This window comes from Physcomitrium patens, chromosome 12, assembly GCF_059467195.1.
Source record: "Physcomitrium patens ecotype Gransden chromosome 12, ASM5946719v1, whole genome shotgun sequence".
In the NCBI taxonomy this organism is placed as follows: domain Eukaryota; kingdom Viridiplantae; phylum Streptophyta; class Bryopsida; order Funariales; family Funariaceae; genus Physcomitrium; species Physcomitrium patens.
This window is the reverse complement of record NC_143421.1, coordinates 9,559,125-9,614,653: the sequence shown is the minus strand read 5'-3', so window position 1 is coordinate 9,614,653 and position 55,529 is coordinate 9,559,125. Positions and strand designations below refer to the sequence as shown.

Sequence of the window (55,529 nt, the reverse complement as noted above, 5' to 3'; positions counted from 1 at the left end):
CCCGTAATTGGGTTTAATTGGTCCTCGCGTCAGATTGGCTAAGACCCGTAGTAAGACCTGGATTTCTCGTAATTAGACTGCATTGGGTTGACCGGCCAATTCAGGTCTCATATTGGATAAGAGGACCCGGATTGGATTATCAAAATTGGATCCAATTGGCTCCTCGAACCCGTCGTGTGAATTGGTCCTTCTCTTCCTGCTGACTCCCGTTATTAGAATCGAACGGAGCATTTCAGTATGCCCCGGCTGACTGTAACGGAGTGACTGAACCTGACCACTCAGTATTTGTAATGGAGTTGGTTGATGCTCTCAATATTCGAGGTAACAGAATATTAATAAAATTCCCCTTTCTTTTTATTTTCACTGTATACTCGTGTTACAACACGACACCGTTGCATTTATCAAAATGAAGCACTCACTATATTGGAAGAATGTCATTTGGATAGTTGTGGGAGACATTTTGCAGGCGACAGCACAGCACGCAAAGTTTTACAGGCGGGATATTGGTGGCCGACAAGGTTTGTGGATGCTCACCAGTTTGCACGTCGTTGTGACCCGTGCCAGCGAATTGGTCGTCCTACGGGTACATCCGCGATGCCGTTAGTTCCAATTCTGGCACAGGTACCTTTTGAAAAATGGGGTATTGATTTCGTGGGCCCAATTGCACCTACTTCTCGCCATGGACAAAAATGGTATATATTGGTTGCCACGGACTATGTTACCAAATGGGCCGAAGCGAAGGCAACAAAATCTGATAGTGCTAGTGGTGTAGTCACATTCTTATATGAAAATATTATTACACGGTTTGGCTGTCCAAAAGAATTGGTCAGTGATCGAGGAACCCATTTCATTAATAGTACAATTGAAGCATTGACTGCTAAATATGAGATTAAATACCACAAGACGACACCGTATCATCCCAGAGCAAATGGCCAAACAAAAAAGACCAACGGCATATTATGTACAATTATCACCAAGACAATATCTGGTGCAGGCACGGATTGGGACACTAAATTGTTTGCCGCTTTGTGGGCATACCGTACTGCATATAAAGTTACGACTAATGTCACACCCTTTCAATTAGTTTATGGTCAGGAAGCAATATTACCTATCGAATTCGAAGTTCAAAGTTTGCACATTGCACTGGAGGAACGATTAGGGGATACGGAGTCGTTACAAGTTCGTTTCGCACAATTGGAGCAGTTGGATGAAACTCAAACCAATGCCCTATTCAGACAGGAGGCCACTCAAAGGCGACGAAAAAGTTATTATGATAGTAAATTAAAACTAAAATTTTTTATACCCAATGATTTGGTACTCCTTTATGACAGTCATTTTAAAAAATTTCCAGGAAAATTTCATATTCGGTGGCATGGGCCGTATAGAGTCATTGAGGGTTTTCCCAATGGCTCAGTCCAATTGGAAGACTTTATGGGTGCTAAATTTACCACGCGTATAAATGGGAATCGGCTACGTCTGTATACTACATAAATCCGGGACGGGTTTTATATCGGTGGGGGGGGGAGAGAGATAAAGCCAATTTAGTATTGAAGTGACAGCGCAAGAGTTGTGATGGGAAGGGAAGAGCGTGTGATGATGAGATTATGGACGGGTTGAGTGAAGGTGAGCCGTCAGGAAGACACTAATAGGATAGGTTGTTATAGGCCTGCTAGGTTAAGTCATATCAGGAGGAGAACCAGGGTAGAAGTTAGGAGTGGGGCTCTTGGCTGGCATTGTTTACATTACAATTTCTTGATTCACGTTGCTAAGCACAAGTTTTAGAGGATTATCGTGAGTAGCGAAGATGGTGATTGAGCGTAAGAAGAGGACAGCTATGAGAGAGGAGTGACAACGTAATGTCAAGACGAAGGGAGCATTACCACCAATGGAGTGCGTGATAGTGACCAGCATAGAGCCGGTCGCTATGGACATTTTTTGGTCGCAAAAGAGACAGAGAGAGTTTCGTACGGCACAAATGTATGGGATTCTGAAGTTTTCGCAGAGGCTACCACTAATAGATATAGCATTGTTAACGGAATATGTGACGAATTATGATCCGGAAGACGGGTCCAGTGTGGTTCATGGGAGAATTATTGGTATAGATGAGGTGACGTTGAACAAGGTTCTATATCTTCTCATGCGTGAGCTATCAGTATCGGGAGACTTGGAGTCTGATTTTGTTCCAAGCAAGTACTTCAAGTCGAGAAACGAAGCGTTTGAGAAAAATCAAGGGTGGAAGACAGTGGATGCGCTTATGTCGGAGCTGGGAAAATAGATGCGATTTGTGCAGAAGCGAATAGGGCTGAACCGACATTCGACGTATATGGCAAGGAGGTTATTGTTTTCAGCAATTGCGACACTGGAGGAGATGGTCTTCAACTGGGCAGCATATGTTGCGACCAGAATCCATGCGAAATTGGAGGTGAAAAGAAGAACAGAGAAGGTTACCACGATGTTATGCTCCAACTACGTGTGTGAAGCAATTAGATATCAACTGAAGCAACCTTCAATGGTGGAGAGACTACACGCTGTAGCAACAGAGACAAGAGTAGAGTCAACGCCATTGCCATCAAAACAAGTCGAGAAAGCGGCGATAGCAGAGTGCAGCCAAGCTAGAAATTACGAACGGACCAATGTTAGCTCGTCATCTAGAGAATTGGGTCGTCCTAGTACTAATATGGCCGTCACTCCACTAGTACTGGTAGAGTATTATCAACGGGTAGGTTTATCGAGAGCTGGCCAGCAGGCAAGGGAACTCAAGGAGTTAATCTCGGCACAAATTACTCAATTACAGATGGCCGTTGAGAAAATGGACAATGAGTTGAGCCTTAGACAGGTACTGGAGGAGAAGGACAAGATCATTGAAGATCAGAAGAAGAAGATTGGGGATTTACAACGTGCTTCAGTAACGGACGCTTTCAAATATTCAAGATTAGAGCACCAATTCAAGGAGACCCAAGCGGAATGGGCCAAGGAGAACAAGTTGGCAAAGAGTCTGATGGAGCTTACCAAGCAGGAGTATATGGAGTTGCGGAACCAATACCAGGAGGAGAAGAATAGGGTGGCGGAATTGGAAGCCGGGAGATCCAAATTGGAGGACGATTTTCAGAGACAATCGGAGAGCTCGAAGACAGAGAACGAGCAATTGAAGAGAAGGATTGCCGAATTGGAGGCAGAAATGATTACAGTTACCACGCAGCAAGGAGAGGTCAATCCAGCAAGTACATCTTTACGGGAATTAGAGAAACAGGTGCATGCCCTGGAGGAGCAGCTGAAAGAGCGAGACACCCAAATTGCGCTTTTGGAGTCTCAGGTTCGGGAATTGGGAGCACTTAACGAGGACTTGACAGCTTTATTGAACGGAGAGCAGTTGGGAGAGGAAGTTGGAGAAGAAGCTCAAGAAGTCGAAACCAATCTCACTTATGGAAATGATGAAACGGACCAAGGCGGACCAGAGGTTCAGACATTGGAGGAAGCCAATGATGTGGTGATATTGTAAAACATAATACGAGGTGGTTTACGAGGACGCTGCACAGTAAGGAGTGGGGCTATGTAGAATGTATAAATGACTTTTCTTGTTCGTTATCGATTAAATAGTAGTAATGTTGGGATTTAGATGAATGGTTAGTTCAATTAGTTGTTAATAGTAGGAAGTTAGGAACATATGCGGTTAAGAAGCCAAAGTTTCACAACCTGTGGAATCTGCTGAATGACAATTCATATTTTGGTAGGATAAAGAGGTTGAAGAAGAAGGAATGGAGGCCAGACTGTGATAGTCGTGAGCCAGGGTAAAGCTTGGAGTTACCCTTTTGTTTTCTTTGCTTTTGTGTTTTTCTTTAGTATTGGATTTAAAAAAAGGATTGCTGAAACTGTGATTGAGATATTGAAAATTATGAATTTGAATTAATTAATTTAGAGAAAGAAAGTGTGATTGTGATAATAGAGATTATTGCATTGTGTTAGTAGCACTGGAAGATTGAGTAAAAGTAAAGGAATTGAGAATTGAAGTACTGTGGAAAGAGATTAAGCATCCTGTAGATGTCAGGAATGTCAGTGATATTTAGTAGCTGCAGGGCAGTGAACGATTGTAGAGATTGTAAAAGGATTGAATTGAGATGAGGAAGAGAACTTTGGAAGTTTTAGATAATTAATACATAATCAATTGTGACATAATATATCCAATTCATACAACGAGTCTTTCCCCGAGATCGAACCCACCTATACTGATCAAATATCTTGGTGTTTTGAGTCCGAGTCAAACGACGATTACAGTACTTAAGTGATAAAAAAAAAAAAAAAAATCAATGAATAATCCAGACATTGTAATGCAAAAGCTCTGATCTATCAGGCTTTAAAAATTAGCAAATGGATTGATTTTAGAATAGACAATGTCCCTTGAAGTACAAGGTACCAGCTTAAAGAATATTTTTGTATGTAGAATTTATATTTTATTCTATAAAAAATTCTTGACTCTTGTCATTTATGTTATTTTACTCTTGAGTGATATTTGTTGATAATGCAAATGCTATGCTTGAGTAGGACCTATGCAGGATTTTTCCTAGAGTATTCTTAACGTTGAACTACGAAAGTAGTGAATGGAGAGAATTATGTTTGTTCAATCATGCATCAATACACTGCCAAGAAGTGACACTCTACATGATCAGAGCTAGTGGTTGATTGAAATATGAGTTCAAATTCATTTATATGCTACTCTGTAGTGATGAAGGTTTGATTTGTAAAAAGAGCCCATGGACTCTATTCTTAGAATTCTTCTATTCAAAAGAAAACTTGATGTAAATAAGATTCAGATATGAAGATTTAAAATTATGCAAGAACATGGTAGTTGAGAAAGATTTATTAAGAATTGAAGTAAGCTTAATAGGAATACCTTAGTGCATCTAAAAGACCTTGGAATTGAGTATTAGATGAGTCTTATAAAATTCTAAAAGTATGATTAGTGGAGAATTCAAAAAAAATGTATGGTAGATTTTGCTGTATATTCTATCTAGACTCAAAATTAATATTTTATACTTTCATAAAGATTACCTTATAAAAATAATTTTATTATTTACAATGGTTTATTTTGTATGTTGAGTGAAGTTGAAATGGAAAAAATTCTCCAGTCCTTGCAAGATTAGGATGGGGCTTATTATGACTATGAAATATTCTAGTTGCACTTAAGGTTTCCAATCTATAATTTTATAATTTTAATTTTTTAAAATTTGATAATCTTGAAGATTTATTCTAAAGATTTTCAACTTGATGAAAATTCATCTTATTTTCATATTTCTCTTTTTAAATCTTATAAGACAGTAGATATGCCAAGAAAAGGATAATTAAAATCTCTATTTATAGAAATTAATAACAATCAATAATTTAAAATTAAAAAAGTCTTAAATTCAAGGTAGCACCAAAATAAATTAAAATATCTTGAACATTAGTATAGATATGATCTTACTAAATGCACATAAAAACTATGTGAAAATTTTGAGAAATATATTACAACTTGTCTTTGGTTTTCATTAATAATATCTATCAAAAATAAGAACTAACCATCAATAATAAAATAGTATAAATAAATGAAGAAGAAGTTCAAGAATTAACTTATAGAACTTCTTTACATATATGGAGAATCAATTGCCAATGCATACATTTTAAGAGTTGACATTTGAAGAATTTTCAAATCAAGCACTTAAATTATATCAATGAGGATGGCATTGCTATTGTAATTTAGATCCTTAAGAAAGACATGTTGTTTTTTGAATGAATTATAAAATATAGTATGTATAGTATCATGATCTTAAAAGAGACTATTAATACTTACTAATATTGTTAAAAGAAGGTACTACACCTAACGCAATGTAAAATGTGATTTTTGAAGGTAGTCATAAAGTCCTAAATAATTATCAAATAATTAGGTCGTATTTTTGTCTTAATATGGAATATTATCAATGATTGAAGGGACTTATCAATCACCTTCATATAAAACAAAGAACAAAGTTTGTTGATAACAATATTCAATAGATTTTAGAATTCATAAACTTATAAAGAAATTGTACAACTACTTTTGAATTTCTTGTTTAAAAGAGAGGGCAACATTATAGACATTAATAATAACTAATATATTTACTTAGATAAAAAAAATAGATGTGCATAAAAGTAAGTTAAATTATTAATATCTTATAAATATGGATTTGACTTTATATATATTTGTAGGTGATTGATAGCATCAAAGCTTAGCAAATAAATTGGCCATATAGCACAAAACTTATCGTACAAATTAGACATGTGTCATGTAGCCTAGATGACATTGCTACATGGTTTCTTACTAGATAGTATATACAAAAGCAAGAATGAGGTCATCTTCACTCTTGTCAATTCCTTTCTTACTTCTAATCTAGTTTCAAGTATCGATAATCTCATTGTCTTTAACAATAATCATTTTAATTTCTTATATATATATATATATATGGTCATCTTTCTCTAATATACATCTTACATATTTAGATTTTTTAAGTTCTTGTATTTTACAAGCTAAATATCTATATTTTAAAAACCTATTAATAACCTATAAATTTGTATGTATTAAAAAAGAATAAGTAAAAGATTATATTCTAAATTAGGTGTAGTTATTTGTAATATAATATTATATCTTTTAAACTTAAAAATATTCTAATTACTTTCTAATATTTGATGAGTGATGTATTTTTTGAATTTTTAGATAATTTTATAGTATATTATTTGAACAATATTCTTATATAAACTCCAAGAATATGAAAAAATATAAATAAAATATTTTTTTAATATTATACATAATTAGAAATATAAGACAACATAAAAAGATAAATATATATATATATATATATATATATATTAAAATTTTAAAATATAAATAGATTTTTAATTTATATTCTTTTAAATGATAATTTGCAAATTGATTTTAAGAAGATATAAACTATTATTGATTAGGCAACTTAAAGAACTACATGTGATGTCTAATTTTTTAAAAAATTTAGAAACTATTACCAAATATCTATTTAAAAATTCTTAAGTTATTACTTTATTTAAACAATTAACTTCTAAAGATAAAATAAAGTAGAATGAAAATATAGAAGCAATATTTTAAGGTTTAAAAATAATTTTTATCTTAGTTCCTATATTATATCACTTAAATTTTTTTAAACCATTATTTTTTAAATAAATTTATTAAAATTTGCATTAATTGTAATCTTATTATAGATGGATATAGATAATAAACTTTATAATATTATCTTTCATTTAAGAAAATTCTTAATAATTCAAATTAATTATAAGATTTACAACAAGAAACTTCTTATTATGAATTTACTCTTAAAATAACTTCACTATCTAAAAGGTACTTTTTATCCAATTAAGTTTTATACCAATCACAAGAATCTTAAATAATTCATGTTTGTACAAGTCTTAAATCATTGCCAAGTATATTGAAACATGTTTTTGTAACAATTCATATTTGATATTATATATTTTCTTGAAAAAAAAAAAGGTTTATCAAATTTCTTGTTTAAATGTTCATATCTTGCATCAAAAAAAGAAATATTATAAATAATTCATAATCAATTATTCTCTTAATATGGAAGTAATTACATCTTTAAGCCATTAAGTCAATATATTTAGTTGACTATATTTTTCTTAATGACCAATGTGATTACTAAATCCAATAATCAAATATATATATATATATATATATATATATATATATATATATATATATGTAAAATTTAATGTTTGATTGTGATTTTTTTTTAAATATGATAAGCTTTGTAGTAAATATATCAGATTTTTTAATTAATTTTTTTAATAAATTAATTAAATACGTATTTAAATTTATTTTTTCTATATATTATACATAGATTCAAATAAAATTATCTAACTTAATAGAAATTAATCCTAAAGTTACAAAACTAAAGTTTATATATATATATATATATTCTTACATCCAAAAAAGAAAAAGAAAAAATTCTTTTATTTTTCTTATAATCAATTTAATATATATTGTATAAAAAAATTAAGAAGAAAAACTAAAATATATTGGATTATTCAATTTGCGTATAAGTTATGTTTATAAGAATAGAAAGATCTAATACAACAAAATTAGATAAAAGTTAAATAATATTAAATAAATTAAATTTTTATTAATTGTATAAGACTATTTGTTTAAAAATTATCTTCTAAGTAATATCTTTAAAAGCTAAAGTATGTCTATCTATAATTTCTACATCTATGTTGTTTTTGATAGTCTATATGTTTTTTTTAAATAAAATAAATAAAAATTTAAAAACTTTCAAAGAATAAAATAAAATTTTTAATGTGGTAAAATGATTTATTTTATTCATTTTAATCTTAATCATATTAATATATTAAAAAATTAAAAATCAAAATTATAGAACCATTTTATACTTGCATACCAATAAAATTACTTAAATGTTTTTTTTTTTGGCTAAAGATCTTTATTTTTTTGGCTAAAGATCTTTATTCAAAATAAAATTTAAAAGACTAAAAAAAATTAAAAATTAAAAACTAAAATTTAAAAAGCTATTTTTAGAAGTTTTATAAATATTTTTAAGAGAAATAAAAGAGTTAGTATAAATTTTCTTCCAACATATTTTACCGTATAGAAAAATACATTGATAAATGCAATAAGAATACAATGTGCAAAGCAAGCTAGAACACTTAATTAATTAAGTAACAAAACAAAGTTTGATGTTTGTGTTTTTTTCTTACTTACTTACTTACAATCTCACTCACTAATAGTGTAAGAATTATGACATGGCATTGTAGTATTTGTAACGGAGAGAAGACCTCCTGCAACCCCATCTCCTTCATGATTTCCTTTTGCTTTGGTTTGTGAAGGAAAAAAAAACACAGACACAAACAAACAAAACAAAGGATCCCACTGTAGAAGCAGTTGCAGCGATGGAGATGGCGATTTATGCTTTCAAACCATCAAGGCCACCTTTGGCTTGTCGAAGACTGACCCGCACCAGAGAGTGCTCCAACACGCCGATCTGGACCTCCATCTCACGTAGCTCCGACTTGAGCCTCTGCATTGCAGACTTGATTTGAAGGAGCGGCGTGAGGTCGGAGATTTCATTGCCTTTGTCCACCATCTTCTGTTTTATTTGCTCCAGAGACTCGAGAAGCTTTGCATGCTCAATCGTTAACCTCGACAACGTCTCCCCACTTTGGTTCTGTTTCTGCTGGACCCCCGACAGCTGACCTTGCACTGCAACGTACTCCAATATCAACGATTCCAACTGCTGGTTAATGAAGTTTTCATGGGTCTCTAGTTTCTCCAGCGACGAGGTCACATTCTTTTCGAACCTGTTTAAGTCTGTTTTGCCGCGGGTGAAGCTTGAGGAAGTCTCCTCGTAGAGCTTCTTCGCTCGATCTAAATGTGCCCTCCAATCGTTCCCATCGGAAGACACTGCGACACGCAAATGCGGGGCGATCCGCTCGAGGTCCAACTTCCATTTGTTCGCATTGAGATTTGCAGCCAGTATTGTGTTTGAATCGTTCAGCATCTGCGGATGCACTATCCGTGGCGTGTCACCGTCACCATATGTCTCTTCGGTGTTTGCTTCATCTGCAATGTACAGCTCAGATGCGCTCTCGTCGTCTCCAGTCTCCACGAGCAACTCTTCCTGGCACGAGTGTGCGATGGGCGGGAACTCGAATTTGATAGCATCGAGAACCAGACTGCACAAGGTGTCCAATACGCTACAGACAGCGTCTCCGTATCCCTGCTTCAATCGAGCAGGAAGCCAACCGGGCGGCGCGAGTCCCAAATTCATGAGCTCCATCATTATTTTAGCGCACGTCATATTAGGGTCATTAATTTCGGAAGGAGGGGCAAATTGGCAACCAAGCAGTCCGAAAAGCCACGCGGCCAAGCTCGAGAAATAAAGAAACTGTTCGTTACGGTGAAGCGATGGCAGGGCGAAGTAGAACTTGTGGAGGCGCGGCCAGGGCGGGGACCTAGAACTGCAAAACTGCTGCTCGTAGTGGAGAAGCTTCAGTTTGTCAACAATCAACTCGGCCATGACGCTTCCTCGCATGTCGGAGTCCAACATCCTGGACAACGCGGGAGGGGGTTCTGGTGGGAGTGGAGTCGAGTGTGGAGGAAGGCCACCCTGTTGAGGTCTTCCTGCCTGTGTCTCTGGCTCTGCAATGCCAATGCTTCCAATGGGCTTCATGCCGCCGCCTCGCAATGCCAATGCTTCCATTGCCAAATGCAATGCAAAAACACCGTTACGAGTGTGTGTGTCTGTCTCTCTCCCACAAACCCTAATCCAGCCCTGCCGAGGTGCCTCGCAACAACAGAGGGAGAGAGACATGCCGATGCCCTTCGTTGCCCAACGTGCTTCCATCGGTGCAGATCTTCCCACGACGTTGCTGTTGAGGACTTACAAGTAAGATGCACCGTCGACGATCCTGCCGACATATCTTGTCACAGCTTTGCATAGATGACATTATTTTTATTTGTGGTATCAGTTTCTTTTATTTTAAATTTTAAATTTAAATTTAGAAAAAAAAACTGTGGTTTGTAGAAGTGTACGTTTTTAGGAACTTGATGTGTTGTCAAAGAAAAGATGACACTTAAGTTGCTGAATGGTGCTTTCAATCATTTGGAATGATCCAAATATCGCACAATAATATATATATATATATATATATATATATAATGTAGCACTGGTAAGGAAAGTATGCCATGTTGCTCATAAAATCAACTTTTAATTCTGAAATTTTTGGTTATTCTTATTGGATTTGAGAGGCATGGGAATGTAGATATCATGGTATATGTCCATGGGAGGAAAAAATAAAAAATAAAAAATGGATGTTGAAGACATGCAAAATAGTCTTCTGTAGTGAATAATTAAGATAAAAATAAATCACATTACTGGTTATCAGACTTTATACTTTCTCATGCACTGGAAGAGAGTGCAATATTTATTTTTTTTAAAACCGATATTTAGGTTTGTTAAATTGTTTGGGTATTTTATTGTTTAGTGTCATATTGGTACAAATTGCCCAATCTGTATTAGATGATTGAACATGAAAACAACTGGTTTCAGGGGATACACAGTATTTTTCACTTGAATCTGGAAATAAATAAATACATAAACAAAATCTCCTTTGATATTGATATGTATACATAATTGTAATCATTGTAACCATACACTAAGTTCTTTTGCACAAAACCAAGTGACCTTTTTTCTTTTCTTTTTCGTATTTGTGTCAAAATAAAATATTTTTATAATTGTAATGTCATAAATATATGAAAAGTGAAAAAATCCATGGGTGATTTTGATATGATCTTTTTTCCTTTTGTGGTCTATATGTGTAAAATCAACATTATGGATTTGAGATTATTTTTGACAAAAATACCTGTCATGCATGTAAGAGAATTGTTGTACATGTACACAACTATCAAGAAATCTTAAGTGTTTTCTCTTAAAGTACGATAACGTACACGTGTACATACCTGTCTATACTAAAACTTTTGTCACACTGTATTATTTACTGTAAAGATCCATACACATCTGTGAAACATATACCTAATTTCAAATTGAAGTTTGAATAGTTCTCTACCAATTTCTATCATTCCTTTTAACTTATTTCAGTTCTATTTCTATTTTTCCTTTTCTTTTCTTTTCTTTTCTCATACATCTTTTCCTCTCTGTCTTGTTCTGGTTAGTTAAAGTTCTTAGCAAAATGTTCACATAATTTCTTTGTAAATTGCCTCTCACATAATTTCATTGAAGCTTTCAAACTCATAATAATAGTAATAATAAGAATAATAACAAAAGAATACATGATTTGTCTAACCTTGACTTGTTCAATGTAATAATAATTACAACATTGGTATTGTTTAAAAAGTTCTCATGAGATGGGAATCCAAAAAAGCTTTGCATAGAGCAAAGTCACTTTGGTTAAGGACATTATTGCGCAAATATCTTTGACTATATTCTTAAAATATAGTGTTATAAGAAAAAGTTGTGAAGTTAGTAGTAAAAATAGAAAGGTGCAAAAGATGAGTAAAATCATGAATTCACTTTTTCCAACCCCTTGTCAAAAACTGAATATAAAAGATAAAAAAGAAAAAGATAAAAAGATAAGGGCAATGGTTTGTTTGTTAGTGACCCACTAGAGTACCTGTGGTGAAGGATCACCGTCCCCAGTGCAAAATGGATGAATGTGGAAAGGATCCAGCGTACATTCGTTATGATGAAGACGTTAAACAAATGGATGAGAATAGTGGGCAACGTGGTAAGCTGCTTTACTTGACGTCTTCGGTAAAGGAAAGGAGCAACTTTCGTACATCCAGTGCAGCTTCAAAAATGTTAAACATATTACTTCCAGAGTTAACAAAAGAATTAAATTGAATAGGTGGCAAGTTGTGATGGCCATAGCAAAAACTACCATGGCATCTTTTCAATTGAATTACATAGTTTTGTATCTTTTGTTAAACATTCTTATCATATTATTTTTTACCATATTTCATAAAAAAAATTAAAATTTTTAAAAAATAACTTGAAACCAAGTGTATGATTATTTTTTATTTTTTATTTTTTATATTTTTTTATACAAGATAATGATGATATGATGATACATAAAAAAATTAGCCAAATCCTCTCAGAAATGTCCAGTTATCATTACTTGTTCCTTGTATGATTAATATACAAAAATCAACTATTTTACTTTGTGTTTCATGAAGACGGTTGGTATCTTTAAATTGACAAAAAATAAAAACAAATAAAATAAAAAATGTAAACTCTTTCAAAATTGTTGTATAATTGTATATATATAGAGATATATAGATATATATAAATTGTATATTGTAATTGTATTATTTATAAATATATAATAAAATTTTATTATATTAAATATTTAAATATTATATTTATATATATAGCTATTTCTACACTAAATTATATCATTGGTTGCAAAGAAAAAATATTAATTTTTATATGTTTTTAATTATCAAAACAACAAACAATACTAGATATCTAAATTCAAGTTATAGTTAGTTTTTTTATATTAATTATTGTGAACAAAAAAATACTTAAATGATTATATATTTATAGATATAATTTATTTGTACTATTGTTATATGACTGATTTTTTAATAAGAAAACTTCCTAAAAAGATTATCTAACAAAAATCCTCCACTAAAAAAATCAATAAAATAATTAAATTATATCTAATCATTAATATTTCAACTTTATAGAACTATTAAAATTTATCATATTTAAATCTGTATTTAATTACTTACACATTTTTAATCACTTAATTTTTTTTTATTGAATTTATTAAAATATCAAATATACATACACACTCACATGTATAAATGTAGGGAGTTGTCATAGCCACACCCCCTAATCTATGTGATGATTAATTTTAGGGGATAGTGAACGAGAGATGAAAATAGGGAATGAGGTTTAGGAGTTGGAAACAAGGGACGGGGGACATGGAACAAAAAACAAATATGGGGATGGACGGAATTGATCATGAGATGGTAATGTGGGGTGTGGTTTAAAAAACTCTTGTGTATGTATATATATATATATATATATGTATATATGTATATAAACAATGAGTAATTTTTGAGCTAGTTAAAATGTAAAATCTATCATCAAAAAAGATTTATTTATATTAATTTCTTATACATATATTTGATTTTTTTTTCATTAAAATATACTTGCATTTCAAGAAAAGAAAAGAAAAAAATTATGTACATAAATTTATTAGGTATAAGAAAAGACTCTGAAATCGTTTGGTACAGAATGTGTTCAGTTTTACAATAAAAAAATGATCAGATATATTCATCTTTCTTTTTTACATATGTTGATGTCATTTAAAACTATTTCCCATATTTTTAATGTTTCAGTGAATTATTTATTTCTATAACATATTATATAATTTTACATAAAATGTGTACAAAAAATTAAGCAAAGTGTTGTTTAATTTTCAAGTAAAATTAGTGCATGCCCATTTTTTTAAAAATCTTGGTTTCTTTGTTATAATAAAATTCATTCTTTTTATGTATTTTATGACTTTAAAAGATAATATTCAATATTTTAAAGTTACAAAGTTTGTAGTTTATAAAAATCAGTATATACCAATTGTCGCATAAAAATGATGCACATTTGTGATGTGCCAACTTATTAGAGATAAATCATTAGTATGGGCAAAGAATAGTTAATGATAAATCTATCAACTACAATTTTTAACATGCATACAATTTGATGTACATTAAAAGTATAAAAATATACATATTGAAGCGCATAAAAGATTTTTAAGGCTCTAAGAAAACTGAATAAGTTGTTGCAATAAAACTATGCCAAAACTATTATTTGAATATATTTAATTAATAGACTTTTGGTATGTAATTTATGCAAGATGAAATAATTATATGTTCTAGACCCTATCCAAAAAAATAGAAACTTGTTAGAAATATAATAACAACAACAATGTTTTAAGAAGAAAAAGAAACCCTAGTAATTATACAGGGTATATAATTCATTAAAACTGGTGTTTGAATCTTAAATGACATGTATAACATGCACTAAAAGTTTTGTGTATCTGAGTAAGGAAAGCATTTAGTACTTGTTTAGGAAAGTACAGAAAGCCTTGTACTTTTCTAAACAAGTAACTTCCTTTAAATTAAATTATTAAAGAAAACAATATACATATATATATACATATATTTTTATATTTATATTTATCCACGGATTCTAAGTCTTTACATACAGAGCAATAAAAAGCATTCTACTCTTCCTTGCCCCGACCCAATACTTTTCTTTGTTTTTTTTTCTCCTTTAAATCAAGTAGAAACAACAAACTATGAATCTTCATGTTCTAAGAAAACAACTTGTCTGAAAAAATAACAAAAATTTGTAACAAAATAAGACAAATCTCTGTAAAAAAATAATTTGTCAAGTTGTCAAAAATAGTGGTAGCGAGGGCAGTGCAAACAAAATAGCTCCCTCCTCTTGAGAGTAAGACGTGGGGGATTGTTGGGGAATTGTCCCATACACAAAACACACAGGCAGACAGACGAAGGAAAATAATAATAATAATAAATTAATAAGTAAATAGTTTATAAAAAATAACATAAAAAACTCAGAAGGATCGTTCCATCCAAAGGATCCGAAGGAGAACTTATAACCCCCTGTTCCCAGTGTTCCCACTTAGAGTTCCCAAAACTGGGTGGATGGGTGGGTGCACTCGAACCTAGAGACCGAGAATCTTTTGAAGATTCTACGTGGATAGTTTTCATCCATCTATCGATCCATCTATTTCGTGGCAATATGGTTGTTGACTGAGCGTCGTGGAATTTGATTCCCTCTTCGTATATATATAATTTTTTTTCAAATTTAAATTTTGGAGCAATTCGTTGAGTTTAACACATGCTGGAGTATGCATTTAAATCTTGGCATGTGATGTTGTGTCAAAGTTATAGATTATGATTTTTTTTATAAAGTAAACTTTAAAAATTATAGTTATATTTTATTCTCCATATCATTAAATAATTATTATTGCATGTTTCTCCATGTTTTATGTTATTCTATTTCAATAACCCTCATAAGAGGAGAGAAATAGAAATTTAAAGATAAAGGTAAAGTATAAAGGAACACGTATGTCAATTTCTATTTAGAAAGTGTTGAGATCGTTAAATGTAGTCGACCCTCTCCATAATATTTATTGTAGACTATAGTAATTACCATAGCTATAGTATTTAGAGTCTAGTGGAGAAGTACTGTTTATCTTCTCCTCTTTTCTTTTCTTGTATACGAGACACAACTAGATCAATAGATTTTTTTTTGGATGTGAAGCTCTCTCTCTTTAGAAACCCTCTTGTGTGTATGATTTACTACTAATCTTGTGTGTGTGTATGACTTATTATTACTCTTATGTCTTTCTAAACATTTTCAACACGTTATCAGCATGACTCTCTTCTACACACTATCACAATTTTTTGCTCTAGTGTTTGACTCTTCAAACCTGTTGCTACCCTTGCTCAGTGTCTGCCTTATAATCTTGTTCTTCTTACTGGCCCCTTACACATTAGCTTGCTTAGAGCACTTGTTCCACTCTCTGCCCTACTTGCTTAGAATACTTGATCCAGTCCAATTCCACCCCAACTTGCTCCCTGCTACGCCCCACCCTTGCTCCCTGCTGCCGCTGAACAGCCGTCGAGCTGCCACCAAACCCGTCACTGCCGCTGTTGCCACCCTATCGCCGTTGACCACCGCCGCCCGCCGTTGCTGTCCGCCGCTGCCACCCGCCACCCTACTGCTCCTTGTTGCGCCATCTTATTGTTGTTCTGCTGCCTTAATCTACAATCTCTTTAAAACATATATATATATATATATATATATATATATATATATTTTAAGGTATGTTTTACTCAACTTTTCTACTTGATCTTGTATTTTCTTTATAGATTTATTTATAATGAGTGCTTCAACATCTTCAACTACTTCTACTAAGGTTTCAACTATTACTAGTGCATCCCAACATTTTCAAGCTCTTTTATTTCCACCATTGACTGTGGATGGAAATAATTATCTATTATGGAAAAAAATGGCAAAAAACAAATTTATTAGCAGAACAACTTTCAGATGCCATTATATTTGAAGAATCTCCTACAATAAGTATTTCTATACCTCGAGCTATTCGTTGGAAAGCACTTCTTCTCCTTCGTCGTCATCTTGTACTTGCATTACAACATCAATATTTGAAAATAGAAGATCTTGGAGAACTTTGGAAGAATCTTAAATCTACGTTTGATCATCAAAAGACCATTTTTCTTCCATGTGCACATCATAATTGGACACATTTACGTGTCTTGAATTTTCCAAATTTAAATGCTTTCAATAGTGAAATCTATAGTATTGTCTCACAATTACGATTATGTGGATAAAGCATTTCTAAAGAAGAAATGTTTGAAAAACTCTCTCTACATTTCCTCCTATATCTGCTGTGCTTGCACAACAATATGGGAACATGAAATTTCAGAGTCATTCTGTTTTTATGTCCTATCTACTTCTTGCAAAGAAGCAAAATGAGCTACTCTTGTGCAATGCAGAAGCTCGTGCTATTGGAACTACAATTCTAGAATCTCATGCACTTAATATTTTAAAGTCTAAGAAGAAATTATATAAACATGAGAAACGTGCTCATAAGTATCAGGGTAGTCATAGTCAAGACCAATTCTACCCATATAGAAAGAATAAACATTCTACTATTAATTATAGTAGAAAAAAAAAATCAGAGATGCATTCTTGTCATAAGTGTGGAATGATTGAACATTTAGCACATGCGTGCCATACTTCAGAATATTTTATTAAAATGTTCCAAGAAAATAAGAAATTGCGAGATGAGGCTCGTGAAGTTCATACCATGGATGCCTCCATAGATTCAATTGGTGTTGATAACTTAGAGGCTTATATGAATGATAGAACCTCTGATGATGAATCAAATGATGCACTCATTGATTATGCAACAATACATACTATCTTGCGAGATAGACAATTTTTTATTGAAAAATCTTCAACGTGGCAAACTAAAAATATGATGACCATGGTTGAAGCAAATGCGTTTTGTTTCCAAGAGGGCACGGCAATGGTAAAATTACCTGCAGGTTTCATCATAAAATGTAAACATGCAATGTTTGCACCCTCAGCTCCTCAAAGTCTAATCAGCTATCGAGATGTGCGTATTAACGGTTATCATCTCTCGACCGCTACTTTAAATAGAAAAGAGGTTTTGATTCTTGCAAAGAACCATAAAGTTATTGAAAAAGCTTTTGTTATAGAAAATGGTTTATACCGAATTATGATTCGACCTCCCATTATATTTAATTTTCTATCATCTATCTTAGAGAGTCGTGTTTCTCTTTAGCATGGACGATTGGGACATCTAGGATCCACATTATTTAGAAAGATCATTCCATATATAACTGGGCACAATTTAAAGCCTGCAGATGTAGACTCTATGGAATTATATCATACATGTGTGCAAGGTAAAATGATTTCTCGACCTTCAATTTGGAAACTTCTACAAGAATTACCACCAATTCTTGAAAGATTGCATGGTGATATTTGTGGTCCTATTAATCGAATATTAGGACCATTTCGTTATTTTTTGGTCCTTATTGATGCATCACATAAACAATCACATGTTTCATTATTATCAACTCGAAACATGGTGTTTGCCAATCTTATATCTATACTTATTCACTTTTGGGCACATTTTCCTGATTATCCTATAAAAATATTACGTATGGATAATGCAAAAGAATTTGCATCAAAGTCTTTTGAAGACTATTGTACTACAACAGGAATCGAGTTGATATATTGTGTTCTATATGAACATGTTCAAAATGGACTTGCAAAGTCATTTATAAAGTGTATACAACTTATTACCCGGCCACTCCTCCTTCACGCAAATCTACCTGCATCTATGTCGGGTCATGTAGTTTTACATGTTGCAGCATTAATATGCCTCCACCCTTCTTCTCTTGAAATTGTTTCACCACATGAGCTCATTTTGGGTCGTATTCCAAATGTATCTCACTTACGAGTATTTGGTTGCCGTGCTTGGATTCCAGTACTAGAACCTGAATGGCGTACCATTGGAGCTCATCAACAAGAAGGCATATATGTTGATTTTGATTCACCAAGCATTATTCATATTATTGATCTATCAACTGGCACATTATTATGTACACGTTTGCAAAATTATCGTTTTGAAGAAACTATATTCCCATCTCTTCAAGGAAGAGTATCCAATCAATAAAGAAATAAAGTACTCATATTTGAAGTACCAAAAATGTTTACAATGAATCCCGATCCTAAAACATCTTTGGTAGAAACTGAAGTTGCTAAGATTTTACAATTAAAACGGATCGTGGATGAAATACCTGATGGCTTCAATGATGCACCTAGAATTACAAGAGTTCTTATTAATGAGGCTCAGAATGCACCTGCTTAGATTGTGCCATTGACTACAATAACTCAAGTTATAACAATAACAACTAAAAGAACTCATGGATCAGATAAGCAACCACATAAGAAGAAAGCTATAAAATTAATTAATCCTAGTATTATTTTTCAAGAAATTGCCACTCATCTTACAAGACTACCAATTCATGATGATATATCCATGCATAATGTACCTTCAATTCCTGTGAAAAACAATCTTGGAATTGGAAGGAATAAGAATAAGTTGAGTAAAGAATTATCTATTCTGTATTGTACTACAAATGATATTTGGGACACACCATCTATTACGGTAGATGAATCATTTTCATATATGATTATAGAAGTCCTTTCTTGTGAGGAAGACGATTTTGAACCTCAAACCATCGAAGAGGCAATGCGTTGCTCAGATTGGTCAAAATGAAAAACTGCTATTGAGGAGGAGTATGCCTCTTTGCATAAGAGGAAAGTCTTTGGTCCAATTGTAGACACTCTTACATCTTGCCTTGTGGAATATAAAATGGTATTAATATGCAAGCGAGATGTTCAAGGCCAAATAACCCACTATAAAGCTTGTCTTGTTGCTCAAGGATTTACTCAATAATTTGGTATTGATTATGAATCCATATATTCTCCAGTCATGGATTCAATTACATTTCGATATATTATTGGAATAACAATTCATGCCACCCTTGAGATGCATTTGATGGATGCAATAACTGCATATCTATAGGCTTCTCTTGATGCAAATATTTATATGAAAGTTCCACCTGACTTAAAAAGAGGAACTCCAAATCAACCCGCTCCAGGAAAATATCGTGGTATTAAATTATATAAGGCCTTATATGGTTTAAAACAATCCAAAAAAATGTGGTATCAATGTCTTCGAGATTATTTAATTACAAATAATTTTATAAGTGATTGAGTAATTCCTTTTTTGTTTATCAAACGAGATAAAACTGGTTTTGTGATCATCATTGTATATATTGATGATCTTAACCTAGTAGGCACTACATCTGCATGTGTTACAACTACAAACCTACTTATATGTGAATTTGAGATGAAAATGCTAGGAAAAACAACTTTCTGCATTGGTCTTCAGATTATGCATCTAACAGATGATAGCATTTTTTTCTACCAACTAACGTATATTAGACGAATCTTGTGAAGATTTAATATGATTGATGCTTATCCATTGTCCACACCAATGGTTGGACGTGGCCATGATGGTCATGATCCATACCGTCCATACGAGGAGGAGGAAATATCGGGAGACTAATATCCATACCTCATAGCGATTGGAATACTTTTGTATTTAGCTACATCTACAAGACCAGATATTGCATTTGGAGTTAGTGTTCTTGCAAGACATAATGCACGTCCAACACTACGACATTGGAATAGGATCAAACATTTATTACGTTATTTAAAAGGTACTGAAGACTTGGGATTATACTACATAAAATCCACAGATCCAAAATTGGTTGGATATTGTGATGCAGGATATAAATCTGATATTGCAACAGCTAAATCTCAAACAAGATATGTATTTTTAAGACATGGAGCTACAATATCATGGAAATGAGTGAAACAAACAATAACTGTAACTTCATCCAACCATGCAGAAATTATTGCCTTACATGAAGCATCTCGAAAATGTATTTGGTTGCGATCAATTGATAAATTCATTCAAACAACTTGTAGATTTTCATATGATGATTCTCCAACAATCTTGCATGAAAATAATATTGCTTGTATTACACAGATGCAAGTTGGTTTCATTAAAGGCGACAGGACAAAGCATATTGATCCAAAGTATTTTAGTTATATTCATGACTTGATTACTGATCAAACACCTATAATTAAGAAAATTGAATCTACAAATAACCTTGTTGATCTCTTCACCAAAGCTCTCCCGTTAAGCAACCATCGTCGACTTACTTATGACATTGGTATGCTGTGACTTGATTTTCTTGAATAAGAAAGTTAATGAGCTCCTTAAATAATTAAAAAAAATGATGTACTTGTTTTCCTTCATCTATGGTTTTGTCCTTAAATAAAATAAGGTTTTCCTAGATAAGGTTTTAATGAGGCAACAATTGTTGATCTTGCAAAATCACAGAAAAGTATAGATCATAATTCTATACAAAATTTATATTATGTAAATATTATGATGAGCGAAGAGGAGTGTTGAGATCATTAAATGTAGACGGCGCTCTCCATAATATTTACTGTAGACTACAATAATTACCATAGCTACAATATTTAGAGACTAGTGGAGAAGTACTGTTTATCCTCTCCTCTTTTCTTTTCTTGTATATGAGACACAACTAGATTCATAGATTTTTTTTGGGTGTGAAGCTCTCTCTCCTTAGAAACCCTCTTGTGTGTATGACTTACTACTACTCTTGTGTTTGTGTATGACTTACTATTACTCTTGTGTCTTTCTAAACATTCTCAACAGAAAGTATCACGCAATGCTTCAACCCGAGAATGCTCCAGGAATCTTTCCCATCTCTTTCCCTTCCCTTTCCTTTTCTCTTTTTCTTTTTCCTTCCTGGTTCCCTGAATCTTAATTCTCGTGATGGGGGGAGCACTTGGCTTCACCACGTTCACCGCCGCCGCTACTTCACAGGGGGGAGGGGGAATCTTATTTCTTTCTTCTTCTGGGAGAGTTGTCCTAATTGTGATGTCGCTCTCTGCATGTGTGTGAGTGAGTGAGTAGGGAGAGAGTGCGAGTGTGCTAGTAAAAGAGTGAGTGAGTGCGATTTCGAGACACTCTCGTGTTGAATGAATGAATGAATGAATGAGAGAGTATGCTGCTGTGAGGGTTGCGGGTGTTTTCTCTTTCTCTTTCCCTCACTCTTTCTCTCGATGTGTTAGGGTTTCCTACTCTTGCTCAGCTAATCAGTGTTGCGTGCGAGGGGAGTCGATTTTAACTCAGTACTCTTGTGAACTGAGTACGTGATAGTAGTCCCGATCTTCTTCTTTCTCCTCCTTTGAAATTTTAACTCTTTTGTGGGTAATTAAAATTTCGGTAGCAGATCTTAGGAAAGTTATGTCGGTGGGATTTTGGTGTTTGAATGGAAAGGGTGACAAGAGAAACGGATAGTTGAGATGAACAGCGTTCGTGTTTTCTTAACGAAGTTTCCGGCTCTTTTTATGTCGCGGTGCGGGGGTTTCCTGAGATGCTGTAGGGTTGATGGCGTTTTTTTTAGTAGATTGGGCTAAATTAATGCAAAAAGGTTGAAATAGTCGGGTGAGGTCCATCTATGTGTGATGTTCGGTTTTGTGTAAGGGATCTGAGTGCATGGGGTGTATTGTGTCCCTCCTTGCAGGCTGTGTTTGAACTGCTGCGAGGACTTTATTGTCGGTCTTCATCGTGTGTGTAAGCTGGACAAAGTCTTCAGTCCCCAGATTCCTTGGCTTTTTTGCCGTCTTTTTGTGTTCGCGTGCGACTCGATCTGAAAGATTTTCTATTGGTTCCCATTTTTTAACTGGGAATGCAGATGCTCAGGGTAGAGATCACCAATTTGAGGTCTCCTTTCTTGTTGATTTCCTCTACACTAACAGTGCGCTTGGTTGAGAGAGTAGGCCATATTCGTGGAATTCTTGAATGAATTTTTGGTTCACTCTCGAGTATTATGACTTCTCTAGGACAAGACATCAGTCGAATTTCAGTCACTTTGCCTTAAGCTGCTCAAGCAGTTCAAAATTTGTTGACGTGTTGGATACTGGGACGAAGGATTTCTAGAGCTTTTGGATTGATCCCAAAACCTTCGGTTACCGTGGATTTAATGCCATAGCTTTTACGAAGTGTGACACTAAACTTGTCATTCAATTTACCCAGTTTTTCATTCTTTCATTTCGTGGTTTCAGGTACAATTCAGCACTGTTAGCTTGCACTGGGTAGAGCCTTTGATGGCCAGAGAGTCTCGGCGAAAAACTTGTGTGAGTGACAGCTTCTGATATGTGATTCTCTAGCAGGTTCGGAAATCCTATCTGCCCTACGTATTGATTGCCTCGTTTGTCTTTTTAGGTGCCTCTTTCTCACTGGAATATTTCCTTGAAGTTTAGAACTCTAGTTGAGTGTGTATTGAATGGTGATAGATTTTGTAGTGCGTTTTGTTAATTTGTGCCCACACGCTTTTTACAATTTCATTAGGTAGATTACATGTTCAAGATTCGGTTTCTTTCATGTTGAACAGTTGTCATTCTGAATATCTTCTGTATCCAGGTCAATCTCGAGTTAACAGATTCAGTTGAACCTGTACCCAAAATGGAGAAGAGCGTCCGCAAGAGTTCAAGCTAAGAGTCAGAGGGGGAGAGAGGCAATTCGACTTCTGGGCTCTCTCTTGCTTCCATGGCTGGGGAGGTTTTTACCCCCTCTGTGACTCAAGGGTTCTGGGGTCCCATTACTGCAAGCACGGAATGGTGTGAAATGAACTATCAGGTCACGTCACTAGTGGCTGAGTTCTACAATACCATATCTAATATCCCGGGTATCATTCTTGCATTCTTAGGTGTCTATTATTCCATCAGTCAAAAATTTGAGAGGCGGTTCAGTGTTCTTCACTTATCAACAATCGCGTTGGGCATCGGTAGTATTCTCTTCCATGCCACCCTTAAATATGCGTAAGCTCTCTTATCTTTTCCTATTTGGGGATTTCTTTAGAGAGAACTGGAATCATTCAGTAAAATTCCTTTTTTACATTTTAATTTGTTTTGCCGAACCGACTGAGTCCTTCATGTAAGGTTTAACGTTAAAATACCTTGTGAGATTTCCTTAGCCAAACTATTCACCACATCTTTGAATCTCTAGTTATCGCTTGTTAAATAAGTGAATTAATGTGGTTTTCCTTCCGCACGAACTCACTTCCATTGATTGGCCTAGGTATTGATCATGCAGCAAGTTACATATTGTATTTGGAAGTTCTATGAGATTCTTACACACTTGTCATTTGGCTGTGCATGTGACCAACTTTTAACGAGCAGTCAACAGCAAAGCGATGAGACGCCTATGGTATGGGCAATGCTTCTTTACATCTATGTACTTTACTCTCCCGATTGGCATTATCGCAGTACAATGCCCACTGTCCTGTTCCTGTACGGAACTATCTTTGCCATTCTGCACTCGCAGTTTAGATTTGTTGCAGGGTTCCAAATACATTATGTTTTCCTGGCGTTGCTCTGTCTTCCAAGGATGTACAAGTATTATATGTACACGAAAGATCCGCTGGCGAGAAAATTAGCTCATCTTTATGTTCTCTGTCTCGCACTTGGTGCAATTTGTTGGCTGGCGGATCGGCACTTGTGCAGCTGGATATGCAAGTTAAAGGTGAATCCCCAAGGGCATGCTTTGTGGCATATTCTTGAGGGTTTCAACTCATATTTTGGCAACACATTCCTGCAGTATTGCCGAGCACAGCAGCTGAACTGGAATCCAAGGATAGATTACTTGTTGGGAGTTGTACCTTATGTGAAGGTGCAGAAAGGTGACACCGAACGGAAGGAGCAATAAGGCTGCTTACGAGCATCCTGGGTTTATGACCCTTTCTGCATGCTTGGTTATGCTTGTGGGAGGTGCATGGTTGCTGAGAAGATACAAAGTAGTCAAATTGATGTATGAAAGCCAACCATTGTAATGTATTATTTGTTTCTATAGCTTATACATTTTAGGCTGTGATACATTTTGTATATATGGTAAACTGATTCTAATGTCCATCGATCAAATTTCATGACTGAATGGCTGCAGTGGGTGATGTACTCATATTTCAGTTGGTCATCAGTTTGAGTTTGAAAGGACTTGATGCGTTTTCTTTCTGGTGTACTGTCCTTCATGCGTGCGGTTATTTTCAATTATCAATGGTTGTTTCATATTGTTGACTTGGAATGGCAGACTGGCAATCTCAAGTTTTTGATATGCAGGTGTAATGGAGTGAGGGATTTACATCACAGAGTAGATGGGATCTCCTGTTGATTCGTTAATTTGAACGAGTTTTTTCCGTTAACTTGTGCGTCCTCCTGCTTTCAGTTCTCGTACCAAATAGGTTCTTGCCGACAGGGAATTCTCATGTCGGTAGAATTTGTTGCTTGAGTACGGGATTTAGAGTACATTGGCTGCAGGAAGGGTAGACCTTAATTCCAGTTTGATGCAGTTTTCAGCATGCAAGTATAATTATACAAAAACCAATCTTATACATTACCAATTTATGAAATGTGATCGTAAGCGAATAATATATTCAGGCGCAATCCTTGTCATTCAATATCCTTCATTTTCCTTCCTTCTTGTGAACCTGAATAAAAATACTAAATTTTATGCATGTCTTTTGTAATTTTCTCATGCCCAAAACGTTAGTTCCTTTATCATTGACTAGTCATGCCACTGACATGTGATCTATCATACCACTACAATGTTGATTCTACAGCATCATGCTGTAATGGCTTGAGCCCACCAGCTGCTAACAAAATTTTCAATCTTTGTCGGGAGTGATGATGCCTTTTGTGATGACAAAATAGTGGGTGACAAAGTTGTTCAAATATCAAAATTTCTTATGGCAAGCGAAGATTTTCAAACTGTCTATATATTTTACACACTATGTTTATAATGTCTGATTCCTACAATTAGCTCAAATTTACTTGGAAAGCCATGCAATTTTGATATACAATCAAGAATCACGAATATAAAGTGGACAATACACATCTTGCAACACCATTGTGGACATACAAAGTTAATCAATTGTTCTAGTATTTTCTAGTATATATATATTTTTAAAATTATTCTATTCTTCTTCTTCCTTGATTAATTAGTGGATTGGTATCTATCAATGTGCTGCTCATGCATTTTTCTAAAATTATTTTTTCATAATTCTAATTTTAATTTTTAATAATTAAATCTAAAACTTATTAAAGCACAAGATAAAATAAATACTTGAGGTAAGGTGCCTATTGATAAAACAATTGTAGCTCATTGGGTTATAAGATTATCACTTTATAAATAATAATATTTGTGTACATGCTTGGATGTTTTATAAATCATTTTTTTTTTATAGTCAACACATTATGTTGTCTTTAGCTTGAATAATAATCATCATAAAAATTCAATCTATTAATGTCTTGTGAATATACTATTCAAGTTTTTATACTCATATGTATCTTGGAAACCTCTGTTGATTTTATGCCTCATCAGTTCAAGAAATTTCCACCTCAAAAAAATAACATATATTTAATTATTGTCAAACAGATTGGAAGTAGAAGAATACTCCATTCAAACTTAATAATATAAGTAAAATTTTTGGGCTTTTAAAAATTTCTATATCTTATCTTAATAAAAATTATTATTAATATTTTATAAGTATTTCATTATAAAACTTATCAATGGTTTTTTTGAAGGTGGTATATATGACATTTAAAAGATTTCTTTTTTGCTTTGCTTAGATTGCAAGCTTATATGATATAATTCAATATTCCAAAAGAGTATCTTAATATGTAATGAAGCTATAAATGCTTTTTGATGCCAATTATTATTTTGAAATTATAATAAATTATTTTGAAATTGTGTTATTGCTTTATATTTTCTATTTTTATAAATAACTAAGTCTAAATAATAATACAATTATTTAATAATGGAAGTACTAGATTTTAAATTATATATTGTTGAATTTGTTTCTAATAAAAAAAATCATAAACATTGAAATAGTTAGAAATTGAAATTTTATCAACATTTAAAAAGATTTGCATACAATATAATATAAAATTCATTGCAAAAAAAATGAATGGCATCTTTTAAAATAAGAAAGGATTGTAGAGATTATTTAGATAAAAGCTATAATTGATCATTTGTAGATTAATATATTTTTATTTTTTATTTTTTAACAACTCTAAGTGCGAAAAATTTGTAACTTTAGATATTTTGACTTATAAGCTTGATGGCATATATTATTGAAGATTAATTTACACTGTATAACTAAGTATGTAAAGATTGCAATATTAGCTATCAAAACATCTAGGTTGGTTCCTTTTAGCCATTTTTTCCATTGAGGATGTTTGCAACCAATTTAAAAGCTGCAAATTACTTGCCTATTTCCAACATTATTTCAAAAATATGCATTTCAATTAAATATAATATTATATGCCACCCACAAACTTTCAAATTATATAAAAAAGACAAAGTTAAGAGAGTGAATTTAATTTAATTTTTTATTATATCAATACTCTAAAATAATTAATTATATTGTTACAAAAATATAAAAATGATATTAAATAAAAAATAATTATTTTTTAATATTTTTACTTATATAATATTTATTATATAAAATTAAAAAAATACACAATAATTAATATTTTAAATTTAATTATGTTATTATATTAATTTGAATTATTAAAAAAATTATTTTACACAAAATCTAATATCTATCTCTAAAGAAATTATTCTTTATTTTTTAAGAAGTTGATAAATATAATAATATGTAAGTAAAATAAATAAATAAATAATATATTATATAATGAAAGATTAAAAAACCACTTTAATATGATATATATATATATATATATATATATATATATATATATATATGCCTTATAAAGTTTTAAATATATTTATTTTATATGAAATATTATTTATACATTAAAAGAATTACATATATTATTTAAATATATATAAAATTTAAGTATTAGTAATCATAATATTATATATTTTTAAAAATATATAATAATTATTGCTTTAAAATATACTTGTAAAAAAAATCAAAATATAAAAATAGTATTACCTTTGTATAATATTTTGATGTTTAATTTATAATTTATATTTGTTATTATATATTTTTGATAAAATTTTAAATAATAAAAATTATATAATTAATCTTTATGATTTAATAATATATATAGGGAGTTGATAAAGTCACATATCAATGTTTTTAAAGCTACAACCTTCTTGCCATCTCATAATTGATTCTATCCATCTCCAGTCTCCTATCCTCAGTCCCCCCTTAATTTTTTTGTCTCCAATCTCTATTACCGTCCTTCATTCCATGTCGAAGCTTGCTCATTATGCTAATTTGATACCCAAAGATAAATAATTTTAAAAAATAAGCTAGATCTAGACTTTGCTTAATAAGAATTTTGCATGAATTCATGTACACCTTTTGTAAATTTATGATTCAAAATACAAAAGCACAAGCAAAACTATGATAACAACATCTACATTGTTGAAGTATTGATGGAAGGATTATAAAATAAGACCCATCCTAGGTTGAGAATGGAAATAAGGGAGGGAAAGGGAGGAGATAAGGAACAAGGGAGGAGAATGTGGATATGAGACTAGAAATGGAAGATAAAGACAAGGATGGATAAAATCAATTATGAAATGGCAAGGATGCATGGCTTTAACAAGATTAGGATGTGGTTTTATCAGGTGATAGAAATCCATACTGTTGGTCATAAAAAAAATCAAATATATACATTACATTTATATATTTTAAATATAAATAAAATATTCCATGCTGTTGATCACAAATTAGATCAAATATTTTAAAATGTAAAATATAATTTTATGTATTAGTTGTAAAAGATAGCATTGCTTTTTACCACCTTGATTGGGTGCTCCAAGCTCTATGCCTATTAATCTTACATTACTACTCTTGGCAATCTGCAATAATAGTATATAAATTTTGATCTTTGATTGATCAAAAGTTGAATTATTGTTTTATTTTTTTTTCACTTTTGTTGAAAATAATAAGATATGCATCCATTTAGAAATGATTTTTGTCTCCTCTTATTTATCCTATTGGTTTATCTCCCTTGAGCTATTTTACATAAGAGATAGAGTGCTATACAATCAAGTAAGTTTTCACAAATAAAAACTTTGTAAATAGCTATAAAAAAATAAATTATTAATGAAACCAAATGTACTTGCAACAAAAATCTTAAAAGATCTCATTGTGATTAATTGGTTTTTTTCCTTAAAAACCTTAACAACAACAATAATAATCTATTCTAGCTTGCCTATCTTAATTAAATATTAAATAATTCTACAGCCAAAGATAATCAGCTTTGTTTGCATAGTCCATTAATAAAAAAATACTAATATTTATAATATTTCTCCTTTATAATATATTAAAAGTATTTATAAATAATATTAAAATATTTATAATTATTCCATTGAACATAAGATTGATTATTAATTATATAATTTTTAATATGATAATTTCAATAATTAATTAAAATAATTTACTTATTATTTATTATTTACTTGTTTTTTATTTATTATAAATATCATTTTAAAAAATTAATGAGCTAATAAATAAAATAATTTATTAAATTAATATTAATACTATTTTATAATTATTTATTTAATTAAAATAATTATTATTTCTTTTAATTAATCATTGGAATTATTTTTTTAATTTATTAGAATTAATATTAATTTAATGAATACATTGAAGGACATTTAAGATTTATAATCAATATTATAAATTATTCACAAAACACTTTAGAATATTTACAATATTTATTTTGTTGATATTTTTAATATTCACAAGTTTACATTTAAATATTGCTTAATTTAACAATTCAACAAAATAGATCAAACTTAGATCACGGATTCATCAATGCACATAATAAGAATATGCTAGATGGAACCTATAAAGTTTAATGCCCAGAGCATGTTAAAAAAATTATGCATTCTGTAGGAAACCTGATGTAATTTAGTATAGCTTCAAACTTTCTTGGACTAAAGAGAAATCTAAATGTGAAGAGAAATACTATCATGACACCTTTGTATGGAATAGGACAGAACAAATGACTCACTAAGTCTTAGCATCAATGTCAATATCAACAAAATATCAACCTTTCTCTTATAGATGAAAATGCCACACCTAGCAAAAACCAATATAATGATTTTCAGTACACACAAAAAATTACTATTCATCTTATTAGATTTTAAGTCATCAGCCAATTTTATATCATTTGATTCTTATTTGAGCTTGTTCAATCTGATCAACACCTATGTAGATCCAAATCCACAGATAATACTTGCCTGTAGAAATACCATAGTGCACAATGTTGTGATTGCCACAAATCCTTCCAACACCTTGTTGTGCACATCCATCATGTTCCAGTGCCTATCTACTTCCCAAACAATGTTATTACTCCAGCTGTCAATCCTACCAATGTTGTCACCATAGTCCTCCCAATCTTGCTCCAGTTGCCCTTCACTTCTGTAGTCAATCCTCCTAATGTCAATTAATGTTACAATTAATATCTCAATTAATCTCAATTTTGGTTCACTTTTGATGATTACTTTTGATAAAAAAAAACAATGAGACATGCAACAAATTAGAAAGCCATTCTATCTCCTCTTGTATATTTGTCCCCCTTGAGCTCTTTTATATAAGAGATACACACAAATGTGCATATTATGAATTATTTTAAACATACTCCAATATATAGACAAGAATTACTTTGCAATATTGTAAATCATTTTAACAATAAATAAATAATTTAATAACTTTACAATTTGCTTAATTTATTTTATTTGTACAAACAAACTTTTTAACTTTTGTAGTCTTGAATATCTAACCACTTCAAAGCACAGACATGGTTGCATTGACATCTTAAGTCTAGAATTTTTAGCATGAAATGTGATAACTTTTGAAAACAATAGTTTTCAGCAGAGAACTCTTGTGCTAAACTATCCAATCTTGAAAGCAACAAGCAAAGAACAAAATCCTTTGCCCAAACTTGGCCTATATAGATGAAATCTGCCTGATGGTATTTATCCAGAAGTTGAGTCTTGGAGTGCTCAAGGAGAATTGTATTAACAGCAAGAGGTCTCATGCCCCAAGGGGTGGCATTGACTTTAGTGTGCTCCATGCATTAATTTATATAATCATACCATATTATGTTGTTACGCTGCATCTTCTCTTGAATTATTTTAATCCTTAGACCTCCCTCGGCTTCCCATGGCCAAATCTGATCACAATAGGGCCACCAACTTAAGTAAACAGGTCTAACATTTGGTCTTGTCCAAATTTTTCATTTGCATAAACATTGTATTGAAAATATTGATCCACGTAGTGCCCAATTTGGGAGCAAATCCTCTGGGTGGTACAAGTTGTCAGGTTTTACTTTAGCACCCAATTCAACTTGATAATTTGATAACTTGACCACGGTAAAATACATTTACACATTTTTAATAATTCCAGAAATACCAGCATAGAAGATGTATGTATGCAGACCTCTGGAAACTATTCCTACTATCCTGTATTTCAAGATTGCCTACAGTTGTGTGGGTAGAAAAAGAGTTGCACTGCTAGAAGTAATTCATATAGCATCTTTGATACTCATGCCCGATGGCAAAGTTCGGTTAACAAATTTGCAACTACTTAACTAGCGAAGTTTAATTTGCACATTCGTAGAAAACTCATTGCTCGCCAACAGGCTTTCATAAGATGTTTCCAAGGGTTCGAGCATTGTGATAAGAGAATCAGCTAATGCGACAGTTGATTCAATCCAGAACTGCACTCACCTCAATCAAACAGTTTTAAGAGTATCACATGATGTCGACGTCATACAAAGGTGTCGCAAATCCAAGATGATCAGCACCAGATACGTCTCTCATTCCCGTCAACAAGTCACCCAGAAAATCGTGACAAAGGTTCTAGATAAATTACTTTTCAGATACCACCATTTGGCAACTCCCCAGTTATTTTTTGACTCATCAAGTCAAGAACGGCATATATACCACTTTATATCACTATCACCGATGTAAGGCCAATGGGAATCGAACCCACATCAAAATAATGAGCTACCCAATTGCAGCCTGGCCTTGCCTGCATTCCTGCCTGCAACATGAAAAATCATGAGAAAAATGTTTAACGGACTAAAGATAATGGTAGAGAAAATTTTACATGCAGGTCAAACGAGATCTAGCAACCAAAGAGTACAATCAACAATACATTACAGCATCAGGAACAAGGAATTTTAAATGGAATCCTACAAAGTGAAAATATCTACAGAAACCTGATATTGCTACTGAACTAAATGAAGCACAAAGCTATATTTTCAGACTACTGGTAATTAGTAGTAAATAGACACTCCAGCTAACAAAAAAGTACTGTCCTTCAATTCATCGATCAGTTACAGCGTGTAAAAATATCTCACCCAAAATACAACAAAATGAGAAGAAAACAGAACCAAAAATCTCAATAACGATCCACTAAAAAGATAATCAAGGAACTCATCAAAACCGAAGCTTCAAAGAAAATTAGAACAGATCTAATAAACAATTCACATCATTGTACAAAACAAAAGCAAATCCAAAAGATAAAATAAAATGTAAAATTCAACAAACAGTCATAATGGTGAAGTTCTAGGTTGTATCAGACTCAACGCAAAATAAAAATGAAAAGACCATGAAGCACCAAGCCACTTACTTGTATCCACAAACTACCATTCCATGAATAAGCCATGTCAATCACAGAAACCACTATGGCGCAACGCATCTAATGTACTGGCAAAAAGCCACGTCAGTATGTGGTAAAAGTCCACGAATTAAGAAACAACATATGGCGAAAGTGAAAAACTCCATTAAAAGGAAGAGTTCACAATCCTATCAACGGTAGTTCACTGGGTCAGCGACATAATTGCAGACATACAAAATAACGAAAAAAAACCATATAATGGACATGATATGAAGCATACCTCAATCGCTTACTCTTGCCACTCCAGTCCGGTACTCAGAGGCATGCTCACAAAGCACACAGGCTTGGCCCGACTTTATCTCAATACAATCCAAGCAAGCACAGTAAAAGGAAAGCGCTCAGCCCAACATATATACGTCCTAAGAAAATCTGCACCCTCGTGGCCGATATGCTCTTACTCATCTCCACAGATGCTAAGAATCCAAACGTGAGCCACCAGTTTAAGTCTAGGGACGTCCCCACACTTCACCTCAATAATTACCAACGTGAGCCAGCAGACATTCAGATTAACAGCATGAGTCTTAGACAGCGGGTCTCCGCAAAGAAGGCCACTAGTGCAAGGCTCAAAAACTCATGTTTGAGACCATTCTTATAGTACAACTCGCATCTAGTATCCCAGGCTCAATCAATTGCTGCCAATTAGGGACACATTCGAAGCAGTTGAGTGGAAGTCTCTGCTACCCGTTCTCAAGTACAGAATCAAGTAGGTAATGAGCAGATTCTTGAAAGAAAACATGCCAAGCGATCACTTCATAGCCTGAACACGCTGAAGCTTGTTAAAATATCCTCAACAGTTCAGTCCATCAGGCATGCAGATTCCCTCATGATAATCTCTCGTTCACTAACAACAGCAGAAATTCACCAACACCAGAGGTGGAACCTGGTATTTGATGGGGCAAATTGATAACGTACATAATGTTGAAGATTATTAGTGTCACAGAGATTACAATTATTAGCATTCGGAAGCGAAGCGAGCACATACTTCAGTCTTTGATTCTGTCATTTTTTGGGGGCATTTTTGTTTCATGTTATATGCCTTCAATTTTGGCCTGCTGTCAATCTGCACGTCACCCACTTCCAAGTTCTACCACTCAAACAAATGAAAGACCCATTCATGGGTTCATAATATCACAAATCGGATAAAGTTCCACAGCAACATGTGACAAAAAATCCAACTTATAAGGTCGAAAGGCTTGAATCCGCACCAAAACGTTAGAAAAGACACATAATCCTAAGTACTAAATTCTGATCTCTCACGAACGCACATTTTTTGTCCAATAAATGTGCAATAACCATAACCATCCACATCACAAAAACTCAAAAAAAAGAAAAAAGAAAAGAAAAAAAGGACTCGAGATTACATAGAAAGAAATCAGAGACATGTACATCACAGACGCAACAATTGTCACTGCTGAATTTTTTTCATAATCCAAACTTTCGGATTTAGCAGTCACACAATATGTGCATAATGTTTTCAGACGTAAAAGAGACAGACTCGGAGCTTTGAAAGGAAAGACGATAACATTTCAACATATCTCATTTTGCAACCCCACAGTTGTTCAATTTAGAAAACAGCACACACAAGTGCAGAACCTTCAAAAATAGTTTCAAGTACAAGCAACCCAAGTTCCTCAAAAATAGGAATGCTGAACTCTAACGTATCTCTCACTCTGCAAATCTATGCCTCATCATAAAATGTTGCTTTGTCAATGCTGGTCTCGCAATAAGAGTACTAAAATAACCACAAAAATAAGAAACAGCATTCCAGAGAAAGACTCCAATAGCACCAGCTCTAACGTCACTTGCGTGTCTAGTGTCTACCTACAGGCATATCATGAAACTCCGTACAACCCAAATCTAGTGAGTCATGTACATAAAAGGCACCACCCTCCAGGAAAGGTACAGTTGCAGGGTCTCAAGAATAAGATGTGGCTCAAACACGTCCATCATACAAACAGACTTCCCACTTCACAAGAGTGGAGATTCAGCCAATGTTAACATCTCCAAGATATCCTACTAGTTGTTGACATGACGGGCGAAGAACGAGAGTGAATCGGCAGCACCATCAAAATTCTGAAGTCCAGATACACCATGCCATCAAAACAATGGACATTCACGATAGCAGGCCGAGTTATCTGAGTAATGAAAATCATAGAATAACTTCAGAAACTCAAAAATATCACACGTCTAAGAAGGGGCTACTAGACAACTACACTTTATCACACTTAAGTCCTGAGGGAAACGTAAACAAACCAAAATCCAAATGCTAAAATAGACTCAATACACTTAACTTATACTTCATCACGTCAACCAATTGAGAAACAGGTGGAAGTAGGACGACGACAACCAAAGAAATTCGCTGATCTTCATGCTCGAAGAGGAAGAAGAGCAAGAGTATGTCACGATTAACACAAACGCTTACACCTTTCATGTTTGAGAACAGAGATGAAACTAATCAAGTTTAACAAGAGCGAGACATGAACAGAAAGCAGCCAAATGCAAAAGGAATGAATGAAATCTCTACTAACCTCATATGCCGTAATTGCTAGAAGGCAAATACATATTTCCAACAGGAGGAGCACGAGGAGCAGATGAGGCAGGAAGTTGAGGATTTTGATACGACCCATATCCGTAATGACCTCCGGCTACCTGCAGCGCTGCTTGCTGAGAAACACAGAATTTTAAAGCAAAGGTAAGGTAAAATAAATGAACAATGCCACGTAAGTTCTATATAAACAAGTCCTCCTAAGTTAAAACAAACGTTCAAACCAACCCTAAACCTCTTTAAAGGAAATACAATACGAAAAGAAGTCTAATCAGTGGATTCACACTGCACCATAATCAACAGCGTAGGATCAGTTTAAATATACATAGATACCTGCTGAGAAGCTACTGAGTTCGCTGCTGATCCATACAAAACCCCATTCATCGAAGAGTACGTAGGCTGCCCACCAAGACCAGATGGTTGACCTCCATATTGAGACATACCCAGTTGTGAACCATAGGATCCCATTCCAAGGGATGTTTGTGGGAGACTGGAGTTAAAAGAATTGTTTAACGAGGGGTTCGATAACTGTCCTATTGAAGATAGTGATGAATTCAGTGGGTAGTTGAGGGACGGGTTCAAGGTACTGTTCAAGCCACTAAGACCTTGATTGTGGCCACTAAGGCCTAAATGATTTCCTTGGCTAATTCCTTGATTCGCACCCTGGTTAAGAGGAATTCCGGTAGTTATTAGACCAGTATTCATGGAGCCGTATGGCAAGTTCTGTCCGTTTGAGAGTGACTGAGGAGTGGACACCTGCACATTTGCAAAGCAACAAAAAAGTATGAACATACAGACTACTTTCACTACCATTCATACAGGAGAAGAAACAAATGGGTCTATCAGCTCCAGGATGCAGGGTAGCCTCAGCCCAAATATAATGCATATCATTGAAGGAACGTAACGGGTGAAGTAGATTACTTGCTGCCTGCCCATCATCATGTCACTGTCGTTTTTCCCTGCAGTGCCTTGTCTTCCCTGCCCCTGCTTCTGATTCTCTGCAGCTAGTTTACAATACATTTGAATACCATCTAAAGTCTTGATTGGCTCTAGCAATGCCCTTTTAGCAGCTTCAACCGTCTTGTAGATAATCAAAGCAAATCCTCGTGAGCGTCCGGTAAATTTATCGAATCCTAAAGGGCCCTCTTCAATTTCCCCATACCCTGCGAACAAAGCAAGCAACCTATCGGCAGAAAGATCAAGGGGTACATTGCCGACATAAATTTTCCTCTGCGAGACTTCTTGATTGGGATTCACTTGCAGAGCCCCAGTTGATGCCAACTGACAAACCGTCATCCGTCCGTCAATTCGCTTGCTAGGTTCCTTCAGTGACCGTTGGGCACCATCCATGTGCTTGAATGTCACAAATCCAAAACCTCTGCTCTTTCCAGTTGCTTTGTCCATGATAACTGCCCCCTCTTCAACTTCTCCAAACTGTGAGAACACTGTTTTCAAAGTCTCAGTAGTTGTATCCCATCCAAGTCCCCTCACGAAAATCTTCCGATGACCAGGGTCTTTGTCAGCTAGTTTGCGAATTTCATGAAGGACATCTGCAGAGGCCAACAGTAGCACCCAACGAGTAAGTGTGAATGCGTCAAGAAACACATGCACGCAATCACCATTAATATTTCTGCCTTGTTTTGCGTCCATTCATTATTATCAAAATGCAATACCACATCCAAGGCCTGGTACAGGATAAGAGATAATTGGAAAGAAAGTAACCTGCATGATTAAGGGCAGCGTTCTCTAATAAGTCCATTAACTGCTCCTTGGTAAAAGGCTCCACCAGCTTCTTCACGTCCTCCTTCGTGATCACGAAAGTAGGAACAGACGCAGCTGGTGCACCAGTTGCAGAAACATGCTCTTCTTTCACAATCGTGACTGGCGAGTCTTCCAACTTCCTCTTCTTCTGGTCCATGCTGACTTCGACAAAATCCTGACTACAAATGAGAAACACAACCATTCGATAACAAATTCAGAAGAAATTACACATGAAACAGAAAAAACCCCGCGAGAGGGAAAACGTAACGGGAAACTCCATCACAGCCGCAAATCTAACTCCAATTGCACAATTCCTACGGTTCCAAGAACATGCAAAATACCAGAAACCGGGTACGGATAGTCTACTACTGTAGGCATGTGAACGGAATGAAATGCAGCCGAATTAGGGTATAACCAGAAGTTTGGCAAAGTTGTCAGGAAATACATGGAACATTAACATCCTCGGACTATGAATTGTAACTCCGACGCTAAAGCTCTCTTGACCCCAAGTGTTTCACCCTACTCTGCCTCGACAAACTAAACCCAGACAAACCCCCAAACCCTTAAGAGAACCCAAACATCATTCTACCAATCATCAGAACGAGACTACCTCACAAATTACTAGTAAAAGCATGTCACATGCATGATCGACACAAACAACACAACTCTCACAACAAACGCCAATAAAAACCAGATGAAAAAACCAGCCAACTCAGCATACACCATTGCAATACATAACAACAACCACCGACACGAGCCACCCTCTAAAACCCTAGCACGTCACGAACATCACCTCCAGAGAAATCAGAGAAATATACCCTTGCTGCTTGTCCACTACGCGCACTCGCCCGAATGAGAACGAAACTCGTAGCACCAACTCATGAACCCAACAGCGCCTGAAAGAGGGAGGCAGATAGATTGAATACCTGAAAGGGAAGTTGTAGTGGGTAGGTGCGTGTGAGAGTCAATCAATTGCGGGTTCGGAAGCCGGCAGGCAGTGGAAGGAAGAGGGAGAGAGAGAGGGAGAAGGGAGATGGTCCGTCGGGGGGCAGAGGAGAATCGAGAGAGCCGTCAATGGACGAGGCCGAGGTGGAGGAGGAGCAAGAGCAAGAGCAAGGAGGAGCAGGAGCAAAAGAGGGGCCAGGCCAGGGTTAGCGAGGGGGAAGGCAGGGTTAGGGCTTGTGTGGAGCCCCTTCGGACACCAAGGCGTCTCCCCCCACCCCTCACCTTTCTTTCACCACCCTTCCTGGACTCTTCCTCTCGCTCTTAGGGCCCTCCTCCTCTTGCTGTACCTGAAACCGAGGGCTATTCCGTCCTGTGAGCGTGCTTTGCGATTGTTCGGTTCTATATTTTAAAGTTCCTGGAAGAGGAAAAGGTTCACCACGTGAATTAACAAGACTGGTAAAATTTTACAACATAGTTTGGGGAGTTGCTTTAGCGACACCCCAAGTGGGTACACTCCAACCCTCAACTCCTGCTCTCGTAATGCTCTCCCCTACGGCTCTCTCCCATGCTGCTCTCCACTTGTGTCTATTCCAATTCTCTCCCACCGCTCTCCTCCCGTTGCTCTCCACTTGTGTTTACTCCTGCTTTCCCTTGTTGCTATACACACTAGATCTTCACTTCCAAATGCTTCCTCCACCCAAATGTGAATATACTAGAGTGGTAGATTTTTCCAATGTTTTTTGAAAGGAATTACAAAGTGTGATTCCAAAAGAAATCAAAATGCGAGCAAACACAATACCTTTTGAAGTGTCGCATTAACAATATGGGGGTGTTGTTTTAATAATATGAAAGTGTTGCTTTAATAAATTTCTATTATAAATACATATACATAGACAAGACTGTTAAATAGATTCATGCTTTTACTAAATTGATCCATCCTTAATAAAAAATATAATAATCATGATAAATATGATTGGATTTCATTGGATGCAAATCTAATAGTAAATGAATCTAGGATCTTGTTATGTTTATTTTATTCTTTTTGTAATTTTTTTTTTTTTTTAGGTATGATGGTTAAGATGGATGGATTGATTTAATAAAAAATTTGGTGTATTTAATATTCTTCATTATATATATATATATATATATATATATATATATTCTCTTTTAGAATAAATAGAGTTTTTATAAATAAATGGAATTTATTTAAGCATGTTAGAAATTAATGCAAATCTATAGAGATGATAATCCAATTAAGGATTAAGATTAGAAGGAATTTGAAATAAATAAGCATGTTAAAGGAATGATAATACATGGTTTTATAAAATCAATCTTGAGAAAAACATAATTGCTAAAATATACATATTATTTATACTCCAATTTTTGTCAATTTGTTTTATAAAACTTCAAGGATATTTGAATTGTGTATAATGCTAGTCTTAGTAGTTGACCATAAAACTTTGGTATAAGTGATCATGACTGTTGAAACTTTTGTACATAGCATTCTTTCAGAATAGAAAAAAATCTATATATATATATATATCAAAAATAATTATCTTTATAGTTATAGAATTTATAATATCATTCCAAAATTAATTTAACATCTCAAGTTTACGAATTTAAGTATATTTGATTAAAAGAGATATATATATATATATATAATCAAGAAATACATATATAAGATAAAAGGTATGAAAGTAGTTATTGCTAAGTACAAAAAAATTAAGGATCTTAAAATAAAATTAAAAATCAAAAAATAAATTAATAATTCACATTTGAATGTTTAGATTTTTCTACTCACTTCTATCTACTTGAGTATTATAGATATCTATGATATTATTATTTTATATTATTTTATATTTTTGTGAAGAATTTTATTTAAAGTAATTAAATTTTAAATAGTATTATAATTAAATAAATCTAAAATCACAAAATATTTATTATAAAATTTAATCTATGTTATTAGAAGGATGTAAAAAAATCAATAATATTCTATAAATATAAAAGACCATTAAATTATTTGATTAACTTTAAGGTCATAAATTCATCAATTTTATCAAATAACACATTTAAAAAGTTCTTTAATATAGTATCTACTACTAAGAATATTTCTATATAATAAGATTTTAAAAAAAAGGTTTTAAGTGCATCATATCTTATAATTTATTCCAAAAATAACGTATATTTTATAAAACTCTTTATTTTTATTTTGATATTCTAAAGAGTGTAGCAACAAAAGTAGTCTGTTTAATTGTTTTCAAATAATAGCTTTGGAAATGAATTTGTCAGCAATTGGATTTTTATTAATTGAATTATTTCAATGAATGAATGAATGAATGAATGAATAAATAAATAAACAAATAAACAAATAAATAAATATGTATATATAATTATATAAGTATTTAATATTAATTTTTTTATAATTTATAACATTTTTTTGGTGCATTTAGAATATTTTATAATGGTTTTTTTTATATACTCATTAATATAATATTTGTGTTCTTATATAATTTCTTTAATTTTTTTAAAGTTTATTATTTTATTTTAAAAAATATATAAAAACCAAATAAATATTTTATTATAATAATAATAATAATAATAATAATAATTATTATTATTATTGTAGATTTTACTTAAGTAAAATTCTATATAATTAATAAATATTGGTATAAATTAATATTCTTACTAAAGATGTTATCTATATAATATTATAAATTTTTTTATTATTTGTATAAAGTAAAAATTAATTAATTTTTTAAAACATAATTTTATTTCAAAAAGAAGTAAGTCTTGTATTACTAAGGATACGTTGGACTGCTATTATTTTATCGATAAATATAATATTAATTTGTTAATATTATTTATCAATACTTTAAATAGTTTTTATTATTTATCAATACTTTAAAAAGTTTTTATTTTTATTAATCTAATAGCATTTAAAAAAAAATCAGTATATAAAAAAATAAAAGTAATTAATTAATATATAAAAATATATTTTAGTACATAAATAAATTTAAATTTAAGTTAATTTAGAAAAATAAATCATTCATCTATAGTATAGATTTTAAAAAAATAGATAGAATAGAAGGCATCCAAGGCATAAAAGGTGCAAAAAATAATTAATTTAATAATATTTTTTTGATTAATTTAATAGAAAATTTTAATATAAAAAAATAAAATGAAAAACTATTTTTAATTAAATTAGCATAACTTCAACACTTCTAAAAATAAATAGAGAAATTCTAAAAGAATCACAACATATAAAAGATATAAACTATTAGAATCAATAACTTCATCACATTGTCAATGGCTTTGTTTGTTGATCTATTGATAATGTATTAAGCCATGAATTCTACAAAAATAAGTGACAAGATACTATAAAAGACTGAAAAAAATTCTTTATCAATGATAATAAATAGAAATTTTCTTAATTACTTCAAAACTAAATAAGTCTTTGATTCAAATTATTATTTTATACCAAATAGGATTCATTGGATAAAAATATGATATAAATTAAAATTATTAGTAAAACATTTTACAAGCAAGAATGAAGATTTTGATAAAATCTTTTTATATGTTGCCATTTTTTATCCTTAAAAAAACTATAGCTATTAGAGTAATAATAGACTTAGAAGTTTATTAAATTAATGTAAAGAAAATATTATTAAATAAAAAATTAAAAAAGAAACATGTATATCATACTACTAAAATCATAAGCCCTATCAAAAGTCAACTATACTTTTCCTTTTCCTTTTCCTTTTATTGTGACTTTTTACTTTTACCTTTACTGTGACTTTTACTTTTATATTTGCTGTGACTTTTACTTTTACTATGGCTATGACTTTTACTTTTACTTTTACTTTTGTTGACTGCGCGGTTGACTGCTCCGTTTATTACTGCGCGGTTTTGAAATTTGAACGTTGAGTTTGTGGGTGTGTGCAATTCAAAGTGTGTGTTACAATTTGAGCTTACCCAAAACAAATTTGAAACTCTTGATTACAATTTTGAAGCTCTTGATTACAAATTTGATGTTCAAAACATTTTTTGGATTGTGCACTTCAAGATTGAGTTGTAAATTGTGAGTTGTAAGTTGGAAGTTGTAAGTTGGAAGTTGTAAGTTGTGAAGTTGGAGTTGGAGTTGGTTGATGTGATCTTGGAGGTTTGAATACAAAGTTGGAGTTGGAGTTGGTTGATGTGATCTTGGAGGTTTGAATACAAAGTTGGAGTTGGAGTTGGTTGATGTGATCTTAGAGGTTTGAATACAAAGTTGGAGTTGGAGTTGGAGTTACAAAGTTCAAGTTGTGGAGATTGTTCAAGAAATTTGAGGTGAGATTGTTATTTTTGCAAGATTGTGAAAGATTGAAAGGTTTTGAAAGATTGAAATTTTTGTTAATTTTTGATTTTGGATTTTATCACATTTTTTTTCATGCATGTTTTTTGTGTGTTAGACCAATACCTCTTGGCTACGAATGTGTTGCAAAGCAAGCGCCAACATAATCTATTTTTTTTCTTTGAAGTGTAGTGCATTGAATGTAAACTTTTTAGAGTGGAGTGAAATTTCATCAAAAGGTGCAACTTTCTTGGAGCACAAGCTTACAAAGGTACTATCAAAAACCTTACTTTTGTGAGTTTTGAAATGGTTTGGAATTCACGTTAGGATTTTTGTTATCCTAAATTAAACTCTGCTTTTTCTTATCAATTTTTTCAATCTTTGTGGAGTTTAGGATTTAGGGTAGGATTTCTTCTATCCTACACTAAATCCTATTTATTGATATATCTTTTTATCTTTGTGGAGTTTAGAATTTATGATAGGGTCTTCATTGTCCTATCCTAAATTCCACTTTTTTTTATTATATTGTCATCTTTCTAGAGAATGGCTCGTGCTTTGTCTACCATTGATAATTTTATAGATGTCAATGTTGATAGTGTTGGATCAATGTGCATCCAATGTCCAAAATGTTTGGCTTTTCGTTTTAAAAAAGAAAAAAATACCATTTGTTGTTACAATGGCAAAATTGCCAATGAACATGTTAATCACCCCATTGTCCATCTAATGCTCAATGAGCTTTATATGGGCACAACACCTAAATCTCGAGAGTTCCTTAAGTCCATTCGAAAGTATAATCAAGCTTTTGCATTTACAAGTATGCATAGTAAGTTTCAGTCTGGCCAAGTTGAAGGTAGAGGGGTATATACTTTTCGTGTGAACGGAGAGTTATGCCATCACATTGGAAATTTACAACCCGATTTAGATGAAGGTGCTAGATTTGCACAAATTTATTTCTTAGATGATGGTTTACAAACAAATCGTCGTATGGAGATTTTTGATGATCTTCATCGTGATGTTGTTAACAACATTCAAGAAGTTTTAGAATCCATAAATGCGTTGGTTCGTGGTTTTAAGTCTTTGCATGATGTTCTTCAAAGGGGACAAAACATGGGACTTCGTATCTCCGGTGAGGTTCCTTTTGGTGAACATCCCCGTCGATATAATCGCCAAGTAGTTCCAGAAGTTGCTGTTGTTGTTCTTGACGAACAATACATGAATTTTGGTAGAGATATTATTCTTCACCAACGTGGTGGAGATTTAATACGAATAAAAAAAATTCATCCAGCTTACGATGCTTTATCCTATCCTTTGTTGTTTCCTGATGGGCGATGTGGGTGGTCACCAACTTTTAAAGCAGATATTGGAGTGACTTTAAAGTCATATGTCCAATATTTGCTTCAAAAGCGCCCAGAATCTAATGTATTACATAAGGCTAGTAGATTATTCCAGCAATATGTAGTGGATCAGTATTTACGTGTAGAACATGAAAATTTGTTTTTCATTAGGCAACATCAAACTGAACTTCGTGCAGAGTGCTATCAGGGGGTCGTAAATGCTTTGCAGGAAGACAATGGAGCATGCATTGGACGTCGCATTGTCTTACCTGCAACATTCATTGGTTTTCCCCGATACATGCAAAAACTCTTTCATGATAGTATGGTTTTGGTTAGAGTTTTAAGAAAATCCGATTTGTTTGTGACAATGACATGTAATCTGACCTGGCGTGAGATTTTTGATGAGCTTGAGCCAGGTCAAAGTCCTCCTGATCGTTCAGATATTGTTGTGTGTATTTTCGAGTTCAAGTTAAGAGCATTGATGGATGAGATTACGAAGAAGAATGTCATGGGAGAGATAATTGCTTTTTGTTACACTATTGAGTTTCAAAAACGTGGTCTTCCTCATGCACACATTCTTCTTTGGTTGAAAGACAAGGTCAATGACTGTGACCTTGTAGATAGGATAGTATGTACGGAGATTCTCGATTTAAATAGACAACCGCAATTGTATGCCGTGGTTGCCAAGCACATGATGCATGGACCATGTGGTTTGGACAATCCCAATTGTCCATGCATGGAAGATGATAGATGTACAAAGAACTATCTGATGCAAGCTCGAGATACTACCGAGGTGGATGGTGACGGACATGTTTTGTACCGTCGTCAAAATCAAGGTCGATATATCGAGAAACGTGTACGTGGATAAATTGTCCGTTTAGACAATCGATGGGTTGTGCCATACAATCCATATTTGATAGGTCGGTTTAATTGTCACATTAATGTGGAAATTTGCAGTTCTGTAAAAACTATCAAATACCTCCACAAGTATATTTTTAAAGGTCCAAATCGTGGTGTTGTAGAAACAGATGAAGTGGTAGATGAGATTAAGGATTTCTTGGAGGGTCGTTATGTGGCCGCCCAAGAAGCATGTTGGAGGCTCTTTGGTTTTGAAACTAATAATAAGAGCCATAGTATTTGTCGTTTGCCTGTTCACCTTCCCGGTCAGCAATATGTTACTTTTAAGGAAGGAACATCTTTGCACTCGGTGATTGATCAAAATGCTGAGACTAAACTCACCAAGTTTTTTGAGCTTAATTCCTATATTCGTGCCTTAATTGCTTCTGGCAATCAAGGCAACCATATGCTTCTTTGTTACATGGATCTTCCACTCTATTACAAGTGGGATGTGAAGAATAACATGTGGGAAAGAAGAGTACGTAAGATAAAAGTTTTTGGTCGAATAAACATGGTTCCCATAGGTACCAAAGTATTTTACTTGCGTTTGTTGTTGACTCATGTCTAGGCACCAACTTCAATTTGAGGACCTACTTTGTTTTCATGATATAGTATATCCAACGTACAAGGCCGCTTGTATTGCAAGAGGACTTTTACAAGATGATTCTAAATGGAAAAATTGTCTACAAGAGGCAATTGTGTCACGGCCATAATCATGTAAGCTAATAATTATATATAGAAATAGGTAGAAGTAAGTAAAAGTAGATAAAAGTAAGTTAATTCTATAATATTTAATATAGAAGCTTCTTAGAAACTTCCTAGATGCTGCTTTGACTTCATAGGTGTCTTTAATTGACTTTTTGGATTAGAAACGTGGTCAACAAGTTGGCCATGTGCCACACATGTTGTTAGCTTGAAGATCAAGCTAACTATGTAGCCCACACGTAGAAAAACTTACCTTGTAAGTCAAGGCATGTGTCCTACAAAGTCAACACATATTGGAGGTCCTATAGAACGTCGCCACGTAGCCCTTAGTTAGATAGTATATATAGAGATAAGAGTGAAGGCTTCTTCACTCTTGTCAACTCCTTTCTTGCTTCTAGTCCAGGTTCAAGAGTCTTTAGTTTCTTGTCTTGTGGCAATAGCCATTCCAGTTTCTTTTTAATATACCTACTTGTTTATATTTTGACTTATTATATCGAGATAGCCTTTTGGTGTATATTTTTCCTCATCGAGTCTTTGTCCTTGACAAATTGACAAGAGTACACTTACAATATCAGAGCTTTGTTTTTTCTTGAGTAAGAGTGGATTACCCCTTTCTCTTGACAAGACATAAGTGTGTTAGAAGTTTGCGGATTACCCACTTCTAAACTGATATTGTTCTTAGTATCTTCTTTGTTATCAAGTCTTTCTTTTCTTTTGTCTTGAGCAATATCAAACAAATTTTTCTTCTTAGTGTCATTATGGCAGAGCTTGTTGAAATGAAGAGTGCAATGGCACAAATGCAAGAGCAAATAAGGGAGTTAATGCTTGCGATGCATCAACTCAATTCACCAACATAGGAAAGAACAAGAATAGCAGAAAGTGGAGATATAGAGATGATCGGAGCTGCTTCAATATCTACAACAAATCACGTTCCTTCTCCAATTGTACAACACCCTATAAGCACTAGAGAACCAAGAATTGCCTTACCTGAGAAATTTGATGGTATGAGATCAAAGTTTCGAGGGTTCATCAATCAAGTACAATTGGCAATTGAACTTCAACCGCAAAGCTATCCAACTCCAGGATCACAAGTCAGGTTTATTGGCACTCTACTTTCTGGTTCTGCATTATCGTGGTTTTCATCTTTTCTTGAACAACGAAATCCAATATTAGACAATTTGGAAGCTTTTTTGGTAGAGTTTCGATCTATGTATGGTGAACACGATGCAACTCGTGTTGCAACAAATAAGATCCGAATTCTGCGACAAGGAAATCGCTCAGTAACAGTATATGCTTCACAATTTTGACAACTTGCAATTGACATCAAGTGGGATGATGCTGCACTCATCAGTCAATTTCTTTATGGATTGCAATATGAAGTAAAGAAATTGATGCTCAACTTACCTGATCCTCAAACTTTGAGTCAAGCAATCGATTTTGCGGTAAAATGTGATAATCAACTTTTCGAATTTCGATCCAAGAATCATTCATGGGAACATCAATGTTATTACTCAATGGCAACATCAACATCTTTGCCAAACGTACATTCAGAAGTAGAAGACATGCAAATTGACGCGGTACGTTTTAAATCCCTAACTGAGCAAGAAAAGATTCGTCGTCGTTAAGAAGGATTATGTTTATATTACGGAGAACCTAAGTACACTGCTCAACATTATCCAAAGAAACGACGCAACTATAAAATGAGGGGTATGACGGTCAAAGAAGACAACATGTCGGAAAACGGATTCGTCCAGCTACAATAGAGACCGTGCAGCTGGAACCTTGTACAATTCCTAATGAAGGTCATATCCTCTCCTCAGAACCCTCTCCTTGTTTTATAATAGACTTATATTTAGGACCTAAGAATTACAAAGCCTCTGCTTTATTAGATTCGGGAGCCTCAGCATGTTTTTTAGATGAACAATTTGTTAAAAGTTGTAAAATACCCTTTGTACAGAAACCTAAACCAGTACATGTAGAAGTCATAGATGGTCGTCCCTTGTCTTCTGGAGATGTCACTCATGAAACTCATCCTATAAAAGTAATAATAGACAGTCATGATAGCTACATAGCTTTTAACATAATTAAATTCCCATCCAATCCAGTTATTTTAGGTTTATCTTGGCTAGAAAAATATAACCCTCGAATAGATTGGAATTCGCGTAAACTTGACTTTTTCCAAAGCGTTATTAATAGTTCTACCAACCAAGTAAAAAATTATAAATCTAGTATAGTAAAACCCGTACTGATAGGTGCAAAAGCATTTATACACGCAGCAAAAGAAGGATCAACTTTTGCTATTTATGCTGCACCTATTTCTGAAAACGTAAAGACTTCAATTGGCATTCCAAGTCAATATCAGGAGTATCAAGACGTTTTTGAGAAAAAGAATGCAGATATTCTTCCTGAGCATCGTCCATATGATTGTTCAATCGACCTCAAGGAAGGAACTCAGCCACCATTTGGACCAATTTACAGTTTATCGTAAGATGAGATGGCTGAACTCAAGACATATATTGACGAGAATTTAGCGAAGAATTTCATACGCCATTCAAAATCTCCAGCAGGAGCTCCAATTCTATTTGTAAAGAAAAATGATGGATCTTTACGAATGTGTGTTGATTATCGAGGACTCAACAAGATCACAATCAAGAACAGGTATCCATTACCTTTGATATCAGGATTCCTTGACTAATTGAATCAAGCTAAGATCTATACAAAAATAGATCTAAGAGGAGCATATAATCTAATACGGATCAAAAAAGGAGATGAATGGAAGACTGCGTTTCGAACCAGGTATGGACATTTTGAATATAATGTCATGCCCTTTAGACTCACGAATGTACCAGCTGCTTTTCAACATCTCATGAATGATGTATTTTGTGAATTCTTAGACAATTTTGTCGTCTGCTATCTAGACGATATCCTGATCTATTCTAAGAACGTCGAAGAACATGAAATACATGTTCGTCAAGTATTACAAAAACTTAGAGATGCAGGATTGTACGCCAAGATGGAAAAGTGTGTATTTCACACTACTCAAGTTGACTTTTTAGGATACATCATTTCAAATGATGGTCTCATGATGGATTCTAAGAAAGTCCAAACAATCATGGATTGGAAGATTCCAAGGACAGTAAGAGATGTCCAATGTTTCTTGGGATTTGTCAATTACTATCGGATCTTCATCAAAGATTTTTCACGAGTTGCAGCTCCACTTACATGCTTGACTAGTAAAGATAAATTCCAATGGAATCAAGAAGCGGAAGCACCATTTGAAGCCTTCAAGACATTGTTTGTCTCTGCACCAGTCTTATATCGTGTTGATTTTTTTAAGGCATTTTTTATGAAAACAGATGCATCAGATTTTGCCTTGGGTGCAGTTTTATCACAAATGGGAACAGATGACAAACTCCATCCGATAGCTTTTCATTCAAGAAAATTCTCAGCAGCCGAGATCAATTATGAGATCCACGATAAAGAACTTCTTGCGATCGTGGATTCCTTTCAAGAATCGCATCATTATCTAGAAGGCACTTCTATTCGAGTCACTGTGTATACAGATCACAAGAACCTCGAGTATTTCATATCAGCACGCGTGTTGAATCGTCGTCAAGCTCGTTGGAGTATGTCTTTGTCAAGATTCGAGTTCATTATCACTTATCGGCCAGGAAAACAACAAGGTTTGTTTGATGCCCTATCTAGACGTTCTTATTTTGCACCAAAAGAAGGAGATGCAGCTTTTGAGCAACAAAGAACGGTCCTCTTGAAACCGGAGCAATTTCATCTCCGAGCAATGAAATCAACATTGACTGTTGATTCAACTTTTCTCAAGCAAATCCAGTCCACTATGTCCTCAGACCCTCTTGTTTATGATATCGAGAATAATTCTTCCAAGTCTCATGATCCTTCTAAGTTCGAGTTCAAGAATAATCTATTATATTTTGAAGGACGCCTATATGTTCCAGAAGGAGAAGCACGTTTACGTGTTCTTCAAGCACGTCATGACTTTCCAACAGCAGGGCACTTTGGATATAATAAGACTTTGGAACTCATATCAAGAGATTTTTGGTGGCCACAAATGTGGAAGTCAGTCAAAGACTTTGTACAATCATGTGATATTTGTTCAAGATCAAAAATTCCTCGTCATCAACCTTACGGACTTCTTCAACCATTACCTATACCAGAACAACCATGGTCTTCTGTTTCTATGGATTTCATCACAGATCTTCTAAGCTCAAGATCTTATGATTCTATATTTGTGATAGTAGATCATTTCACCAAGATGGCACATTTTGTGCCATGTACAAAATCTATCACAAGTGAAGAAACAGCTAAGCTTTTCATTGATAATATCTATCGCTATCATGGATTACCTAAAGATATCATATCAGATAGGGGAACTCAATTTGTGTCAAGATTTTGGAGGACCCTTTTCAAGATTTTAAAAGTGGACATAAAGCTATCTTCGGCTTTCCATCCTCAAACTGATGGACAAACAGAGCGCTTAAACCAAGTCTTGGAACAATATTTAAGGTGTACTATCAACTACCAACAAGATGATTGGACAACCCTTCTGCCATTGGCAGAGTTTGCTTATAATAATACGGTACATTCTTCCACGCAACAAACACCTTTCTTTGCCAATTATGGCTATCATCCACGACTTGATACTTTTGATTTTTCAAAAGTTGATAATCTTGCAGCAGAAGATATGGCAAATCAGTTGTCAGAGTTATATGCAATAATGAAGACGCAATTGAAGGAAGCTCAAGAACGACAAAAGATAAACGCAGATCTATATCGTAAAGAGCAACCACAAATCAACGTGGATGATAAGGTATGGCTACTTCGTCGCAATATCAAGACTACTCGACCTTGTGACAAGTTGGACTATCGTAGGCTTGGTCCCTTTTTTGTTTCTGAACAGATCAACCCAATTGCATATCGGTTACATCTACCGGAGTCAATGAAGATCCATCCTGTATTCCACCTGTCTCTTCTTGAACCATATAAGACAGTGGATATACAAGGAAGAAGACAAATGCCACCGCCTCTTATAGAAGTAGATAATAATGAAGAATTTGATGTGGAAGAGATATTAGACTCAAGGCGGCGCCGAAATAAGCTGGAATATCTTGTTCATTGGCACGGATATGATATTAGTGAACGCACATGGGAGCCATCCAGGAATCTAGCAAATGCATCAGCTAAAGTCAAAGTTTTTCATCAACGACATCCATCAAAACCAAGATAAAAATCTCTCTTATAAAAGAGACAAGATTGAGGCAAGATAACATTCAATTTCCTATCCTTGTTTGTAACTTCTTTGCATTTGTGACGCTAATTAGATGGAGAGCCAACAACCAGCGGATTCAACTCAAGAACCTTCGTTTGCTGACCTGCCGGACGAGACATTACGATTGTCACAACCTTCAAGACGACGCAATCGAGATGAAGATCTTCAAGAACGACATGTTCTTCCTCGAACAGATGGTGAGATACAACGCGTTTGGTATCACGATTTGGGAAGGGACTCTCGATGTTTGGTGATTTTGCTAGAGGTAGGAACAACTCCTGATGGTGTTCCGAATATTCTATTCGAAGGAAGTTACGAAGGCCTCAACAATGATCAAATAATTGGTTGGTCCTCCCGCCCTGGTATGGGACACTACCGATGGTTGAGAGGCCCTATCAATCATCTTCGAAGAGAACAGAGATCAGAGTATGTGGCGAATACAATTCATCGCATCATAGATTTCTTCAACGTATGATGACCGCTCCTCGTGGAACTCGTCTCTAGAAGGGGGGGTAATGTCACGGCTATAATCATGTAAGCTAATAATTACATATAGAAATAGGTAGAAGTAAGTAAAAGTAGATAAAAGTAAGTTAATTCTATAATATTTAATATAGAAGCTTCTTAGAAACTTCCTAGACACTGCTTTGACTTCATAGGTGTCTTTAATTGACTTTTTGGATTAGAAACGTGGTCAACAAGTTGGCCATGTGCCACACATGTTGTTAGCTTGAAGATCAAGCTAACTATGTGGCTCACACGTAGAAAAACTTGCCTTATAAGTCAAGGCATGTGTCCTACAAAGTCAACTTATATTGGAGGTCCTATAGAACGTCGCCACGTAGCCCCTAGTTAGATAGTATATATAGAGACAAGAGTGAAGGCTTCTTCACTCTTGTCAACTCCTTTCTTGCTTCTAGTCCAGGTTCAAGAGTCTTTAGTTTCTTGTCTTGTGGCAATAGCCATTCCAGTTTCCTTTTAATATACCTACTTGTTTATATTTTGACTTATTATATCGAGATAGCCTTTTGGTGTATATTTTCCCTCATCGAGTCTTTGTCCTTGACAAACTGTCATTGCGTTGCCTAAACAAGTTCGGCGGTTGTTTGCAACACTTCTTGTGTTTGGACAACCGCTAGATCCTCTTAGCTTACTAAAGACACATCTTAATGCTATGTCTGATGATTGGCGCAAGGATCAAAATCACTATTGCAAAGCAATTTTGTCCATTGAAGAATATTTGTCATCATCAGACAAACATCTTACAGATTTTTTTAATATTGAAGAATTGAATGAGTTTGGTTATTCAAACATTGTTGATGTTGGCGGTGATTCCAATGACAATATTGATTTGGATAACCAAAACATTACTTTTCTAGAGGAGGATGTAGATAGGCTCAACGAAGAACAATACATTGTTTTTAATGTGGTGACCACTGCTGTTTTAAATTCTGATTCTCCAGATCGGCTTTTCTTTTTAGATGGTCCTGGTGGTATAGGTAAGACCTTTTTGTATAACATCATATTGGGTTATCTTCGTGGTCGTAATGTCAAGTGTATGGCAATAGCAACAAGTGGAATTGCCGCATGCCTTTTGAATGAAGGACGAACGGCACATTCAGGTCTTGCTATTCCTTTACAGTTGCACGATGCATCAATTTGTAACATTAGTGTCTAGTCTACATTAGGTCAAAGCTTACGTGAAGTACAATTGATTGTACTTGATGAAGCTTGTGCTGGACATCATTTTATGTTTGAAGCTATAGACAGATCATTGCGAGATATACGCAATATAGATAGTCCAAATGGTGGTGTTGTAGTATTATATGGCGGTGATTTTTGCCAAACTTTACTTGTAGTTGTACGTGGAGGTTGCAAGCAAACTGTTCAAGCTTGCTTGCGACATTCATACCTATTTCCACTAATGCAACATTTTCATTTGACCACTAACATGCATTTGCAAAGTCAACCGGACTTTCAACGATTTTTGTTAGATATTGGTGAGGGCAAAACCGGTTCAAAGGTAGATTTACCGCTAGGATTAGTTGCTCCTGGAAATTCTTTAGATGGTCTCATTGATGCTATTTTTGATGATTCGGTTGATTTTTCTGAGCGCGTCATTTTGGCTGTCTGGAATAATGATGCCCAAGAAATCAACCGAAAAATCACCGATCGTATACCTGGTGATGTGCATCAATGTTTTAGTGCTGATTTAGTTCACGAGAATGATGAACATGCCCATCATTACCCAGTAGAGTTTTTGAATTCTTTACAATTGAGCGGTTTGCCTCCTCACCAATTAAATCTTAAATATGGCCAATATTTGATGTTGCTAAGGAACTTGAATCCGGCAAAAGGTTTGTGCAATGGTAGTCATTTACGTCTTTTGCAAGTGTCTTCTAATGTGTTGTTATGTGAAATTGTAGAAGGATGCTATCGTAGCCAAGAAGTATTGATTCCTAGAATCATTTATCATTGCAACGATAGCCGCTTGCCATTCTCACTTTACCGGAGACAATTTCTTGTCACTGGTGCTTTTACCATGACAATCAACAAATCCCAGGGCCAATCATATGATCGAGTTGGCATTTATCTTCGCAATGAAGTATTTAGCCATGGTCAATTATATGTGGCATTGTCTCGTGGTAGACATCTTGCAAACATTAAGGTTGCCAATGACAACAATGAAGCCGTGGGAACGGTTAAAAACATTGTTTATCATGAGGTTTTTACATGACATTGTCATATAAATTCTTATAAATATTTACACCTGAATCAAGTGGATGGAAAAGTTAAGAGTTTGTTTCAAACTCTGCATGTTTAGGTTTCTTGCACGCTTTGGCGACGTCCCCTTCCATCCAATTGCATTCTTTTGGTGTTCAATTATGTTTTCTCAATTGAGACAACTTACCATTCAATTGAAGAAGGTTACATCTTGAATTTCACTATTCAATGAATGGATATTTTCCAATGCATGCATCTTTGGATGTATTTTATTTCTAAAATTTATTACTCTATTCTATTATATTACATTCTTAAAATTCATGCTTAGGTCATGAAGACATATTTATATATGTAGATTGTTGTTACCTTCCTTTTAAACTATTTTGTAATATAAGAACTACATTAAAATGGTTGGACTAATGCGTTGCAAAGCAAGTGCCTGTCACGGACACAAAATACAGACTTGAAATCTAACAAGAAGTTCAAGAAGAAGTGGCAGAACTAGATTAAACAGATGAGTACAAGAACAACACCAGAAAGGTGAGCTAGAACTCCAAGAGATGTGTTGTCGAGACTGAAGAACCCTTCAGCCTTGACTCCTATATATACTACTGAATAGGAAGCTTCTCGAGCTACTTCCGCTAACTAGGACGCTTCTTCAACAACTTCTATTAATTAGGAAACTTCTCGAGCAACTTCCTAGAATCTATCAGAATATTCTAGAACCTTCTAAGAGAATCTTTAGGGAATATTCTAAGAATCTTCTAGAACCTTCTAAAGGAATCTTTAGAGAATATTCTAGAAGAATATTCGAAGAATCTTCTAATGTATGTCCATGACATCACCTCCTCTTCTAACTTCGAGGTCTCCGAGAAGCAATGTTGTTATCAGTCAATACCAACGCAAGAAAATGAAAATCTGTCGCATCACATCCGCTATGAATTCCAATTGTTGTTCGCGAGGCAAATGATTCATCGGCCCTTGGAGCCAACGGTAGTGACCAACACCTTCAACCTCTGACCAAGCGTGGACTTCTCTGTCTTCATTGTGAAACTGTCCTCCAAACACACGTTCTGGCTGACCGTCGTAGGCAGGCTCGACCTCAAATACAATTACTAGCGATCTGTTGCTCGATATCCTCCGATGTCGTCGTGGTGCAGGCGGTTCTTCATCTCGCGGTCGTCTTCGTGAGCTAGTCGCTTGAGATGACATAACAAGTGTAGTATCTTGACTATCCATGTCCAAAGGCTAAAATGATGAGAGCAAACTATAGTTGCTAACAAAGTTCTACACTATCGAACTGTGGGTTTTGGAGGTGCCTTCCCCCCTTTTTATGCTACTTGATGAGCAAGCTTCAGCAAGAAGCTATCGTTGAATCGGCTTAGGTTTATGAGGATATCGTTGATGAAATTCTTGTACCTTTTTTGGTGCATTGGCAAGATTTTCGGCACGCTCCCACGTTCGTTCATTGATGTTGTATCCACTCCAATGCACTAAATACTCCAATTTTCTCCTATTACGCCGTGAATCTAGTACCTTTTCCACCTCGTATTCCTCATGGTTTTTAATTTCGATACTTGGTGGTGGACTTTGTACTCTTTGGGGAAAAGCTGACTCTCGATAAGATTCCAACAAAGACACGTGAAAGACTGGATGTACCTTCATAGTAGTTGGTAACTCCAGACGATATGCCACCGGATTGATCTGCTTCTCGATAACAAATGGCCCTAATCTCCGATAGTCCAATTTGTCACATGGCCGCTTGGTCTTGATATTCCGTCGAAGAAGCCATACTTTACTTCCAACTTTAAAAGTAGGCGCCTCATTTCGATATTTATCTGCAGATGCCTTGTAACTCTCTTGGGCAGATTGCAATTGAAGCTTCAACGTCGCTTGAAGCTCCGATAGTTGCTTCACAAATCCTTCAACTGCTGGGTTGTTATTTGCTGAAGAACTCAATAAATCGAGCTTGGGGTGGTATCCGTAGTTGGAGAAGAATGGTGTTTGTTGAGTTGACGCATGAAGAGTGTTGTTGTATGCGAACTCAGCAAGCGGTAGATATGCAGTCCAATCATCTTGTTGATAGTTGATGCTGCATCGTAAATATTGCTCCAAAACTTGATTCATCCGCTCTGTTTGACCGTCAGTTTGAGGATGAAAAGCCGAAGAGAGCTTAATATCCACCTTCAATATCTCAAAGAGGGACCTCTAAAACTTGGATACAAACTGAGTACCTCGATCCGACACGATATCATCTGGTAGGCCATGATAACGATATATGTTATCAAGAAAGAGTCTTGCGGTGTCTTCACTTGACGATGTTTTCTTGCAAGGCACGAAATGCGCCATCTTTGTAAATCGATCCTCCACAACAAAGATGCTGTCAAATGAATTCGATGGCGGTAGGTCCGTAATGAAGTCCATAGAAACTGAAGACCATGGTCGGTGCGGAATAGGCAATGGCTGGAGAAGTCCATACG

General features: G+C 34.2%; 4 protein-coding genes and 1 long non-coding RNA gene across 21 annotated transcripts; 2 read left to right on the top strand and 3 right to left on the bottom strand.

Moving 5' to 3' along the window:
• Positions 1–8,969: 8,969 nt before the first annotated feature.
• Positions 8,970–10,409, bottom strand: LOC112289461 (intraflagellar transport protein 57). Its single transcript, XM_024534700.3, has one exon. It carries the CDS (start codon positions 10,407–10,409, stop codon positions 8,970–8,972), a length of 1,440 nt encoding a protein of 479 aa, XP_024390468.1.
• Positions 10,410–21,722: 11,313 nt separating this feature from the next.
• Positions 21,723–24,770, top strand: LOC112289762 (alkaline ceramidase). 5 transcript variants are annotated; one of them, XM_024535301.3, is made up of 5 exons: positions 21,723–21,988; positions 22,367–22,416; positions 22,908–23,015; positions 23,266–23,663; positions 24,024–24,770. In XM_024535301.3, the coding sequence occupies exons 4-5, from the start codon at positions 23,392–23,394 to the stop codon at positions 24,547–24,549; spliced, it is 798 nt and encodes a 265-aa protein (XP_024391069.1). In that variant the 5' UTR covers positions 21,723–21,988; positions 22,367–22,416; positions 22,908–23,015; positions 23,266–23,391; the 3' UTR covers positions 24,550–24,770. The 5 variants fall into 5 exon arrangements, with proteins under 5 accessions (XP_024391069.1, XP_024391070.1, XP_024391071.1 ...); XM_024535302.3 differs by having other exon boundaries at positions 22,367–22,546; XM_024535303.3 differs by lacking the exon at positions 22,367–22,416.
• Positions 24,771–29,346: 4,576 nt separating this feature from the next.
• LOC149988029 (uncharacterized) lies at positions 29,347–31,611 on the bottom strand. The gene is made up of 4 exons (XR_016505791.1): positions 31,555–31,611; positions 30,922–30,998; positions 30,064–30,259; positions 29,347–29,902 (listed from the first exon to the last, which is right to left on the bottom strand). It is a non-coding gene; the product is annotated as an uncharacterized LOC149988029 (long non-coding RNA).
• A 35-nt stretch (positions 31,612–31,646) lies between these two features.
• Positions 31,647–37,978, bottom strand: LOC112289769 (uncharacterized). 13 transcript variants are annotated; one of them, XR_012218705.2, is made up of 8 exons: positions 37,742–37,976; positions 36,777–36,994; positions 35,976–36,604; positions 35,388–35,810; positions 35,038–35,173; positions 32,730–33,569; positions 32,462–32,538; positions 31,647–31,870 (listed from the first exon to the last, which is right to left on the bottom strand). XR_012218705.2 is itself a non-coding variant. In XM_024535328.3 (6 exons), the coding sequence occupies exons 2-5, from the start codon at positions 36,970–36,972 to the stop codon at positions 35,039–35,041; spliced, it is 1,383 nt and encodes a 460-aa protein (XP_024391096.1). In that variant the 5' UTR covers positions 36,973–36,994; positions 37,742–37,976; the 3' UTR covers positions 31,647–33,569; position 35,038. The 13 variants fall into 13 exon arrangements, 9 of the variants coding, with proteins under 9 accessions (XP_024391096.1, XP_090110964.1, XP_024391098.1 ...); XR_012218702.2 differs by having other exon boundaries at positions 32,462–33,569; XR_012218703.2 differs by having other exon boundaries at positions 31,647–32,538.
• Positions 37,979–42,906: 4,928 nt separating this feature from the next.
• On the top strand, positions 42,907–44,292 carry LOC112289473 (uncharacterized). The gene has a single exon (XM_024534715.1). The coding sequence runs from the start codon at positions 42,907–42,909 to the stop codon at positions 44,290–44,292; it is 1,386 nt and encodes a 461-aa protein (XP_024390483.1).
• Positions 44,293–55,529: the final 11,237 nt, after the last annotated feature.

Bases quoted from the DNA above. Each gene is read 5' to 3' on its own strand.
- LOC112289461 (XM_024534700.3), bottom strand. From the start codon at position 10,409: ATGGAAGCACGTTGGGCAACGAAGGGCATCGGCATGTCTCTCTCCCTC.
- LOC112289762 (XM_024535303.3), top strand. From the start codon at position 23,392: ATGGCTGGGGAGGTTTTTACCCCCTCTGTGACTCAAGGGTTCTGGGGT. The intron at 23,664-24,023 runs GTAAGCTCTCTT...TTTAACGAGCAG, and splicing joins CATGCCACCCTTAAATATGC to TCAACAGCAAAGCGATGAGA.
- LOC112289769 (XM_024535328.3), bottom strand. From the start codon at position 36,972: ATGGACCAGAAGAAGAGGAAGTTGGAAGACTCGCCAGTCACGATTGTG. The intron at 36,605-36,776 runs GTTACTTTCTTT...TGGCCTCTGCAG, and splicing joins CGCTGCCCTTAATCATGCAG to ATGTCCTTCATGAAATTCGC. The intron at 35,811-35,975 runs GTAATCTACTTC...GCAAATGTGCAG, and splicing joins TGATGATGGGCAGGCAGCAA to GTGTCCACTCCTCAGTCACT.
- LOC112289473 (XM_024534715.1), top strand. From the start codon at position 42,907: ATGCATAGTAAGTTTCAGTCTGGCCAAGTTGAAGGTAGAGGGGTATAT.